The sequence below is a fragment of the Pseudochaenichthys georgianus genome, chromosome 24, assembly GCF_902827115.2.
Source record: "Pseudochaenichthys georgianus chromosome 24, fPseGeo1.2, whole genome shotgun sequence".
In the NCBI taxonomy this organism is placed as follows: domain Eukaryota; kingdom Metazoa; phylum Chordata; class Actinopteri; order Perciformes; family Channichthyidae; genus Pseudochaenichthys; species Pseudochaenichthys georgianus.
The window spans coordinates 12683075-12754809 of record NC_047526.1 but is presented as its reverse complement, the minus strand read 5'-3'; the positions used below and the strand labels follow the sequence as shown (position 1 = coordinate 12754809).

Here is a 71735-nt window from a genome sequence, read left to right as displayed (position 1 = left end):
AATGTAATGTAAGCTAAACCGTTAGCAAGTAGCTATAGCTAGCCAGATATATTAAATAAACACTTTGTCATACAATCTAAATGTTATGTTTTTTAGCGTTACCTGGTGATTTAAAAGAAAGCTCTCTGAGTAATGTTGACTTACTGTTCGACATGAAGCTCGAAGCTACAGTACAGTTGATCCTGAGTCCTGTCAGTTAAAGTGTTTCATAGTTAGCTTAGCTAAGCATCAACCTAGCACTGAAATATATGGATGTTATGTGACAGTATTTCTGAGAAAAAGTCAGCTGAAATGGTGGCATAGTTGCCACTGTGTGTCAACAGAATGTTTGAACGTATTTGCACTTTGCAGCAGTAAATGTGGCAGTTTGGCCACTGACGTTGCCATAACAACACCTGAATTTAAATGTGCAACCTCTTTTTGTGACAGATTTTTGCAAGAAATTATAATTCTTCTGAATGGTATTCCTATTGACAGCTAGTTTATATGTGAACATTATGAGATGGACAGCCAGAGAGAATAAATGAAAAACAGTTATGAAATACTATATGACAAAACAAGAATACAGTTTAAGTGATTTGTAAAATATCCATAAAGAAAAATCTGTTTACAGTTCTGTTTCATATGGGTGTTGAGAGATGTATCCATAGATCTCTTCATTTTGCTCTCAAAGTGCACCAGATTGATTTAGTATTACATGTGTGTGCCTCGTCCATGACAGCAGGCTAAATTAGCTAGCACGCTAACTAGCTAAATTGTTAAGCTGAAACATGAATGGATCATTGTCCCATCATCTTTGAAATTACTATATTTCCATGTGAAGCTGGTAGCTATGCTCTTGAAACAATGGTAACATTAATTAATACTTGGAAAAAACAACTCACTTTTGTAGCAACACACGCACAAACATACACACACTAACATATTCACAGTGCAACCACACACACTCCGCTCAGCTCTGTGCTTTGGTTTAAAACCTTGGCTCCTCTGAAGGTGGGAATGTGATTACCAGGCAATGACCTCATCATCCTGCGCCGGCGCCATGATTCACACATCATCACAACATCATGGACTTCCTCTCTAATGAAGTCCCTTAACGATGGCGCTCCCGATCCTTCAATCACACCTCTCTCTGTCACACACACATGCTCTCACACACACACACACACTCTCGCGCTCACATTCTCCACCACAGAGATGATTAAACTGGAAATAAATGGAAATTTGCACTTAAATGCACCTCCTACCACCCACATCCATAAGGTTTACCGCATACATTTTCTCCTTTATGACAATGTCTGCTTTCACCCTTTTTCCCTCTTTCTTCCTCAGTCTGTCTTTGAACTTTATTCGGGTTGTGTGAGCTGTGTTTTCTGGATTTTTGCGGGACCCCGAGTGTCTGTTGGTTAGATGAGGGCAGATGAAAGGAACATGGCTGATTCCCAGGCTGTGTTTTATAGGGGATCTCTCTCTCTCCTAACCGCAGATTTTCATTTAGCTTGGGAGTTTTAGAGCTGGCTATGTGATTGGCGGCGGGGCTGGGGTCCTTTTTAGGGGAGTGAGGCAACTTTCCCAGGTGAACACAGAGAGATGACTGTGGTAGGGAAGAGCTAGGATGTCAAGAAGAGGGGTCTGAAAATGTAAGTCAGTGGGAGTTGAGTTTTTAGGAGTCCAAAACAAATGAGTCCCCCAAATTATCTGTCCATCCTGAGCCCTACCCACATTTTATTTAGCTTGAGATTTCCTTTCAAACATAAAATGTGAAGGTCCCATCTCATTTTAAAGTCTATAAATCAGCAGAAAAAGGCCAAACACACACTGCCAGAATTCTGAAATTGAACAACCACCATAGTGTCTGTCTTTTTAAGTACCTTAAGGGGGAAAAAATACCCTTAAAAATTCCTGTAGGATTAAGGACGGAGCTCATGAAAATACTACAGTGAACCACAGTTTTCCTGTGTGACTAAACAGCTCTTTCTTTTCTTTTCTTCTGCAGAGATTTAAAGATTGAAAACTTCCTGCTGGACGAACATAACAACATAAAGATCGTTGGTATGTGTACTGATGCACTGATGCAAAGTGTTGGACAAACAAGAATGGTTGATTGTGTATTAGTCAATTAGTGCATCTGTTAAAAATGATGATGTTTCATGCAGACTTTGGCCTGAGTAATTCTCTGAAGACTGAATCCCTTTCTCTGGAGCTCCTCAACACGCAGTGTGGAAGTCCTGCCTACGCGGCCCCTGAGCTGCTGGCTCACAGGAAGTATGGACCCAAAGTGGACGTCTGGTCCGTGTAAGTGACAAAGTCTCGGTGTGTAAGATGGCCTGCTTTCAAGTGTAGAAGTACTGTACTTGCTGTTTGAAAGAAATGCATTTCAGTGTATGCATTTTGTAAACGTGTCCTTGTTTTTTCCAATTGTTCTCGTGTGCAGAGGTGTGAGTATGTTTGCCATGCTGACTGGGACTCTGCCCTTCACTGTTGAGCCTTTTAACATCAAGCAGCTGCACCAGAAGATGGTCAACGGAGAGATCAGCAGCATCCCCAGTGACGTCAGCAAAGGTACCACCACTCTTCACCTGAGTGCACTTCTTCATTGAAAGAAAGACTGTATACACACCAAGTCTTTCTGTTTGCAAATGTATAACGGTTGGTTAAGGACATTGTTATTATTTGCTATATTAATAATTAGAATTATTCATCATTTTACAAAAAAAGATGTATTTTGAACTGGGGAAGGTGGTAATATTCAGAAAAGAAATCTGAATTTCTATAAATTTAAGAAAAAAACGTTAACAAAGTCTCTGAGAATAAAGTGGTACATTTAAAAGAAAGATTTTAGAAATATATGACCATCTGAGAGTTTCATTTGCATTTATGACTTAATATTTTAAGAGAGTATTCAAATTATTTGTTCATATTTTGTATTCAATATCTTTTTCAACTCATTAGGATTTGTTATACCTACAGAGGCCTTGATACCATAACCAGTTAATTCAATTGGATACATATAATTACATGAATTGATTTCCCAAATGACATTATTCAAAACTAAACTACAGAGAAGTACTTTTAAATATGGACATGGTCATAATGTGGTTAAATTAACAAAAATATATTTCCCTAATTTCAAAGACTAAATGAGAGATGTTCTCTAAATTGATTGGATTTCCATTTGGATGCGTCTCACTCCGTTACACGGTCAGCACTTGAGCTTTTGTAAATGACTCTTTGCGAACATAAAACAGTCTTCTCTCCACAGACCACAGACCTGTCATGACACGGAGAATCGGATGGAAAAAATGTTTCAGTTATTTCTCCCTTCTTCCACTTGGCCTTAGTGTCTCTGTTTCTCTGTCTCTCTCACACATCGTCACTCCATTACACTGTGTCATGGCGCCATGTCACCGCAAACAAACATAGCTCCTGGTACTGTGGGGAAAACCGGCACAGCTCTAAAGCTCTGAAACTGTGACAAGATCGGATTAGTTGCTGTATCGCTGCCACAGGTCTTCTTTTTGGAGATTTAAAAAAAATATATTTTCTACTATAAGTTTTCTTTAACCAATTTTTTTAATTTGTATCAATGCAGACAAACTAAGTGTGTTCAGTAACTATTATACCCAGTTTAAGAGCAACAACATACTAGTACTTAACTAGATCCTATCAGTTCAAACAAACTGAGTTGAACAGATCTGAGACAGCTGATAGCAAAGTGATGGGAGCTGATAGCAAAGTGATGGGAGCATTCTTGTATATCAGTGAATCAACCTGCACCTCCAAATAGTGGAGTTTATCAGGAATCCCCATCTGTAGTCAAACTACCGGCGTCGCTTGGCTGTCACAGGACAGCTCCATGTCCCAGGCTGACAGCTTGAATTGGTTGTGCTGAAGGGAAATCCTACCTCTCTGTTGTTTCTGATACAGTTTCAGTGAAGTGACAATGAGTGACATCAGTCAGAAACATTGGCTCTTTAAGTAAGGTGGGTCCCTTCTGGCCAGGCTGGAAAATACACAACTTCAGTGTGAATGAAATAGGGCTCTTTAGCCCACTACTGCTTCCGACAAGCAGGACACATGGGCGTAAGTGAGTTGGTGAATACTATAGGGAATCACTTCATTATTTTAAGTTCCTTTAGCAGAAGCTATTCCAGGTGTTTGAGCCTAAAATACTGTTATTATGCAGATTTGACTGCATGATGCTCATGTAAGCAACCCAGGGTAAATGCTAAGAACTGTTAACTTTGTAACGACATGGTTATTTATGCTAGTTAGGGTCGATGATAATAGCTTTATAATCTAAAATGAAACCTGTTGAATGTAAGTGAACCTACTTTGAGCTTGGTTTCTGGTCTCCACAACCTGTATGATGCTGGACAGCTCGGCATGTTTCCCTTTTTTAATTACAAAAAATATGTAGTGAACTGTAACAGCACATGTTACAGGCTGGAGGCTAAACATCTCTGTATTTTCCAGGAAAATGTGAACTTGCACCAAACTAAATGCTGAAACAGATTCATTTAAAATCCTGAAAACTAGGTAAACAAACAAAACACTGCTTTATCATTGCCCCTGATTCAGGTGCGGTGGCGTTTGTGTTGTCTCTCCTGGAGCCAGACCCAGCGAAGAGACCCAGTGTCCGAGCTGCGATGGAGGAGAGGTGGATCAACGAGGGATACGCCAAGAAACCACTACACACACTCACTCATAAAAACAGGTATCTACTCTCGGACTTCAAAATCTACCTTTTTATATTCAAAATCTATATCCTATTTTTTAAACCCATCTAAATATTAGAAAAAAGGTAATGTTTGACTTTAATATTCCTAAAAAGAAAGTATGTTAATCCCTTTTATACTTTCCGATTTGCTATAGTATATCTGTTTGCAACATGAGGGCAAAGTAAGACTGTTTTGCAGCAAACATTACAATGTGGGAAACAGAGGGGGAAATCACTGCAACGTTTTTGTGGTCAGTAGAGCATAAAGCTCCATGTGTTAGAGCAGTGGTTCACAAATGGGGGTACGCGGACCCCTAGGGGTACGTTGGAGTACTGCAGGGGGTACGTGAGATTTATTTTTATGTTAATGAAAAAAAGTAAGGAAGTTTGAGCAGTGTGGGTTTTATATTAACAGAGTTACACATATTTCAAAACGTGAAGTGTAATAACTGCAGTGGCCTCCCTGTCAGAATGACAAAGATCCTCAGTGAAGCACAAGCCCATGTTTCTCACTACATTGTACAACTTATTAAAAAGATCAGTTCAATGCAACTAATGTCGTCTTAGTGTTATTGCATGATGTTAAAATTGGTTTGCCATGAATTTAGTGATGGATTGTAAACATTTGAAATGTAGCATTTAAGTGTTTCTCAGTTGCAAGGTTGTTGTTTTAACAAATCCGACACCGATGGTGCAGCGCTGTGCTGTACCTCTTTATATAGGCATTTCTTCCCTAACAAATAGTTTTTGCGCTGATCAGGGGGTACTTGGCTGAATTTTTTTTTCAAAGGGGGTCCATTATTGAAAAAGGTTTGAGAACCACTGTGTTAGAGCATGACTAAAATGCTTTTATCACTTTACGCAGTGTGGAAATGCAATCATGTATCGCTCCTCTTGGCAATAACATCTTCTTGAATACACATAAGTGAAGCGCTGCTCTGTTCTGCTCACATTTGAAAATCGTCAACACCAAATCCTTCAGTTACTGCTCGTACTTTTCAGAACCAACAAACCCTTAATGACTATCACATTTCTCTCTCTGCTTCACATTTTATGTTTGTCACGGTTTTTCCATCCGCCTCTCTTGTTATTTCCCAGGTTGGGTCCAGAGGATCTTAACTCCTCTGTGCTGGGATACATGACGGACACGCTGGGCTACTCCCTCTCTGAAATCATACGCACACTCACCATCAACAGACCCTCCGCCATCATGGCCTCCTATCACCTGCTGCTCCACAAGCTCAGCAGGAGCCAGAAGGGAACAAAGGCCAAGGTGACATTTTTTTTAAATTATATGCATAAACATATATTAAATAATAAGAAAGATGTTGTGAAGTTTTAACAGCTTAAACTGATTGATTTTCAGAAACTAGAGAATAATGACTGGAGTCTTCCAAGCAAGAATACATGGAGAGAGAGGCATAACGCTGACTCAAAGACTCAGGTAATGTCATTGAAATATATGCAATGATCATTTATAGATATACTATATTGATGTGATATTATTCTATTAAAGCCCCTGTCACACTGTCCCGAAATTGACACCCGATGGACACACGATAAAGGAAATGTTCAAATTCGGCTGTGATCGTAACAACATCGCGCCATTCGTGAGAGCATCTAAGCCATCGTATGACCGCCGGTGGAGTTTCTCAGGCTCCGGCAGCAACTTCGTGAGCGGCAACTTCGTAAGGCACTCGTGAGGGCATCTTGTCAAGTCGTGTCATCTTCGTGTTATCATCGGTGCATTCACTCTCACTCTGATCGGGGCGAATGCCCGATGGCACCGATGATAACAAGATGCCCTCACGATGGCCTTACGAAGGGCAAAATTGACACACGAATTCAACACGAAAATGAATCTTCGCAAGGTCCTTCGGAAATTTTTTGGCATGCCAAAGATTTTGCCACCGCTCACGAAGTTGCTGCCGGAGCCTGAGAAACTCCGCCGGCGGTCATACGAAGGCTTAAGATGCCCTCACGAATGGCCCGATGTTGCTACGATCACAGCCGAATTTGAACATTTCCTTTATCGTGTGTCCATCGGGTTGTTTTATTGCACAACAAAATCATGTAAACATATTATGTAAATAACCCAATTTGTGTTCTGTGAAACTAAAAAGGATATAATATATTATTTTGAAGGAGAGTTGACAGGAAGTTATTGTTGCTATGGAAACAACATTACGGAGAAAACGTAATATTTTCTACATATAAAGACGGATAAAGTAAAGAACAAAGTCTGAAGATATCAGTACAGTATCATAGTACTGTGACATAATTGTTTTTGGTACTTTCATTGCAGTTGTATGTCTTAAATGTAATGTAAATGTAATGTAAATGTTGCCTTCGTGTGTGGTTCGGGGCCATCTTCGTGCGAAATTCACAATTCCATATTCGTGTGTCCATCGGGTGTCAATTTCGGGACAGTGTGACAGGGCCTTTAAGGATAAGGATTCCCAATAACAATCCCAAAAGTAGAAAGTAGTCAAATAAACACCTGTTCACATTTGGTTGGTTGGTTTATAGTTAACAAATTATTAGCATATAAAAAAACTAAAATAGAATATAAAAACATGGAAAATGAAAAAGTATACAAGCGTGTACGGAGACCAAAGTTAAAAAGTAAAGTGGTATTTTGTGTTTGAAATAGAGATGTAATACATAATTCCTTCTCTAAATAATTTCTGGCCTCCCTTTCTATGTTTGTGGCACAAACTGGTCATGGTCATCAGCAGCAAAAACACATATATAGAAATTACAAAGAGCTCAAAACAAGGCTGCCAGATTAGCTCTATTTTTATGATCAAATAGTTTAAACAAGAGACGAGCATGACCATAAGAATAGACAAGCGACATCAGGCCATCTACTGGCACCTAAACCCAGGACAAATCTTCTGAAATCTTCTGTGACTATAAAGGAATGGAACTCATTGCCAAACTACTTTGCTAAAATAGAGTCCAGAGCCTCTTTCAAGAAGAGATTGAAGTGCCATCTACTAATGAGCATGTACCCCTTGTGAATTGTTAACCCTAATTGAATCTTATTTTATGCTTTGTACTGGTGGGTGTCTTGTGCACTCATCCTTGGCTGAGTTTGTTGTTGAAAGTGGATGAGATTGTTGATGATGTTGGAGATTGTTGATGATGTTGGTGATGTTGTTAATGATGTCAGGACTTGTCTTGAATGTTGTTGTGTTGAGTATTGTTGTATTATAAGCTTTTGCTTACTATTATTAAGCAAAAGCTAATGGGGATCCTAAATAAACATAAAAATAAACAAACTCAAATTTTGGTCCTATGAAAACCTAAATATATCGTTTTTTTAAAGAGTCATAAATATTTCATTTACCAAAGAAAAATCCTTGAAATAGCTAGGCTTGTAGAATTTCTCAAAAATGTACCTAAAACAGGAGGAAAACATTTATTATTTTGAGGAATTCTTATTTGTTGCACAATTCAGTATTTAACGGAGCGGGAAGATAGATGTATGATTTAAAATAAGCTACAGCTGCCTCCCATGTTCTGGTAGTAAGATGCCGCCCAATACAATGTTCTAAATCACTGATGTTTATTACAGATCAACTTAGAGGTAGCTCATACAATATCAACAATCGAATCAAACACACAAGTGTAGTTCAATTCAACTCTTAATCTTCAGGCAACTCTCCAAGACTATGGGATGTCTTTTGTCAAAACTTTCTTGGGCCTTTTAACAACTGATCACTTATTGTTTTAGAATGAACAGACCAACGAGAAAAGCTCAAAGCCGTCCAGCCGGCCGTTGAAAGCCCAACAGACGACAGAATATCACATCAACAGGAAGAGGCCTGAGGACTTGCTTAGAAAGGGCCGCCGAGAGGACGCAGAAAACCGTCCCCCTTCCCCATCCCTACCCCAGCTTCCTCACTCTGTCTCCCCCTCAATACCCTGCCTTCCCTCCCCTGGCCCCCTGTGCACAGAGGACGGGGCCACTGATGAGGAGATCGCCATCAGCTTAGACACGAGAGAGATGCTGTTTCCTGAAGGTCAGTATTTATAGAATAATATAGAATAGAAGCAGCACATATCCTGGGTACAGTGTGTGACCTGCTCTATCTGTTTGTTTGTTTGTTTGTTTGTTTGTTTGTTTGTTCTAGTTTCTGTGTTCGGGGACAGGGAACTTGTCCGTCTTTCTCCTCCTAAAACCTCTGCATCGCAACTCTGTGAATCCGCCCCTTCCCAAGTCCCTTTACCGGCCGAGCCAATCAGAGATGGCAGCACGTCGAGGCCGATTCGACACACACACCTGCTCAGGACAACTCAATCAGACGGGGCGGCAGGCCCCGGGTCAGACTGCTTCCACGACAACCGCCACCAGGACGACCACTCCAATCACCTGAGCATCAACGAGCGTCTAGAGAAGCTGCAGACATTTTATTCCTCAGAGAAGAACGGCATCTCTCCCAGAATGCTCCTGGAGGCGGACGCACACCCCACAAAGACAGACAAAGACCAACTGAGTACCATGGAGACAACATCCACGTCCACCTCTGCCCAACTGCCCCGCCTGCGCAACGTGGGGCTGAAAGACGGACGAGGCAGGAAGATGACGTGGGTAGGGTTGACCCGACCCGGACCCCCAGCACTTCTGGTGAACGGGTCCAAACCTCCCGCCTTCCCCTCACAGAGACAACATACTTTGGTTATTAAGAGCCTCAGGCAGGAGAGGGACAAGAGAAAAGATCTGTCACCAGCAGCAGGAGGCGCAGGAGACAGAGGGACGGCAGGAGGAGGGCTGAAGAGGAACTCAGTTCAGTTACGATCATCTCTCCAGCGGCGGGTGGCAGACCTGAACCTGCCACTGCTCCCTGCAGCCCTTCAGGGGAAGACGGATAGGAAGAACCAGCTAAACAGCATGGACTACTGAGACAGATATGCGATAGAAAGGCAGTGATAGTGGCCAGGAAATGGTGCAGCAAGAAGAGAAGTTAGTACTGAGGTTAGTGACATGTTTAGATAATAGATTAGAAATACTGACCTGTGTTGAAATACTAGCAACATAAAGGTGAATGAAAGAAAAGATGGATAAGGGATGGAAGTTATGAAATACTGAGTAGAGGTAGGGTAGCAGAAACGGGTGTAAATGGTAGCTAAAAATATATGCTAAAGCTAAATTCTTCACTGTTCCATTCATGCCTTGCTCACAAACAGGACTCCCAATCAAACATACCACATACAGTATGAGTGTTTTATATGCTGCAGTGCCAAGCATTTACCTTTAAGCTCTTTAATTGTAATGTTACCTTTGTTTAAAAGGCTTAGGTAGAGCCATTTGGTCTAAACCAGGGGTGTCAAACTAAATTTCATCGAGGGCCACATCAGCATTATGGTTGAACTCAAAGGGCCAGTTGTAACTTTAAGACTATATATATATATATATATAAATATATAATATGTATACATTTATGTATTGTATTACATTATTGCCCCTGCTTTGGATTATTATAGGGTAATAACTTTGTAGTTAACTATGTCTGAAAGCAGAAGTCTACTGCAAATAATTGCAAGGCTCTTCAGTGTGCATGTCACACAATGAGATGCATTGTGGGACATGTAGTTTATGGGCAACGTGTTTCTGTAAAGCGTCATATAAACGTATTATATTCTTTCAGAGTTCTTGCGGGCAACATAAAATGAAGTGGGCCTTGAGGTGGGCCTTGAGTTTGACACCCCTGGTCTAAACCATTTCATGTTTAATGTAGACGTATGGATCTATTTGTATTCACTGCTCCTGAACCCATTTTTGTACTGACATTGAAAGTCAAAGTAAAAAAAGTATCAATTCTACTGTAACCGTTTTCATTGCTGGTTGTTTGCAAAGTTCCTCAAGTTGAAAACAGGGGTTTGTTTACTTTCTCTACCTTTTATGCTCAACTGGGATATCAACTTCCTCACAATATGACCAAACATACACACATTGGATATTTTAATGATATATTGACCACCAGACTAGAAATGTTCCCAGTTTTCAGGCTTCATTACCTTATGCACATTAATCAACATTTCTGCAAATGTAACAGTGTTAGTGCAAGCTAACATTCAACTGCAGTGATTTGTTAATATGTTCTTTAACCAATGACATAACGCCACTCAAAGAGCACAGACTTCCACCAAGACTGTTTCCATAAGTGAAACACAATGTGTGTGTCCTCTCCCTGATTCCAATCTGCTCAAATATTTAAAGGTTTCTTCTTTGGCCAATGCTTTGCCCTTCCAACAAATTAATGAAAATCAGACCAATAAGCCAAAATGAAAGCAAACATTCTTAGCGGGGGTAATGAGTCCTGACTGACTAACTAATCATAGCATCTATTATGTATTAATTTATCTGTGGTCAGGTAAATTCCTTTTATTTAATATGATATTGGCAGCGTTAGAAAAAAAAAAGACTAGCTTATAATGGATCAAATACTTTGATTCAGATACATTTCTGATGATGGATATCTATTCAGGATTGTATTAGTATTACCAAAAGTCTTTGTTTGGGATGACTCTTTTAACTAATGTAATCTTGAACAATCTTCCCCCCCAAATCTGTGACAAGTATCTTAGCTCTCACACGCCATCGTCTCTGCATTCTTCTTTCTCTGGATCATTAATATTCTGATGTGCTGCAGAAAGAGGTGGAGGAATCTGGTTGCTGCTTCCCTATGCTCTTCGTAGCTGCTAAAAAATTGAGTATCTGTAACGTGATACTCTTCGTGTGTGTGTGTGTGTGTGTGTGTGTGTGTGTGTGTGTGTGTGTGTGTGTGTGTGTGTGTGTGTGTGTGTGTGTGTGTGTGTGTGTGTGTGTGTGTGTGTGTGTGTGTGTGTGTGTGTGTGTGTGTGTGTGTGTGTGTGTGTGTGTGTGTTGGGGTATGGCCCATGTTCTGTCTGACCTTTGAGGACAGATTGAACCCACTGAGGTGGATACATCCCCCACTCAGTTACCTTTCTTGCTACTTAACCGTGATATGAACCAGTAAGCTCTGATACTGTATCAGACAAACACATTCACACTGCTCAATGGCAGTACACTAAACAAGAATGGCTGGTTAATGGTCAACTAGTCACACACAAAGGCTCTTGTTCTTATCCAAAAACCAATTTAGGCAATATCTGTGTAATCCTGTGACGTATAGCTCTCAAACAAAAATAAAATAATACAACTAGCCTACTAATACAGATGCAGTGTATCACTAACAAATATTTGGGAGATTTGTTCTGGTCTGAACAGCATCTACTACCACTTCTTACTGTATATGAATAGTGCATGCACGTAAGAATTGGACAAACATGGTATGTAAAAGTGATTAATAATGCATGTTGCACACAGACCCGGCGTCATGGGCGGGCCCCATGGGGCTGGGGCCGCCCATCCAGGATTTGGGCCCGCTGTTTAAATCAGGGCTGAATACAACATTTTAATTGTATTATTATTATGTTCAGTGGCGGTGCCAGGGTATACTGGGGTAGGATACAGCCATACCAAGAAATGGCTTAGCCCCACCATGAAAAATGATGTTAAAGTAAGCAAAATGATGTTAAAGTAAGCAAAATAAAGCCTGCCAACTCGCGCGGAGTAAATTGCACAGACAGCAGTTAGTAAGATTGATTTCAGCAGTCACTTGTCTGGAAATACCGAAGACGAGAAACGGGTTTGAAAACTTTTGTCACGTAGTGATCGTCTTCTCAATAGAACATCTTTGATAATATCTTCTGGCCAATCAGAATAACGGCGTGGTGTTGTTGCAGGAAGTCCCGACGGAGAATACTTTTGCTGTAGTAGGCCTACATCTCTATATACATCGATACAACATTACATGTTGATAGAAAACACGTAATTAAATAAGACCCCACGGTTTGATGATTGATAGGTGTGTGGGCTGTCTTTCATTTTGACACACAGAACAATGGGGGCACACAGCCTCTTCTCTCTTCAGTGAGGAGCAGCAGGTTCAGCTTTCAGAACAAAGTATAACAGAAAACTAAAATGGCATTCATTTTTTTAAATATGTCGTGTAGTAATAGATTTATTTATTTTTCTTCTCAAGAGAGTACCAGAATGTTTATTTTATGTTAGTATTTCAAAAAATCTCCTGTGGGACAATCACCTCGAGAAAATCAGATTTCCCGGGAAATGTAAGTTTCGGGGTGGGCCCGCCCTGGTAAATCAAATGCCCGCCCAGAGACGTATGTCTGCCACCGGGTCTGGTTGCACATCAGGATGTACCCATGGCTGCTGAAATGTTGCGTGTACATGCTACAGTGACCATTGTTCCGCCAGAAGACCCCAACAAATCAGAGCCAAAAGCAAAGTGAAAGTCTATCCATAGTTTGCGAGTCAGTTCAACCAATTATATACGGATGTCCTAGAAACGAAGAGATTTCAAACAGCTTGAGACTTTGTTATCTCTGTGTGATTATTCTAGCGTCCAGGACAGAAGTTTAAAAAGGAGACTAAATGGAGTCTCTGAGAAGGTTCAAATTGGTACTTTAATTAATGAAAAACGTAGTAATGTCACAAACAGGATATTGTCCGAACAGAAATACAGCTGTGATCTCTGGCTCTGGTAGTGAAGAAAGAGGCCGTCCCCTCAGGTCGTGCTGTTTATATATATCCTCTGCTGGCTCCTTCCTGCAGGCCGACTCACCACATTTCATTGTCCGTTGTTGCGCATATCAGAGGATAAAGACATTGTACATTCAATATATATCTAAACACGCCTTTTCTCTTCCTTAACTCTTTCATGACTTTTCATTTAACACATTCTAAACGCTGTAATCAATACTCCTAAAAATACAGGAAATACTTCACAGCAGTTTGGTTTCCGGTCGGTCTGAATGTTATCACATGCTAACCACATCTGTAAACAATAACGTAATCAAATAAACTGTACCTTATCCAACAATAATAATATCTCGACGTCTATAGTTGTAGTGTTGAAATCAGTAGGTTTCGCTGTGCAACATCATATCATATCGCTGCTAAATTCACCTCTATAGTAAAGAGCAGAGCCATTTAATAGAAGAGTTACGACATCTCCGTTCACTCCAATGGACCACTTTTTTACAGCAATGGCGGATCGTGGATCCTGTCAATCGTTCCCCGGAAGTTAGCGCCAAGGCTGGCAGAGCTGTGGAGTTGCAGCATAATAGACCGTCCGTGACGGACTTTTAAAGGTAAGAAGAAGTTTAAAGATGTATATTGCGGATATTATCAGTACATCTGATTCAAATGAACATGTGTATTAAAGGATGTCAGTGGATTATCCCTAAATTAGTAGATTTAGGGAACGTTTACAGATAACAGATTAAGCTAGCATACCGAAGCAAGTTAGCAACACACGTTGAACAGCCTTTTAATTGTAAATTCCGTTCTCTCTATGTCATTTCGTCCAACATGTTGAATTAGAGAAGAGGGGCTTCTAAACGGGATTGTATGCGGGGGTGGAGGGAGTTAAATATTAGATAAATATAACTTTGGTGCGTGTAAGAGTGAGTGTTTTTAGCAGAGCCATATTGTGTCCTTGTGATTCTGTTGATTATTACCTGTCTGTATAATGTTGCAGCCCAGCTGATTCTGGATTGATGGCAAAGGGAGAGGGACTTAAGTGAGAGTGAAAACACAAGGTACGTTTAATACTACTGTTTTATATAAGTAAACACGTTATCTCCCCAAGGCAATAGGTGTGCTATATAGGTGTGTATAACCCTTTCTCCTGTCTGTTGCTCCCTCTCTCAGCACAAGAACCAGAGGGGGGTTCAATGGAGCCTGAATACCTGCACTGAGACCCTCACCCTGCACCCTGAGTCTCAACTCTGTGTTTTTCAAGCCTTTCCCTGTTTTTTTGTATTAAACAAAACATTAAGCTTTCCCAATGGTGTGGTTTTCGTTTTGTGAAAAAGTGCAAATGCAGTGTTTGTATATAAATCACATATTTTGTTGCTGTTGGTCGTGAAATTGCTCCTGCTGACTTGAGCCAGCCATTTTTTCCTCCGCTCTGTGTCAGTGGGGAAGCCGTACATTCGTACTCCTTTCTCTGAGAGATTTGAGCATCCCCAGGCAGCACAGCAAACCATGGTGGCGACTAGGAGGCAGCACAGCAAACCAGGACAACACGGAGGAAAAGGCACCGACAAACTGCATGATATGCTCTTCTATGTTTATTGAATTCCATGTATTTGCAATGGAAGTTCCTAAAGCAACACATTTAACATCATCATCATCATATCGGTCTCCTGTCCTTTCTGAAAGCCATAAAGACGACATTAGTCATTTAGATAACTTGTGTCCTCAATTACCAGGGGATTACTGAAACTACCATGAATTTAAGAAAATGGTAGAAATTAATCTAATCTGAATTTTAAAGCATTACTTTAGATCCCCTCCCTCTAAATGTATCAATAAACATTAGAAAGTGATCCTCCTGACTACCATACAAGTTTAAGAAGATAATATTGGTTTGAAAGAATTCAAAGCTATAAATAAACAGCAACAGGCTCTTTAACCAAGGCACTGTTAGTAACATGTAAACTAGTTGTTCACACTAATCCTAATATTATCACTTAATATTAGCAAATTCGATTTTATTTTTGAAAACATATTGATGTAAATACATACACATATCGATTTGTTGTATAAATATTGCAAATCAAAACCTTTATTCACTAATAATTAACAAAAATCGTAGTTCTATCTCCTGTTATCAATGCATTCACATTGCCCGCCATGAACTTCCGGGGAACGATCCCTCGTCTACATGAACCACGTGACGATAACCGTTTTTGGACTTCCGGTGTCGTAACTCTTCTATTAAATAGCTCTGGTAAAGAGGTACTTAAAATGCTGTTACAAGGAACCCGCAGCTGCATGAGTGAATGAGTTAGCCTCATGCTAACCGGAGATGAAGGATTTTCAGAATAAAAGCTTAACAACTGGTTGTGCACAAGAACTTCTGGTTTTTCAGTATAAAACAGCATTTAAACTGACTGTATGTTTAAGGTGCACTATGCTATCAAAACATTGATTTTAATTTCTAACAACTTGCACTCCAGTCAAACTTAAGCCACAAAAGGGAAGTCCTAACACTTGAGTTTGAGTCCTTGTCACACATTTAGAGACCTGGAAGACCCAATTTGCTTATCTAACACAACTATCCATAAGTCTTGAGACAGGTACTTGTCCTAAATGACTCAAAAACTCATTTTATTTTGAGGCTTTTTCCTTTCCCGTCCATCCATTTCTGGCTTTATAGAGGAAGCAATTCACAAGGGACATATGATACGTACTGGGTTGACTTTATCCCCATAATAACGTTTTAAATCTTGAAATCTTCAGCACTATAACATTGTTCTTTTGTGGATGAAGCCTGAATCAGTTTTCTTATACGAACTCAAATGTATTTAAAAAGATGATTCAATAACTTGTAACAGCATCACTATTTACCCCAGCTCACTTCTCCACCTATTTTCTACTCTTTCATTCTAAGATCCTTTCTCACCTCTCTCCTTTGGCTATGCTGACATCTTCCCTCCACGTAACTCGGCTCAGTTTCTTCCTCCCTCAGTTTTGATTGTGTAAGAATATAGTTGCATTAAAGTTTCAGCCGGTCATGCCCCGTTTGGTGAGAAGCTATAGATACAGACAGTTGTGGAATAGAGGGTAGTCATGCATCTGTGTGTTTAAATTGGTTTGGCTTTGTTAAAGAAACTAACATGCCTGGACATGTCAGCTGCTTCCTCTGATGTTTGTCATTTTGGGATTTAGTTAGTTACTCATTAGAAAGGCCTGGGAACACACAGACTTTCTCTGTCTTTACATGGGATTGTAAATCAACGTTCTTCTTTCAAAAGTATGTATGTGCACTAGTGCTGGGGGGAAACGATTATTTCGAAAACGATTAATCGGGCGATTATTTGATCGATTAGTCGACTAATCTAACGATTATTTTTCTGTTGTTCAATTCATAAAAAACGTAATGTAAAAAAAATGTTGTTCACGATACTGTGTCTCAGGGGATCTTAATATTTAACAAACTATTAATGTGTTATACCAGATTAACGGAAATAATCTCAGCTAATTGACAATACAAACCATGTTTACCAAAACAAAACACAAGTCTCATAAGAAGCATCTAAATGACCCATGAGCGAAAAATGCTAACGGACATTGGCACAGAACTCAAGATAAAAGTACCTTTATTACTCATCGTAGCTGCACATACAAGATATCCGATTAAAGATGAGACTCCACAGATTATGTAGGTATATAGTATCATCACTGAGTGATCCGGACTCGCGACAGGGGAAGGAAATACAGTCATCACAACACGTACCTTTACAGAGCTTCTAGGGAGATCTCTCACCACCGTAGCTGTCAATCTGATCAAAAGACGTGTTCAATGGCATTAAAATGAGAAAAAACGCGGCTGAATCGGTTAATCCATAGGTTTTTAACGTCTATGTATAAAAAAATGATTGAATTTATAATCCATAATTCCATTTTTATGTAAAAATCGGAGAGCAAATGCTAGCTGCTAATGGTAGCCACCACAGCTAGCTGCCGCTTTAAATGTTCCAACATAGCCGTTGTGCTTGTGTGATATGCCAACTCCATTTGGCAAAGACTGCAAATGACAATATCTTTGCGTTTTGGACTAACTTTAAAATATTCCCATGCTTTTGAAGACCTAGGGCGAGATGTTTTCGTTTGAGGGCTTCGTGCGCAATCCTGTGAGGAGGAGGTGGTAGCCGTTTCAGTCTCCATTGTGTTTGAAGTGCGATTGCGAACTGCTTGTTGCTTTGTTTACACGTGTGTGTAGCGACGCGTAGACGCGGAAATATGTCGTCGACTACATATTTCCGCGTCTTGCTACAGCACTAATGTGCACTTGCTGTACACCCCTTGATGTTGTATTCACACAGCAGGAAGCTGTGTTCAGAGAGAAAGTGTTGTCATTTATGTGACAACACTTTTCTCCCCAAACAGCCAATCCACCAAAAGTACAGACATTAGCAACAACTATGCTAATCTAGCTAATGCTAAATATGTTAGCCTCATTGTTGTTTTGAGTGAACACTCCTAAACCAATACTTAGCTGGCTGCTAGTGGCTGATTGTCCCATGATTTTGTGTCAAACTGACTTTCTATACAAGATCAACATACTAATGCCAAAATGCATTCGCTGTTTATCAGTACCATCTTAGTTTAGAATTATAGCATTATAACAATTGCTAGTTAGCACTAAACACAGAGTACTGCTACTTTGGCAAGTATTTAATTATTTGTATTCATAATCCAAGGTATTCAACCACTTGAAAAAAGTTACTTGATGGTGGCGTTAGATGAAAGGTTTTGCGATTATCAAATTGAAAGGAATGAATTCTGAGCAAGACATGTAGGCTACACTATGTCTGTATAAAATGTCTGGGCAATCTATCCAGTGATCATTTAGTCATTGTCAGGCTTAAAATTACTAGAGATAATAGAGATGTGGATGGAGAAAACTAGCCATATATTAAAGTGAAAGCTGAAACCTTCTTTTTGTGTGTATGTATGAACGTCATCTGATGGCCCCGTTGTTATTACAGCTTAATCCCTGTGTTAAAGGTGGGGTATGTAATTTTGGAGAAACCAGCTCGAGTGCGCTAGAATTTGAAAATACACAGCCGGAAGAAATCTGCTACTTCCTTACAGAGCCCCTCCTCCAACACACACGAACGCGCACATGACCAATGAGGGCACGAGATAAGTTTGTGCACAGATGGAAGGCTGACAGGCAGGTAGGCAATCCAGTTATTTTAGCCGGGCCGGCTAAAATGATTGGTCATGCTTTTTACAGTACTACGGCTTCCACAGATGAAATGTTGTTATGGATTTTTTGTCAAAGCACTTAAGATATTCATTGCTATCAGGATGTTAAGAGCATTCCATGGAATATAACAAAAAGTGTATCTCGAGCCGGTTTCTCAAACTTTAATGACTGATGAGAGATGTGTGCTTTGTGTTCACTTTTTCATAGAACAAATGAAGGATTATGATAGCCGAGACACAAGGACGAATATGCAGCTGCGTCCAACATCAAGTTCCAGATACCATCATAATTTCAGGACAACTCAATCGGACGGGGCTGCAGACCCTGGGTCAGACTGCTTCCACGACAACCGCCACCAGGATGACCACTCCCATCACCTGAGCATCAACGAGCATCTAGAGAAGCTGTAGACATTTTATTCCTCATCTCTCCCAGATTGCTCCTGGAGGCGGACGCACAAAGACAGACAAAGACCAACTGAGTACCATGGAGACAACATCCACGTCCACCTCTGTCCAACTGCCCCGCCTGCGCAACGTGGGGCTGAAAGACGGACGAGGCAGGAAGATGACGTGGGTAGGGTTGACCTGACCCAATGTGACAACACTTTTCTCCCCAAACAGCCAATCCACCAAAAGTACAGACATTAGCAATTTGACACTGATTTCAATTTGCTAATAATGATACAGATATGGAAAATGCATGATGCTGGTCACCTGGAGGCCAGGGGTTACAGGTGCAGTGGTTATGTAATGAAATGGATGGTGTTACTCCATTAGCACTTCAATAGTCTTGGGTGTCTCTGGGAATAATCGCCGTGCCCATCACAGTGTTTGTGTGTGTGTCAGTCTGGGCAAGCCTGTGTTCCGGCGGCTCTGGTTTCTAATGATGGTCATCCATAATTGAGTGTCACCTCGCAGGGGGAGCAGTCCAGAGTGGCGCAGTGGTTAACGTGGCACCGGCTGCCCGCCATGACAGTGTGTGTGTTTGAGTCACAGGGGTCAGTGGTGCACAAAACGTCCAGAGCAGTGGAGCAGCAACCTGATCCGAACACTGTTTAATTGATTCCACGTCTGATTAACTGTCAGTTTAGGATCAACACCAGCTAATCCCCTAAAGGACACCCTGACCAGAGGGACACTGTGTCTCTTTAACCTAAACACATGGGAGCTTAACCTTCATGGCAAGTTGAGATCGTTCAAAATTCTGCGTTTTTGTTGTTGTTATGGCTTTGATGCGTGCTGCAGGTTTAGTAATGATGCTTATTTTAAAAGATCTTCAAAGTTATCAGGAATGACACTGCATGAACCTTGAATTACAGAATTAATCTGAGAGAAGGACCTTGAAACTTGACATTACATAACATGTTACTTGTAATCAAAGCGACTTACATACACTCAATACTGTGGGCAATTTGGGGTGAAGTCTTCCCCAGAGACATACTTACTGCAGTGGGTGTCAAGGTGGGATTGAACCAGTGCACACTACTACTACTGAGCCACATTCGCCCGACTAAGCTAACGAATATTTATATGTATATATATAGAAATATAAAACGACCTAAATGGTGGGGGCTTGCCTTACTGTCCTTTGAAGGTTCTGCGGGCGACAATGCCCAGTTTTTATTTGACTGGTACACATATTTTTGGTAGCATTTTGATAGGACACCCTTTATGCTGCATGCAATTGGTGTTTGTTTTTGCTTCATGTCTTAAATCAATGCACTTATTTTTCAATATTGTATGACACTGCTGTTTTGTTTTACGTTGTAAAGTCACTTAAACCATCCAACAAGTCTGCAATTGTACTAGAGAATAACTCAGTCGTTACCTCAACTGTTTTTATAGACTTTCTGATACCTTTCTTGGTTTGAAGATAAGAAATGTTAAACTTCTATACAGTGATGCTAGACAAACAGTGCAATGAGACAAGCCAAAATATACAAATTAGTTTTATCCACATGAATGAATGTATTCTGCATGATGATCAGTCATATCAACATTTGGGCTGTTCCAAGACAATGGCTGGATCCTGAATGCACGAGTGAGCCTCTGGCTTGCTGACAGCACATTGTTTGAATGAATCATTGCTGGATGAGAGTCGTGTTTCTGGATGAAAAAGATCCTGTCAGGATAAGCGAGCGGCGTGACCGGCTGCCAGCTGTTTTGACAGGCACAACTCAGCACCTACACATTCACAACAGAGGGCCGATCCATGACGGACATGCTGGGCCTCCACGATCAAACATAACTGACGGGCCTTATAGTTTATTCTTTTGATGTCCTCTAGCACATTACTTAAGTATTTCTAATTTCTCTGTTTAAAAGTCAAAGCTCCCCATACATACTTCTTGCATATGTAGGTTTGAATTGTAAGTGTGAGCAAAGATAAAGACAACAAACACACATAAGCTTTTGCTGCCAGACACACACCACGAGACAATCAATTACTAATGAAGTCTGCAGCAGAAAGCAGAGCCTCATGACTCAGAGGTATTGAGTTCTGCACACTTGTTGTCCCCACTGTGGAGAGCACTATATAAATGGCAACAGTTGTTTGAGAGACTCATTATAGAGAGTAATGTGGGCATGAAAAAATACTGCCATTATTCCCTGCTCTGTCCTCAACTGCTGCATCATGTGCTGTTATGCACCTCCACCTGCTGCACCCTCTGTGTAGTGCAGCTTGTTTTGCTATTAATGTTAGTCTGTTCAAATGTCCACATACTACATTATACTATATCGTTTTTTTTGCAGTATTAATATTATATTTTCGACATAATTTTTTTTTGCATATTTTCAACAAACTATACTATGTCGTTTTTAAAAAATATTTTCAACATACTACAATATGTCTTATTTTGCATATTTTGGACATACTATACTACTGTATGTTGTTTTTGTACATTTTCAAATATTTTCAGCATACTATGTCTTTTTAAAAATATTTTTTGACATACTATACTATTTCTGTTTTATGTATATTTTCCATTTTCGACATTATACTATGTTTTTTTTGGGCATATTTTATGACATATTAAAAAAAATTGTTATATTTTGGACATACACAATATGTCGTTGTTTTTTATATTTTTTTACATACTATGTCATTTGTGCATATTTTGGACATAGTATTCCATGTCGTTTTTTGCATATTTTCTATGTCTTTTTCAGTGGTGACTGGTCATTAGAGCACAGCCCCACCTAGTGTCAGCAGAAAGTATTACAAATAATGATTACAACAAAATGCAAAAAAAAGAAAATATATTTTAAGATCATGTTTAATCATCTGATTTGTCTGTACATTGCTGTTTTAGTCTGTGTTATTCTAATTAGTGTCTACAGTGTGTGCCTATTGAGCTGTTTAGAGCCATGTGGGGCAAAACCCGATCATGCCCCTCCCTCTCACTGTCTAAGTGAACGGTGACTGTAAAAACTACACTACGCATGCTCAAAGTATTGTCCTATTTAGGCCCAATCCCAAACCACTCCCTCGACCCTACCCCTCCGTGATGGAGTGAACTCCGTCTGTAGCCACACTCGCAGCTCAACGAGGCTCCCTCCTGTCAGATGGAGGGAGTAAATACAGCAGCAAGCTTTGGGACGGCCTCCCCTCTCTCCGGCAGAAACAGGAAATGCCGTAACTGTATGTAACAACGGTTTAAAATCAGCATCTCTTAGACAAAAAGTTTAAATGAATAACTCAAATAAAACTCCAAACATCTTTCATTGTGTTTCAAAGCTCTTTTAGTTTTAAACCTGATGTTTATAAGCTTCTTAGTTTTTGCAACGGTCTGTAAATATACACAACTTTATTATAAAATGCACACATTTACCTTTCTAGACTAAACACAGGTATGATCCTAAGTCAGGGGTCGGCAACCCGAATGCGGCCCTTTAAGCCCTCTGCTCTGGCTCCCTTGAGCTTAGACAAAAATAAGAAGGAAATAAAATAAAAGTATTTGTAGGACTATTTATATTTTGTTGCATGCATGGTTGAAAATGTTTCGTATCTTGTATTTTGAGGTGATACTGTGACACATAAATAAAAAACAAAACGGTTTTAATTAGATCAACTAAAATATGCGTCACATCCTGCTACGGTCCCGCGCGAGCGCCTTTTCTTGCAGGCGAATTACCTGACCCCCAGCTCGATGAGCGAACTAGGGATAAATCAAAGAAAAGTACCGGAGGAACACAGGATTTAATTCTGTGTGGACAGAGTTATATGCTTTCACAGCAAACGATGCTGGTTTACCGGTATATTTGATATGTAGAGAGAAGTTGTCAACGGTGGTGCAGCCTTTACGTATCGAGGAACAACGAGGGAGAGGAAGACAGCTGACGATCTTCAGTCATAATTCAATGGGGTATGTCATTTATTTCAAAAAACACTTTTTGTTATATTCCATGGAATGCTCTTAACGTCCCGATAGCAATGCGTTAGGGATTGCCTCGTATGTGGGTCGGGCTACATTATGAGCTTTGACAGGCACTCACAGTGTGAGTCCTGCCTGGGAATAGAGCATGCGAACGCTGCTCTCACTCCCGGGGTATCATGCTCGCATTGTGCCCGTCTGCCGCTGGCCCTCAGACAGCAGAGAGCGGACGCTCTCGCTGCTGCAGCTGCCGAGGACGATTGGCCCGTCCAGGAGGAGTACTCCGGGGACAAAGTCCTTGATTTCCTGGATCCGAATGGCGGGCACGAGTCGGACGACTACGTCCCCTCCATTTAGGGATCACCGGGTGAGGAGTCCCCCATTATCTCTCCCCTCCGGACGGAGGAGACAGGTAGGGGACCCGGTGTAGGTCCGGTGTATGATCCCGTCATCCCTATCTCCGCCACCACGGCGTTGCCGTCGATTGGCGGGATTCTCCTGGAACTTCCGGAGATTATATCCAAGGCGGCCGCCTGGAGAAATCTCCCTGTTCCCCTATCTCAGGAGAGCTCGCCTCCGGATGACATGTCCCGGGTACACAGGGTAAGGAGTGACCCGGTCTGGCCACGCTTCACGGCCATAAGGAAGTACCAGGAGGGGGTGGCGCAGGACCCTGGAGCAATGAGGGCTCCGATAGGGACATACGTGCCCCTCACGAGAGTGGTGGGATTCACGGATGTAGGTTTCCCGACCGTGCCTCCTCTAGAGCCGAACCTCACTGCGTTCTTTGGGGCTAGGCAGGCCAGCGCAGTTACCGGACGGCAACCCATGCTGGCTGCCACCAAAGATCGGTTTGTCGCCCGACAGACGGACAGAATGCACCAGTGTGCGTTTCAGGCGTCAGCGGCGGCGAACAATATAGCGTTGCTGTCAAACTCCATGGTGGAAATGTCCGAGCGGTCAAAGACTATGTCCTCAGTGGAGGCTGAGGAGATAGGGAAGGCAGCCAGTACTGCACTTACACTGTGCGCAGCAGTCGCAGTCTCGCAGGCGCAGTCTCGCAGGCGCAGTCTCGCAGGCGCAGTCTCGCAGGCGCAGTCTCGCAGGCGCGGATTGCGGCATGGGCGACACAGGTCCACTGGTATCTCTGGCTACAGCAGGGAAATATACTGGAGGGTGCAGGAAAGGATCTGCTGGAGGCTCCAATCAGTCCAGACGGACTATTTGGACCACAGTTCCACACCATGGTGGAGTCTATGAAATCTGCGGCAGAGCAGGCAGATGACATAAGGCGTCACGCTAGCTGGCTTAGGGACAAACGGCCTCAGCGACAGCAGCGGCAGCAACGACAGCAGCCGCAGCCCCCGCAACAGTCTCAACGGGGGCAGCGCGGATAGCGGCGAGAACAGCAACAGCGACAGAATCGCCCTTCGGCAGCTGCAGGGGCTCCGTCCCAGGTCTCCGCTCCTCCGCCGCAGAGACAGGATCTGCAGGCGACGAGCCGGAGGGGAAGGAAGAACCCCCGCTCCTGGTCTGCTCCTCCAAGTGAACCTCCAAGGAAGCAGAACCGAAGATGACTCTTTTGGGGGGTTATGTGGGAAGAGAGAATTGTTAATAAAAATGATTAAAATCTCAACAGTTTGTTTGTTTGTAGCCTTTATTTAACCAGGTGAAAGCCCCTTGAGATCAAAAGATCTCTTTTTCAAGGGTGACCTGCAGTGTGTCTGTAGCAACTGTATCTCACGTATCCCCCACACTAGTCAGGCCGGCTGCCATTAATCCATTGATTAAAAGGCAGCAGGATTTGTTGCATAAACCCTCTGTTTTTAACCTGTCAGTTAATAGACAGAGGGACTCGCCGTTTGAGCCAGCGGTTTCTAATCTGTCGGTTAGCAAACAGCTAGGGTCGCTGTATAAGCCTGCGGTATTTAACCAGTCGGTTATAAGACAGCAGGGCTTGACATTTAAATCGGCCGCTTCTATCCTTTCGGGTAACAAGCAGCGCGGTTTTTCCTCTGTCTCAGTTGTGCCTACACACAGTCGTATTAAGCCCAGCGCGGCTATTACGCACAAGGTGAAAATCACTGCACACACCTCCGCGAGTTGGAGCGTAAACCCGCCTCAGGGTCCTGTTTATGAGCCTTCTCCTAAACAGAGACAGGATGAGAGTCGGTGTGTGATGCAGCGTGTGGAGACCCCTGCACAGCCCTTTAGGGCGGGGCCCCCCTTGGGTTGCTTCACAAGCAACGGCGGCGAGGGCTCTGGCATGGCTTGTCACCATGACTACCACAGCACAACAAAAACAGGTACGCTCGCTCAGAGTGGAGGCGGCTATGTTTAATGGACGGATGGATGAGCAGGCTGATCGGCAGAGGTTACTCTCTGCAATTTGCCTTACCCCCCCCCGCAGTTCGAGGGGATTCAGGAAACACTTCTGTCATCCCGGGAACAGTGTTTTGCGCTCCAGTCAGAGCTGCGGAAACTCCTGTTAAAGAGAGCAATCTTCAGGGTTCCTCAAGGGGAAGAAAATCAGGGGTTTTACTCCCGTTATTTTCTTATCCCGAAAAAGACCAGGGGGATGAGACCCATCCTAGATCTGTCAGCATTCAACAAAGTGATACAGAAAAGGCCGTTTCACATGCTGACAATCAAACAGGTAATGGAGTGTGTGCACCAGGGAGATTGGTGCATTTCCATAGACCTAAAGGATGCTTACTTCCACATAACCATCATCCCAAAACACATGAAATTCCTGCGGTTTTCATTCCAGGGAATAGCGTACCAGTTCAATCGACTGCCATTTGGATATTCCCTGGCTCCACGCACTTTTTCAAAGTGTGTGGAGACGGCGCTGGAGCCGCTACGCAGAGGAGGGATGAGAGTGTTATTTGATCTGGACGACCTGCTGTTGCTGGCTCGCTCCAGAGAGGAAGCTGCTTTACAGACGGTACAACTCATATCTCACCTGTCAAGCCTGGGTTTCATAATCAATTGGGAGAAGAGCTGTCCTCTTCCCTCCCAGATCATCATGTATCTGGGAATGGAATTCAACTCAGCCCGCATGAGAGCACGAATCTCACAGCGGAGAGTGGAGAATTTGACAGCTCTCCTCAGGCGCGTCACACCCAGCAGGGTGGTGACAGCCCTTTCTGTGATGCAGCTGTTGGGCATGATGTCAGCTGGTCACGTGGTGATTCCCCTGGGTCTCCTTCACATGAGGAGACTTCAGAGGTGGTTTATTCGCCTGCGCATCGACCCCGTGTGTCAGAGGAGACGCAGGGTATGCATTCCTCTATCCATAGGTTTGGATCTGACCTACTGGAAAAATCCCCACGTCCTGTCCGTGGGGGTTCCCCTCGGCAGAGTGACGTCACACACCTCTGTGTTTACGGACGCATCGCTCTCAGGGTGGGGGGGAACATGCATGTCGCAGGCAGTGGGGGGACAGTGGCCGCCTCACATGTCCCTTCATATAAACACGCTGGAATTACTCGCCGTATGGAGAGTAATCCAGCACTTCGCCCCGTTGCTGTGGAATCATCATGTGTTGATTCGAACAGACAACAAGACGGCGGCAGCCTACATAAATCGTCAGGGAGGTGTACGATCAGAGCAGCTGCTGAACACAGCCAGACGGCTGTTGTGCTGAGCGTGCACACACATACTCTCGATCAGAGCAGTATATATTCCCGGCGAGCTGAACAGAGGGGCAGACCTCATGTCCAGAGGAGGTCCTCGACAAGGGGACTGGAGCCTCCACCCCGAGCTGGTCTCCCAAGTGTGGAGCAGGTTCGGGAGAGCAGAGGTAGATCTGTTCGCTGCACGCGGGAACGCGCAATGTGCTCTCTGGTTCTCCCTGAGAAGGCAGGATCACCCCCCTCTAGGGGTGGACGCATTCGCACACAGACCTTGGCCCAGGGTGTTACTATACGCTTTCCCACCAGTCCCTCTGATCCCTCGGTTCCTGGACCGAGTGCAGGAGGAGCGACTGATAGCGGTCTTAATAGCCCCGGAGCGCACAGGAGCGTCCTGGTTTCCCTGCATACAGAGGATGCTGTCAGGGAGACCGTGGGAAATTCCGTGGCGGGGGGATGCTCTCTCCCAGGCGGAGGGAGCAATCAGCGGTCACCCAGTGTTAGGTCAACGTTTGTGGGCATGGCCCCTGAACGGAAACACTTCGAGGGGCCCGGCCGCTCTCAAGATGTTGTGAGTACGATTCAGGGATCTAGAGCCGCGTCCACCAGGGCGTCTTACACAGCCAAATGGACAGTGTTCCAGCGTTGGTGTGTAGGAAAAGGCTTGGACCCCGTTGCGTGTCCCCTGCCTCACGTGCTATCATTCCTCCAGCTGTTGCTGGACAGGAATTTAGCCTATAGCACGATAAAAACATATGCGGCTGCCATTTCTTCATGCCATGGAGGTTTTGGGATCAGCACAGTGTTTAGTCACCCTCTGACAAAACGTTTCCTACGAGGAGTACAGAGACTCAGACCGGTATCACACGCTTTAGCGCCTCAATGGGATTTGGCTGTAGTGCTGCGCGCACTAAGTAAAGCTCCTTTTGAACCATTGGATCAGGTTCCCCTGAAGTTTTTGTCAGCCAAGGTAGCGCTGCTCCTGGCTCTGACGTCAGCTAAAAGGGTGAGTGATTTGTCTACGCTCTCCGTGTCTCCAGATCCAAGGAAATGGCAGCTCAGCGGTGTTGCGCCCGAACCCGGCTTTTATGCCAAAGGTGATCACAAGCTCGTTTAGATCGAGAGTGATAACCTTGGAGGGTTTCTTTCCTCCTCCTCACACATCAGAGGAGGAAGCCACATCTCATCTCCTTTGTCCCGTGCGCGCTGGCATGCTATGTTGCACGCACGGCTGCTTTACGCAAATCCCAGCGTCTGTTTGTACATTATAGAGAGCGCTCATTAGAGCAGCCTCTATCTGCACAGCGCCTGTCACACTGGCTGTGTGAGGCTGTATCACAGGCGTATGTTTCCTCTGGGTTGGATCCCCCGGAAAACATTAAAGCGCACAGCACCAGGAGAATATCAACTTCTGCGGCGTTGCACGGAGGAATGACAGTGGAAGACATTTGCATTGCTGCATCTTGGTCTTCACCCTGTTCTTTTATTCATTTTTATTTAAGGGATGTCTCCCACTCCTCTCTGACACATTCAGTACTGAATATAGCCTGCCAGATATTACTGCCAGAGTAATATCGGGGGGTTTTCAATTGCATGCCCTCTCTCCTGCCTGTCGGCACTTAGAGAGCGGCATTTTGTTCCCCTCTCTTGATCGTTTTTAACAAGTGAGACTCGATCTCTACTTTTCATAAACTACAGGTAGCCCGAGTAAGCCTACCTTCGTCCCTGATGGAGAAATATTCATTTTTTAAATGCTATATTCCCTGGGAATGGGATGCTCATGGGTTATTAACTGAGTAGGTGTGTTTTATGCTTCTGGTAACGGACGGAACCAGCGGGGCGTGGACTACATCCTGCTTCGCCCTTAACCCAATAGCGATAGCCTTAGAGGGCGAAGCCTTATACGATATAGAACTGGGGTTACGTAGTAATCCCATGGTAATTGAGGACACAAGTTATCTAAATGACTAATGTCATCTTTATGGCTTTCAGAAAGGATAGGAGACCGACAGGTGACTATCAAAGGACTAACAGCAGCAGCAGCATGATGATGATGATGATGATGATGTTAAATGTGTTGTTTTAGGAACATCCATTGCAAATACATGGAATTCAATAAACATTGAATAGCATATCATGCAGTTTGTCTGTGCCTTTTCCTCCGTGTTGTCCTGGTTTGCTGTGCTGCCTCCTAGTCGCCACCATGGTTTGCTGTGCTGCCTGGGGATGCTCAAATCGCTCCGAGAAAGGAGTACGAACGTACGGCTTCCCCACTGACACAGAGTGGAGGAAAAAATGTCTGGCTCAAATCAGCAGGAGCAATTTCACGACCAACAGCAACAAAATATGTGATGTAATTATATACAAACACTGCATTTGCACTTTTTCACAAAACAAAAACCACACCATTGGGAAAGCTTAATGTTTTGTTTAATACAAAAAAACAGGGAAAGGCTTGAAAAACGCTGAGAGTTGAGACTCAGGGTGCAGGGTGAGGGTCTCAGTGCAGGGATTCAGGCTCCATTGAATCCCCCTCTGGTTCTTGTGCTGAAAGAGGGAGTAACAGACAGGAGAAAGGGTTATACACACCTATATAGCACACCTATTGGATGGGAAATTGCCTTGGGGAGATAAGGTGTTTACTTATATAAAACAGTAGTATTAAACGTACCTTGTGTTTTCACTCTCACTTAAGTCCCTCTCCCTTTGCCATCAATCCAAAATCAGCTGAGCTGCAACATAATACAGACAGGTAATAATCAACATAATCACAAGGACACAATATGGCTCTGCTATAAAGACTCACTCTTACCGAGTGAGTGTTTTTAGCTGCGACCTTCTCCTGCGTCATAACCCACCAGGCGCGTTTCAAAACGTTGCGGAAGCGGAGCGTCGTGTGTGCAGCCTGCAGTTGTTGTTGATTTAAACACAAGTTTATTTGGGGGATGGGCCTGGGCCGGATGAACGTTCCACTTCCTGCCTGCGCTGCGCTGCGTCAAAAATAGGATTCATCCTATATTTTAGAAATTCCTTGCGGCGAGGAGCTTCTGGGACGCTTCGAGCCGCAGCGCAGCGCAGCGGGTCTGGTGGAATAGCACCCATTGACTAGAGTGGCCGCGATTGCTAAAAACAGCAGCCGCTCCTTGTGGGATTAGGGGGTTACACGCACCAAAGTTATATTTATCTAATATTTAACTCCCTCCACCCCAGCATACAATCCCGTTTAGAAGCCCCTCTTCTCTAATTCAACAACGTTGGACCAAAGACATTAAGAGAACGGAATTTACAATTAAAAGGCTGTTCAACGTGTGTTGCTAACTTGCTTCGGTATCCTAGCTTAATCTGTTATCTGTAAACGTTCCCTAAATCTACTAATTTAGGGATAATCCACTGACATCCTTTAATACACATGTTAATTTGAATCAGATGTACTGATAATATCCGCAAAATAAATCTTTAAACTTCTTCTTACCTTTAAAAGTCCGTCACGAACGGTCTATTATGCTGCAACTCTATAGCTCTGCTAGCCTTGGCGCTAACTTCCGGGGAACGATTGAGAGGCTCCACGATCTGCCATTGCTGTAAAAAAGTGGTCCATTGGAGTGAACGGAGATGACATAACTCTCAGTCTATATGGCGCTGGTTTCTCCATTCTTACCTACCCTACCTTTAACTCTTTTTAGGGTGCAGCTATATGTTTTATTTATTTCAAAGTGGGCCCATTTTAATAATGTTTTTTTTTCCTTCAAATGTGCAGAGGACTCCCCAAGTGCTGTGTTTAATTTATTTTAAAGTAGGCCTGTGTATTATTTTTAATTCTCCTTATAAGAGTTCTTTGTTTCTTATTAGAGGGTAACAGTTTTATATAATGTAATAAATAGCCTAATAAATGCAAACAAACTGTAGTTTTTGTCTGATATAACAATAAAAAACTATGAAATATGTTCTGCGGCTCTAGACAAAAAAATGTTTTGGAAAAAGGAGCAAAAGGGCTCTTTTGGTCAAAAAGGTTGCAGACCCCTGTCCTAAGTTAAAAACATATGAGGTTATCATGAGGTTGTTAACATCGCAATTTATCAGTGGATGTTTGCTGGAACTACTTGTAAACAGCGTGTTTCCTGACAGACACACACAGCGTGACTCCGGTCAGGTAGAGACCGGTCTCAAGTCAGCACCGCTGCAGACTCACTGTTTGAGGGCTTGATAGCGCACTCCCCCTCCACACTCCTTGCTTTGGAACAGCCCTCAATATGGCGGACCCTCCGCGTGAACGCGCAAACGGAGGGGTAGGGTGTAGGGGGCGGTTTGGGAATGGGCCTTAATAGGCTTGTTTGAGACACATTGCGGCTCGCCTCGAAAGTAGACGAGAGTAGCCGATCGCAGCCGGGGGAGGTGTCAAAATGCTCGTCTTAAATCGGACAGCTCGGACTCAGAGTCGGCTTGACTGGCTGGGTTTGCAATGGCGGAAATTGCGTTGGCGTTTTTCGTTGCAGATGAAGTGGATGCAATAGAAATCCCACATGTATTGTATGGAGAATGACATGATCTAAAGGGACTGTGATTGAGAGAAAATTAAATATTTGTTTACAATAAACATGAATATGTCATTTGTTTGATTTGCATTAAAAGACAATACCATTTTTGATTTAAATGATAGATTACCTTGTGCATTTGTTGCAGCCCTTGCTTGCTGCATAAGTGCAGCTGCTAAACTGTTATCTGAAAAATAATTTACATAATTTAAAATCATATCCAGATTGTTGGAATGCAATTTAGTTGTTTACTCACCATTTTGTAGTCTTTGGGAAATGTCTTGTGAGACTCTTACAGTGATGTCTCCCTGTCCATCACGCACCACAAATTCCATTTTACCCACTGTAGACAAAGGTGATCACTATTGCTTTATATAGGTTTGTTAATTCAGTCATGATGAGGAACCACACCAGTGACTGGGTTCCATAATTAGAAATGCTCCTCCCTCTTAAGGTTTGCAAAACTGATAGGTGGACAGGCTACAAATGATCAGTCCCTTCAGATCCACACACATGAAGCTTCATGAGCATGAATTGAACAGACCTGCTGCTGTGTTAATTCTTTAGCTGCCACTTTAAGCTTTATGATGTGTACAACATGGATGTAATTTGATTTAATCTTGCCATTTTAAATGATGTATTCAATAAATAAGGTTAAACCAAATCATTACATTACAACAGATTTTATTTTAATGATTTGGTTTAACTTAAAGATAAACTTTATTGTTATTGCACATATTACAGGTACTGAGACAACGAAATGCAGTTTAGCTTCTAACCAGGTGCAACAAGCAGCGAAGTGGAAAGTAATGTACACAATCTACAGAATAACATATAGAATGAATTGAATGATGAATAAACAGTGGGGTATGAATACACTAGATATACACTAGCAGCCTGTGAGCAGTATGAACAGTGTGTATGAATATGCTAAGATATATAAAGTATGAAAACGGTAAGCAGTATAGTATAAAATATATAGATATTAATTTCATGATGATAAACATTGTGGAACAATGATGAAAAATGGGAATGGATGTGGCGACGTAAAACTGACACAAAACAACAACAAACTTTTGCCAGCCAATTGGAGAGTTTCATCAGCAGCACGTGGTAAAAACCACCAATGAGCGCTCAGCTCGAGATACCAGCGAGCCGTTTCCCATCAAGCATTTCGCTTCCGCAGCTCGTGGAGAGCAACTGTGCCAACTCGCCTCGCCTCGCTATCAAGGCTGCGGGCGTCTTTGTCCCGCGATATTTCAAAGTCTCATGTGGGCGGGCCTCCAGAGCAAGTCGGACAAAATGACTAACCATCATGCAACGCACTAGCAAGACGTTGATCGCAACTGCGCAGGTCTGCGCAGGTCTTGCTTGTCTCAAACAAGCCTACTGTGTGTGGCAAAAAAAAGAGTGGCGAAGTCACGCCCATCTACTTCCGGTCCATGGGACCTTATTTCGGAAAAATAATGTATTGAAGTCAATGGAGAGAGAACACTTATCTTTCGATCCCGTTTGAATTGTGCCATGAATTACACATATGATGTTTGTCAATCTTAAAAAATTATTTCCATGTCAAAAAAGTCACAGTTTGTCGTAAACTGTTGAAATATAAGACTATGAAAAATACGCAACTAGAAAGACTACAAATTCCAGAGTCGCGTAAGTGATGTCACCGTTGTTTTCCTCCACTAAGAGTTGGCTAAAATCGAGCCACATAGAATCTATCTATATGGCGCTGGCTAAGATAAGATAACTTTAACAAGATGCCTGTGTGCTTAGTACCAGGTTGTTATCATACCAGCAATGGGTCTTGCTCGTTCTTTCGCTTCCCGTCTGATGAAAGGACCAGGAGTGGCTGGATCAAGTTAGCTACCTAGCTACCTAGCTACCTAGCTACCTAGCTACCTAGCTAGGAGCTAGCACGTTAGTTAGCATTACAGCCTTGTCATTTTTATTAGCCTTAATATGAGGTAACATTAAGTAACCCAAAATGTTAAACAGTAAGAGTAGTAGTCATATTTCGTGAACCCTTTGAAGAGTACTGTCACCGGTGTGATCATTCTATAATACACAATTCTTTCATACACACATACGGGTATTGGGCCGAGGTACTTCCGGTATCTGCCGTTTTACACGAGGTGCAAGCAGCCGTACACCGTCTAGGTGTTGCTAAGCTTCCTGTACTGAATATCATAGTCTATTGCCTTAATCAATATCTAGTCAAATCTAAAATACCACATATATGCAATGGCATGATAATATTATTGTGACAAGTGGGGTATTCACCTGGTGTTTCCAGAAATTAGACGTAGATGCAGCCAAAATCGACGAAGGCCACTTTCGAGGGTCGTTTTTCCATACATCTGCAGGCAGTCTGTAAGGGCAATCCGACAACCCACACAGCTCTAGTTTACGCTGGTAACGATAGAGCACACCCCTCAAGTCCAGAGATGTAATCCGAAGACATGCAGCGATGTCTTGCCACAATTCAAACGGGATCGAAAGATAATCTTTCTCTCTCCATTGACTTCAATGCATAATTTTTCCGAAATAAGGTCCCATGGAGGTCCCCCGGAAGGGGAGGGACTTCGCCACTCTGGCACTGAGCTGCCATCCCCACCCTACGTCATCTCACATAATTCAAAGCTGATTGGCTGTAAGTACGTGTGCCGTGAAAAGTGTGGTGTGTGAAGAGGTCTCGAGAGACGCGTCCTAAAACCAGGAAGTAACCTGCGCATGGGTTCCCTCCATTGATGTATAATTTTTCATTTAATTTCAAACCTTTATTTATACAGATAAAATCCCATTGAGATCATTGATCTCTTTTCCAAGGGAGACCTGTTCAAGTAGTTCCACATTAAACATAAAAGCATAAACAGAACAACAAAAGGACATCATCCAGCATCATTTACATAATTATCCACATAAACAGGTACCAATAGCTTCTGATTTACTAGCATCCAACCGAGCTTTAAAAACATTTAGTGGCACCAGATTGTTCAGTTTCCATTTAATTTGCAGACTATTCCAAGACAGAGGAGCTGCGCATCTAAAAGCTGTCTTCCCTAAGACAGTCCTAGCAGTTGGCACATTTAATAAAACCACAGCATTCGATCTCAGGCAGTAGCCACTTACAATTCTCCGTGAGATCAGGGAGCAGATATAAGATGGAAGTTTCCCTAGCATGGCTTTGTATATAAAAATGTATCAGTGACTGAGCCTCCGTACAGTTAGTGAAAGCAAACCAGCCCTTGCATACAGGGTACAGTGATGGGTTAATGCTTTACAGTTTGTCACAAATCTCAGTGCACTGTGATACGCAGCATCTAACTTGACCAGGCAATTGGCAGGTGCATTCATATACATCAGATCACCATAGTCCAGCACAGGTAAAAAGGTCACAGTGACTAGCCTTTTCCTGGCCTCAAGCGAGAAACAGGACTAATAATAAGAACTGGATACAGCGTGGGAGGCGGGGCCTCATTCATTCCTATGAGAGTTGCTCATTAGCGCATGATGATAAAATGGCCCAACTTTTGAGAGAGTGAAACGTCACAGATTACCCGGGATGCCTGAGAAGTACCCGTATGTGCGCTCATAGCTCATTCGCAACTTTAACCAAAATGCTCGTTCACATCAAGCACGTCAATTTGCATACACGTAACAGCACCGTGCGTTCATGACAGCATGGTAATGATTTGTTATTATGATGGTTTGATATTAACGAGGCGGCAGTTAGCAGCTAGCGGCTAATTATGCTAATGTTCACATCAATCGTTATGTACTTATATTACGCTGTAACAGGATCTAGTGATATCAAACAGAGCTTCATTTAGCATGAAAGAGTTATTGCACTGTATATATATATATATATATATATATATATATATACACACAGTGCAATAAGCTTCTTAGTGCAATAATAAACTACAGGGACGTTAATCTTTCTTTAATACAACATTTACGGTACAAGATTTAAAGGTGGGGTAGGTACGTTTGAGAAACCAGCTCGAGATCGCTAGAATTTGAAAATACACTACTGGAGAAAATCTGCCACTTCCTTATAGAGTAACACACACGAACGTGCACATGACCAATGAGGGCACGAGATAAGTTTGTGCCCCGATGGAAGGCTGACAGGCAGGTAGGCCATCCAATCCGTTTAGCCTTGGTTGTACTTTTTACAGTATTACGGCTTCTTTCCGGGCCCAGCAACCTAAAGGAAGTGTAGTACCACCGTTTGGCCACAACGAATATTCTCATCAGACTCCGGCGCACTTCCTGGGGGCTTGGTTCCCTCCACAAAAAAGCAATGAGATTTCTCCATAGGATTTTAGAAAATAGCTCAAAATCTGTGGGAAACGTACCTGTTAGATAAATGCACGTTTTGTTCAGCCGGATAATATCCACATGTCTACCCTACTTTTATAATTTTCGAATCATAAATCTATCGATTAGATTTATAATTTGAAAAAAAACTACAAGAAGACAAGGAGGACTTTTACAAAAAAGTAATAGAGATTTTTGTCCAGAAGGACAGGCAAATAGACTTCATCTTCAAGTCAAGGTAAGACCGCAATTTTATTGAAAATGGGATCTTACTAAGAGAGAACAATTCAATATTTAAATGATAAAATTATTATCTGTTTAAAATTAATCGAAGCATCAGAAAATAAAAGCTTTTGAAAATAATATTATATTTTGATTTAGGTCAAAATATAATATTTGTAAACCTGAAGAGTCAGTGCCAGTGCCTCACCAGCCATGAACCTCACTGCAGAAGCTTATAGACATCTAAGTTGTTTGTGCCCCACCACTTTTGTACATATAAAAACGCCACCTTTTTAAAAATATTTTCTTAGCATATTTTCGACATAGCCTACTATATAGTTATTTTTTTACACGTCGTTTGTGTATATATTTCCGAATGTTTTCGACACACTATGTCTGTTTTATGTATTTTTTCGACATCCTATGCTACCATGTCTTATTTTGCATATTTTCGACATACTATACTGTTTTAAAAAATATTTTTGAATATTAGGCTACTATGTCGTTTTTCTGTATATTGTCTACGTACTATGTCGTCATTTTTTATATATTTTTGACATACTATGTCGTTTTTTTGCATATTTTTGACATTGCCAAAGATCGCAGGCCTCAGATGATTTGAGGTCAAATATCATATTTAGACTTTTTACAACATATAATTGTAATTGTACGCAATACATGATTGTCACTAAAAGCCTCGTCTCTACATTACAGTAAAATAAAAAAAATTATTGATTAATTAATTTTAATACAAATTCAAGTTAGTAGCTATTATAGGCATAAAAAGACAGATGTATAATTATTTCTTTAATAGAAATGTTTCTTCTGCCCGTAAAGTGTCCAAACCAGGCTTAAAACAGTCATTGTCCATGCCGATTTCAGTTGGATTATTTGTCACAGTTGCTCCGATCAGATCGGTCTCCTCCATTTTGGAGATTATTTACGATTTTTGAATCCACATAAACACATCGGCAAAATCCGGCTTACTTTGAGCATGTGTTTTAAACAGTTTAATCCATTTGTGAATTGTTTCCACTTCCGCGCAGTACTTTAATTTCTTCATACAGCGGGAATCCAAATGAATTAATCCTGAGTCCAAGTGTGTCTGGGGGGGGGGGGGGGGGGGATACTCAAAATTGGAAAAACTCATTACTAAAAGGTCAAGTCAGGCTGCGACACAGTAAAGTGGTTAAAGAAAATTCTCTTTTTATTTGTATCTGGACCGTTCTTTCTTCACTGGTTAAATACAACATCACAAGTAGCCACACCGAAGCTCAGAGTGTTCGCCAGGGCAGCGTTAAACAACAACTTATCACAATTTCAACAGCTTTGTTTGTTGATCCAGGGCGATTCAGACCGTTTTCTTATAATATGAGTGAATGTGAGGAGTACACTACAAAAAGTGCACAGAAAATTTGCTCAGAAAATAAACTGGTAAATTCCCTTGACGACTGGATGAGTATCTCACTTGTTTTATGGTTGGTGCAGCTATAGAGTTGCAACAATTATTTTCTTAAATAATCCATTAATCATTTGATCTATAAAATATCAGAAACTAGTCAAAAATGTCCATCCCAGTTTCTCGAAGTACATGTGATGTCTTTAAATGACTTGTACCGTAAGTCAAAAACCCAAAAATACTCAGAATAAGATGACACTAAAACAGTAAAAAGCTGAAGGCTGGAGACGGCATTTTCTGAAGGTTTTGCCATTATCAAATTAGTTGACGATTATTTCTCTGTCCATTTACACGTTGTTGCTGCTCTATTCTGTCTGAAATGTTACATGTTTTTTTGAAATGGCATTCTTTTCTGACCCAAATAACATATTCCTAATGATATGACACAAAACCCTTTGCATTTAGCGTTGTTTGTACTGATTGTTCTCGAGGTCTTCACCTTCCCTTCTGAAATCATTTCCAAAAGAAAAGACCAGATCCCAATCAGCCAGTAGAGCAGCAAAGATAAACAAACGTTAAAAAAAAAACAAGAAACAAAGGACTACCAAGTTGTAGCTTTGCAGTGTTGGAATCTGATGTTTGGAGGAAACTGGATAAAGATCCCATTTGTAGTTTGGAAAACAAAATAAAAATGAGGAAATAATATGTATTTACACAGACATCCACCCATACATTGACAGACACATAGATCTGCACATACATAGACAGTGCATGTACCCACCAAAATAACTGTTTGGAGTTTGTATTGACGAGAGATTTCACAACCAGTCTCCAAAATCACAGATGTGGGGCAAATCAAATTCCTATATACTGTTTATGTGCTTATGACAGCAAGAGAGCCTTCTCCAGCTGCAGAGCAGGAGTGCTACAAAGCAACCCGGGCTACTTTACTGGGCATTATGGCAGTAGAGTTGGTTCCTCCCAGTCATCATACTGGAACACTACAACAAGGCTGGAATCAAATATTCAGTGTTGCTCAATTATATACAAAACTGTGGTAAAAATGTAGGAGTAGAATTAAACTTACATTTTGTATTTGTATTTGAATTCCTAGTGTATTTAATGTTTCCTATGTACCTTTTAGTCCTAATTATCCCCACACTTTCATGTATAGAAGATTATTACTGTGACATCATATTCAGACTGGCATGACAGAACTCCAAATGCTGTTCATAAGGCTTTCCCAACAGTTATTGTGGTTCATTTTTACAGTTGTCCTTCAGAAACAGATGTTTAGCCGACTGGTTGCCCGGGGTTTTTGTGTGTGTTTAAAGCGGTAAAATTGAGGCATGAAATGTGAGCCAGAGGTCCGGCAGACTCTATGGACTTAATTGTATATAGGTGAAGCAGACACTCGTGGAACACTAAATCCCTTGAGCTGCATTTACAACAAATCCGTCCGATCAGGTAACCGCTAATCAACGAGCCATTCAAACCACATGAGTGCCACTCAAACATGTCTAAGTGACATGCCTGATCTGGGGTGGACGCAGACTCAATCTTTACTCCACATTGATCATAAGACTTCAATCCGGCCAAGTTTGGCAATGCGAGTCTCTTGAAAGAAGCAGCGGGGACTTTTCTCCTAGAGTATATCAACAACTATGGGAAAGTCCGTTAAGAAAGACAAGACTTTTAAACCAAGTGGAGTTGGGTTACACACAAAAGAAAGTATTTCCTCCAAGCTACGGACAAACAGTCTTTGTTGGAAACGAACACGATCGGTGAGCCTTGTCAAATGGGATTTGGCCCGGCAGTGAAAAACCAGTTTGATGTCAAACCAAAGTCCAGTCTGCAACTTTACCAAGGAAACATCCTATGACACACACAGAGAAAAACAGTGTTTAACAGACTGAAGAATAAAGAAGCGCAACATTATCTGACAGTAAAAAAAAGATGTGATAAAATCTGTGAGCGGTGCGACGGCTCGTTCCCTCAGAGTGAGTCCGCTCCGGTAACGGCTTTTGAACACACTCTTCATTCAAGCGATGCACAACTGATCCACAAACATATTTAAAATAAAATAAAATAAACGAATCCGCATGAAGACACGACACCTCAAGGTAGGGGTAGCCGGGTAAAGTTCAAAGGTCAGCGGTCACCCTGGTCACTTCCTGCCCTTGTTAGTCACGATCCAACTCTGTTACTCATCAGAACTGCCGTCACAGAGCAGAACGTGAAATTAATGAGAGAAATGTATACAATGTTTCACAGGAGTTATCTTCTTTTTCTTTTTTAAAGTTTCATCTGTTTGAAAATAAAATGCCCTGAACCCCTTAACACATACAGTATATATATTTATAGCTATTAACATATATCACTGGGAATTCCGACTGAAAATCGTCCCATGATGAAGAAGGTGACTGAACCTCTAAACTCTGGACACAGCTCTGATCTAAGAGCCACAATTTACAGGTTTGGTCAGGTTTGAAAACAACACTACTTGAGGCATTCCTGTTAATATAATAAAACTTAAATGGCGTTTCCCCAAGGCATATTATACATTCATAATACTATGTGAGTGCAACCGTTAGTTTGTGTGTGGCTGTGTTTTTATTTGAAATACCTGCCACCAGATATAAATTATCTGCATGAAAGCAGAGTAATATGTATGTGTGTGTGTGCATGTGTTTTCATGGCTCCTGTCCTCATGACTGAAGCACATTTCCGCAGGAAACAATTGCACCTCATTGGCTCAACCAAGTTAGCCAATCACCAATGACGGAAGCCAAAGCCCCTGGGCCCGCCTCCATCGCAGAGACCAAAGTTTGGTTGGTTGGTTTGTTGGGAATGTGTGTGCATGTATGTATGTTTTTGTGTGTGTTTGGGGACAGTGGAAACACAGTCCATTCCACTTGCAGTGTCCTCATCGATGGAGGAGGCGAGGGGATGTGGTTTCCGTGGTGACGAGAGTGAAGTGTCGATAAGCGGAGGATGGGAGGAGCCTAAACCTCCGCTGCTTTCAAGCCGATTCGTTGCTCCTCCTCCTGTCAGTCAGTGTTGGGCTTCTTCAGGGAGAAAGCCAAGATGCCGAAGTGGCTGCTTAGCTGTTGTACCTAGCAAAGAAAAATAATATTGTATTTTATGTTAGTCATGTGTTTATAAAAAAACATTTAGCAGCATAGACAGGTAATTCTATGACGGTTGTTTGTCTTGAAGCCCAAGGCATTGAAATTGTTAGTGTCACTGAAAATAAAACTAGGTCTGCATTGTAAAGGTTTTACATTGACATTTAGAACTATGTATTTTTTTTCTGCCTAAGAATATTGATTCCATTGTCTCATCCGTCGTTTAAATGAGGCAGCCAGCGGCCGCTAAGCTTAGCTTACTTTAGCTTAGCTTACTTTAGCTTAGCTTACTTTAGCTTAGGACAGAGACTAAACATTGGGAAACCGCTTGAGCCTGGCTTCATTCAAATGAAACAAAAATCCAAAATTAGCACACTAAATATTGTTTGTTTAATCCACACGTTTGGATGGTAATGTTCCAGACGATTTATCGCTTCCTCTAATTTCACACTAAGAGCAAAAGAAAGTCTGACACATCACCACGTGGAAAATGTAAAATCTAATATTTTGTTGCTACTTTTTTAAACAAACAAGACAAAAAAACGTTTTATTTATATTTTGAGCCCTGTCTGGACTCTTTAAGCTAGGCTAAGCTAACTGGCTGCTAGCTGTAGCTACAGGTTTACAGGACACTTAACAGAGTGTGGATGCTCTTACCACTGAAAGACCGAAGTGTATGTGTGCTAATATGACAGCAGCAGTCCACAGATACAGCAGCAGGGACTCGTTGGCGACCACGCCGGTCACCGCTAACAACACCACCGGCGTCATGGGCAACAACAGCCAGCTGAGCGCCTGGCAACGTGTGTTACTCATCTGGCACACAATCAGCTTACACTGCAAGATAAATACATGGATAAACAAACATTAACCCCCCAAATACAGACATTAAGATATTGCATGTTGTAAGGGAGTGTGAAGGACCAGCTCACCGTGACATTAGCGAAGGCCGTCCCCACCATGAGGTAGAACATCCTGGGCTGCAGCTCCAGGATGCGGGATGGAGAGAACACCACCCAGATGGTGGACAAGACGAAGAGGAGGACGGGAGAGAGGAAGGGCAGGAAGGCTTCGTACAGGCTGCTGTGCTTCAGAGTCTTACTGCGGTGAGCCCTGGAAAAACCACAGAGAGGGAAGAATTTAGAGCGCTGTATCAAAAAACAAAACTCCTGTATAATAAAAGGCTAATGGGAAATGCACTCACTTCAGGACATTGATGAGGCTCATGGGTAAGGTCACGGTGAAGGAACAAGCTGGGAATTAGAAGAAAGTCATTATTGTAGGTGGAGTGAGAAGAAGCCTGTTGTCTTTATCATACAAGTCACAAATCAGATGTAAATACACGATTTTGCCATGAGAATTCATGCTAATGATATTAGCTTTATCTGTAGAACATTTGAAAGAAAAAATATTCATTTTTAAATTGTGTGTTGTAGCTTATATTATACTTATGTTATTCATGTTAATCCCCGTTTCTGTCATCTCTGACACCATTTTGACCGTATGGGAGCCAGTAATGACAATTTTCCCAGATACATTTCTTCGTTTGTTTGGAGTGGAAGAGGGAGACACACTTCTCTAGTTTGTGCCCTTTTTTAACATTTGAACAGGTAACTGTAACTAGGCACACTGTAGCACAGTCAGTTTAGTTCTTTTTGCAAATTACAAATGTCCTTTAAATTAGATAAACGAGATGATTGCAACAAATATAAAAATCCTTTTAATTCCAGAAAAAGAGCATAGATCAGTAAGCGAATGAATGTATTCAGAATGACCAATCACAGCTCACCGATGATCATGAAGGTAAAAAGGTCTCTGTAGAGGAAGTGCCACAGGATTGGCTGGTACCATGTTTCCACGCCAACGACAGCAGTGACCAGGTAAACCAGGGAGATTGTCTGAAAGAAAAAGAGACTGCACAACGTCAAGTCATCAGAAGGCTGGGTGACCACTTCCTTATATCATGACTGTGTGTGTGTGTGTGTGCTCACCACTTGGCTGATGTCATATCCCCATGGCAGAAACAAGATGCCAGTGTTGTATTTCTCCCAGTGAGAGAGGATGAAGGAGAACAGCACCACCCACAGGATGTAGTACAGAGTGGCCACGCCCACGCCACTTTCCAAACGCCCAAATATGGAGTAGACGGTCGCCACAAAGAAGATGCAGGCCCAACTGTCCAGGCCGTGGTCAAACAGCTCCCCTAGAGGCGTGGAGGAGTTGGTGCGGCGAGCCTGTTTACCATCAACTCCATCTACACCAAAAAAGAAAATGGATCATTAGTACAAAAGAGTCTTAATTCATTATTACTAGACTGCGCTAATTTCAGCAACACTTAAATGCCATGAGTTGTTTTATTATTAAAAAGGTTCACAAAATGGTTAGCAAGATTTAAAACTGACTTTAGCCTGGCTCACACACGACTAAACACAAACAGAGAGGACATTTGACTAATGTGGCACTACCTATGTGATAGCAATAGATACGTATAAATGATCAAATTCAGTTTGCCCCTCTTGCAATTATATTAGAATTATTAAAAGGAATGTTAACAATAGTAAAAAAAATGCTAGCCATTATTCAGGGCCTGTTAATATGGACATTTTTAGACAAAAACACTCTGGAAAGCTTTTTAAAATCCTTGCCTGGAGAACAACAATCCCAATTTTACATTTATTTAAAGCTGCATTAATCGAACATTTGGTACTCCACCTTCTGCAAGCAACTCCTTTCTAATAACACGCACATACGGGCAGCTTAAAATAAAACCGTAGAGCCTGGTTTCTGTTAACAGTAAATGACCTAGCTGATCAGTCAAGACAGGCATAATAAAACCTGCAAATTGATTAGACAGCTTTAAAGTTATTGCATTTTTTTTTTTTTTTTTTAATTATCTTTGCAAACCAGTTTATTCTAATGATAATCCTGCTGATTGATAATGTGGCATCCTGTTGATATTGATGATAACTACAAGAGTGTATATCCCTAGTAAACAACCACATTTCCACACAGTTGTATCTAAGAAAAGAATAATCTAGCAGAGGGGTTGTGATACTGGACAGCAAACACGTGTGGTTTCAGAGAGTCACTGTACAGAGTGCATTCCTTTAGGGAGAATTTTCCCCTGAGCCCCTCAGATGTCACAGAAGAACAACACACAGGGCAGCAGTGGGGGGGTTGGACTCACCCAGTGTATAGGCCAAGAAGTTGAAGAACCCTGCAAGAACCCAGACCCAACTAGGCACGTGTTCATGTCCTGCAGCTGAGACACACATAATGTAAATATACAGAACACCACAGAGAGAAGCAGAAAGACGTACATCACACACATCCATTATCACTTTTCTCACTGTGTCAACATTCACTCTGGTTAGAAATTATCTCATGTAATATTTAAGGGAACTCAAAACAATTCTATCCAATAAGAACTGAGCAGCATATTTTTATGACAAACCATGAACCTGTCTTTACAAAGTTTGGTTCTGCTACTCTTTGCTTTAATATTTATATAAATAAAATATGGAAGTCAATGTTAAAAAATAGAAATATAATAATGGTATCATTAAAAGCACCTCAATGGATCGAACTGCACTTTCTAAAGAAAAGGTGTAATTTAACCAAATTTCTAACGCACAATAGTAAAACAAGAAAAAAGAAAAAAGCTAGAGACGGTCCAATCAGCAGACAGAGATGAAGAGGGTCCAACATAAGGTTAAAAACACTTTTAATTACTATACAACTGATCAGAATTAGCTCTCACTGAATGTTTAACTTCTTTAGGTTTAGAAAGGACATGATATCACTGAGACTGGAGTGACGGAGGAAACTGTAGTAGACTTTCAGGGAAGAAGAAGAAGAAGCCATCTTGCCAGAAAGAAAGTGAAAGCTAGATGCAGTTTCCTGGAAACCCAAATTAGGAGTTGATAGTTACAGAAAGTCGTTTTAAATATAGTATTGAAGTAAAGCTCATAGGATAGAAGGGTCATAGAGTCATGCTTTGTTCCATTGAATTCCTGACATGTAGGCTTCAAGACAGGCAAAAGGAGAGGATGCTACATATATGCAAATGTTACATTAGGAAATCCTAATGGAAACATACATTTTAAAACACTCCAAAAAGGTGGGATAAAGGTGCTTCTCCCTTGTTTAATGTTTAGATTAAAGTAATTGGGCCTAACACACTATAACTTGTATTTAAGCAATGAGAGTCCTGAATATACCGAAAATGCTTTAAAATGTAATTCAGCATTAAAAATGTTGAACATAGTGCTTGTAACTATGTCAAGACCATAATAAGGTTTAACTGTTACATTCTACCTCAGATTGACAATTACCCTTTTGAGTTTATCTGAGGTTTTTAAAGCTTATTTGTTTTTCTTTGTGCCATTTGACCATATGATGTAGGTGTAACTATATGGACAGACAGTTTAGTTTATTTTAGTCTATTCTTGAATGACTCCTGGAAACAGTGTGTGAATGTGTGTCTTAGAGTGTGTGTGTGTAGACATGTAATGAGTGAGTGATTACCCTGGGTCACCAGAGCCATCCATGTGTCCAAAAGTGATGGACTTTGCCTTTCATAAACAAGCTGGATGAACACACTTTCTTTTGTCACCTTCCTAACAGATTGGGTGTATCCTAACAGCATTATATATTTTACTAACTGAACATCAATCCCTCAGGCATTAGTCACACAACCACAGGGAAACAGAAGAAAGCACAGAGGACCTACCAGAGGCAGTGAAGTCAAAGTCGTAGAAGGCCAACATAAGGAAATTCAACACAAGGAACATAAAGCCCGTAAATGTAATGAGGTTCGGAGCCAACCATGTTGGTAGAAACTGTTAAAAAAAATGAACAGAGACAAAGAGATTGTGAGTAACGGTTAATTAACATGTCACTTGGCTCTTAAAATAGAGTCTTCTCATCAGAATAATGACACTGATTAAAAACTAGACAGTAATTATTGTAGGCACACTTTATGGAGAGTTATGTAACTGTAAAGCAGAGATGCCTTCAGGACCGGAATGGTAGTTTTTTGACAATTGATATAAGGTCGCAGTCAGGCAGAGAAGATGTAATGATGTATGAATGCTATACAATTCAAGGATTTTTACTGAAATACATGTATTTTCCTTCCCTATTCATCTCTGGAACCGTAATGGTGATTTAGTTATGTTCAACTGATATAAGAATTGCAATATTTATATATTTGCAGTTTGGCACTGGCAGTTTGAATAAGGCAAAGAGTGAAGGAAGTCCTAACCCTCACCCCTAAGTTTGCAAACCCATCATCAGGGTTGCTAACAGAATGACTAAAAAAGGCCAATTATTGACTGACTTTTTTTTTTTGCTGCCCCTGGTATTCTGGGACTTGTAGTGTTAAGTTGCATAGATACCACCATTCAACAGGATGTCGCCAAATTAACCAGCACTTTCACCATACATCTCTGTATGGAAAGTTACATTACTGTTAAGTAGAGATGGAATTCTGAGATTAACATAATAAAATAATGGCTTGATAAAATCAATCAATCAATGCTTATTTATATAGCCCAATATCAGCCCTTCACAGTTTGTACAATAAAGATAAGTAGACTCTGCGTTATTGCCTTGATATATAGTTATGAAGAACCCAAAGTCACCCACATGCTTCTTATCAATTGTAATACTGAAAGGGTTGTTCCGAGCTTCAATTTAGAAATTATTTTAGTTTGACAGTTTTGAGTTTTTTTGTCAACAAAAATTGTTCCCTAAAGTGATGCTAATTTTAGAAGAACTTTATCAAATGTGATAAAGTAGGGCATGGTTATTTTAAACCATTTATCAATTGAATTTACAGAACAATTACTGAATAGTGATGAATACCGTCACCGTTATATTAGGGCTGCTCAATTAATCGTATTTTAAATCGCGATTACGATTTTGGCCTGCAACGATTATGAAAACAACATAATCGAAATAAAAAGATTTTTTTTTTTATATTATTATTTTATTGTATTGGTTTTTCAGTTGAATTATACTTAAAGTTCAGGCTAATCAACTGTTAAAAACATACTGTTCCATTTGTTCTTTTTCAATAAATGGATGTTTTCAAAGTAAATAGTTAATTGTTTTTAATAATCGTGATATCAATTATTGACCCAAATAATCGAGATTATGATTTTTGCCATAATCGAGCAGCCCTACGTTATATGAAATCACAGACAGCGAGATAACACCCTGTCCACATTCAAAACAACACAGTATAGACCAATGTATGCTGACTAAGTCTGTACCGAATGTCTTTTTTTTTTTTTTAAAAGACATGCAAAGCCTCTATTGAGGTTTTCAAATAAAGCTTGTAAAAAATGTACGATGGATATGTATCCATCGTACATTTTTACAGTGACTCATCAGATTAAATGAGTGGAGTCCTATTGAGTCCACTTGTTTTATGAATATAACTCACCAGTGTCATCATCATAAATTCTCATGTGTGTATAATTGGGATTTATGGTGCTTTTGGTTAATAAATGTGAATTTTGGAACATATTACATCTATCTTTTTTCATTACATTTTGACTTGCATTCTATGGAATTAGAATCACAAGAACAATCCTACACAGGAATCTAATAAAAAAAAAATGAACTAATAATAATAATACTAATAATATCTGCAACTGTGCATATAAAAAGGATTTAAACAGAATGAATAAGCATACCAAAAAAGAGCTGCAGGAAGTTTGAATGTTATGAATCAAGTTTGGAATCTTTTGACTTTTCGGTACAGCCTTAGATCAGAGAAAATAAGTATAAAGTGGTGGGTTGTGTTGTTACTGTATCACAGCAGAACATTGGAAACCTCATGAATTATGTATGTATGCACACAAACACAGGTTGTTTCTCACCTTCACCACAAAGTTCCAGAAAGGGTGCATGACGTACACAGACAGGGGGTTCGAGTCCACTGCGCTGTACTGTAAGAGACATAATCAATCAGTCAGGATGTGGCCATCAACACATAATACAAAAGATTCATTTTTTTTTTTATTAGACTATTTTATTCAACTTATTGCAAGCAAACTACAGCTGGTAGAGCAGGGTCACGTGACCTCACATGTAACCTGGGTATTTATGGATATTTTGGGGACCTGTCATCATGCAGATCAAAAGAAACCTGATCCCTGTCGCTGTTATTCAATCCAGGCATGACGAAACGGTGTGTACTACAGCGTAAGGCACCCTCTCCAGTGTACAAGCCATTTAAGACGATAGGTTTGAGTCTTTGAGGAATAAACGCTGGCTCTGAGTCTTCTTGGACTGCTCTCTTTTGCGATTTATTTTAGTTTGAGATCTCACTTCCGCCGTGAGATCAGTTGGAAGGGCACTGGGATCTGCCCTTTCAGGTGGCTACAATATGTTTAATTATTCAGTAGACTCTCTGGTGTTTAAAATTAACCACTTCTACCAACTACACGAGATTGTGCGGGGTCTGCAAAAGAATCATCCAACATTTCATTTTTCTAAATTAAAAAGGCACATTTCAACGCAAAATCTAAGATACATATTTTTCCTCTTATTTGTTGTTCAATTCAATTCAAAACCTTTATTTATCCAGGTAAAATCCCATTGAGATCAATGATCTCTTTTTCAAGGGAGACCTGCAGCAGTAGGTTCCACAAGAAGACATAAAAACTTAAACAACAGAACAACAAAAGGACATCCTACAGCAAAATGTACAGGGATTACAATTTACATATCTAACCACATGTACAGGTACCAACAGCATCTGATTTTGTAGCATCCAACCGAGCTTTAAAACATGTAGTGGTACTAGCTTGGTCATTTTCCATTCTTTTTGCAGACTGTTCCATGTTAGTGGAGCTGCACATCTAAAAGCTTTCTTCCGTAAGACAGTCCTAGCACTTTGCACATTTAATAAAACCACAGCATGCGATCTCAGGCAATAAGTACTTTCAATTCGCAGAGAGATCAGGGAGCAGATATAAGATGGTAGTTTATCCAACATGGCTTTGTAAATGAAAAAGTACCAGTGACTGAGCCTCCGTACAGTAAGTGATGGCAAAACCGCCTTGGTATACAGGGTACAGTGATGCGTAAGTGCTTTACAATTTGTCAAAAATCTCAGAGCACTGTGATACACAGCATCTAACTTGCTCAGGTAATTGGCAGGTGCATTCATATATAACAAATCCCCATAGTCCAGCACAGGTAAAAAGGTCACAGTGAGTGACTAGCCTTTTCCTGGCCTCAAGCGAGAAACGGGACTTATTTCTGTAAAAGAAACCTAGCCTAACCCTCAGTTTTTTAAGCAGGTTATTGACATGAAATTTAAAAGTGAGACAATCATCAAGCCAGATACCAAGGTATTTGTAACGGGTAACCACTTCAAGTTGTATTCCTTGCGTAGTTACAATATCCAAAGCAGTCTCCGGTGTATTTTTAGCTTTAGAAAAGAGCATTACCTTGGTTTTGGATTTATAGATGTTTTTTGGAAATGGAAAAGTGTTAGAGACATCAGCCATGGAGATTTCAGCCATCTCTCAAATATAATCAAACTATATGGCACTAATTGGCCACCCAAAACATTTGAAGAATTCAACAGCGATGTCTCTTTCTAGAAGCCATGCCACTGTGTTGTACAGACCTTATTTGAGCAGATACCTACCAAACTACACTTGTAACTATCACTGCCCAAAAGAAAGCACATTTTCCTCTTGAACACGCTCAATTGTTGGGAGGTGTAGTTTAGTAAAAACAAAGTACTTCCTTTATGAAACTGCACACAAAAAGGTCTGTAGATTATCTTGAGTAACTGAAACAATCTACATTGATGAATAGCACTGCAGGTAAAATTAATTGTGTGTATTTTAGATTTTGAAATGAACCGTGCCTTTAATTATTATGGATTATGGATGCTATTGACAACACTCAAACACTATATTTAGATTGTCCCCTGTTGATTGAGAGAGTCATGATGTTGTGGGTTGTTCCTCAAATCAACAAGATAACCAATGTGATTACTCATCACCACATACGCAAGAACATGTAGTGTTGGACCCTAATCTACTCTAATCTTTTACAAACTGTAGAGATGAAGGCAGGTTCACGCAAGTAGATAGTACAAGATATGTTCAAACTGAGGTAGGACCGTAGGAGGTGTGACAAAGGAAGTGAGAGGAGGAACGATGGGTGACAGCTTGAAAGGTGTAGCGGCACAATCAGTAGACAGTCCTTCGTTCTCATGTGCTTTCTATTTGTAAGCTTGTGTCTGTGCACCTTTCATGAATAGAAACACTATGTCAAGAGGGTGTTTTCATTAACTGACATTTGTCTTCTTCTGCCCTCCTTCAGCTCGAGATGCTTCAAAAAGCAATTATTGTAAAAAAAAAAGGGTCTCGTATGATAAACAAATTGGAAAAGCGGTTTCACAGCAGTATTCAAAGGAGGCTGTGTTAGAGGAAGTCTGAATGACCTACAGTTGGACAAAGAGCATGACAAAAAAAAAAAGTAAAGAAATCTGTTGCTCTAAAAAGAGTGGCAAAGCATTACAATGAATGCATTTTTTTATGGAAATGGTAAAAGGCTTTCAATCTGAAATGCGTTATGGTGTGTGTAAACTTAAAGAAGTACGTTGTATATTATAAACTAATACAGTGCTAAGGTAAGACTTAAACACCATTATCAGAACTAAATTGCAATGTGTCAGAAGATCATTTGCTGCCACTCCTGTTTTCTACAGTCCTCCATTGCAAGAGACAGGACAACAGGCTCTTTGTGTCTGTACTGCCACATTGATGCTCATCTTTATGGGAAATAACTAAACACCAACATTTAGCTGTAAGGCAGAGAGGATGATGTCTTTTTTAAGGATTTTATCAATTCCATGCTATGGTCGCTGGAATGAATAGAACACGTATTAATTTCACTTGTACTGTACTATGTGCTGGTAAAATTAGAGTGTTTACCCATTACTTATTCAAAACAGCCAACTGTCATTTGGTTTAATGTATCTTCTGTGGTTGCATGCAAGTAATTGTCAAATAGCTTCTGGCATTATATACAAAGAGAAAACAGACGTGGGGTGTCTGAAATGTGAGGAAACAGAAAGTACAGCCTTATTTCAGAGCCAAAGACAAGGAGTCACAAGCTAACTGTTAGCACACTTGCTCCAATGTCAAGGAAAACATGGCACAAAAACAAGACTTCCGGCCAGAACTTTCAAACTAAAAAGTTCGTATGTTCGTCAATATGTTTTCGAACAATTCAGACATTTAACACATTTGAATAGTATGTATGTGTCTTTTATTTGTCAGACTTAATAGGGTGTACAATATTTCGGGAGGCAGAAATTCAACCTTGTAGTTAGAGTTCAAGCACCACGCAGGAAACATTTCCCATCTATAAGGTGCCTTTTACTGTTTAACTCCAAACTTAAACTCTACCCAATCAACGTTTAGAGAGGACAACCAATCAAACAGCATAATAGCCATAGCAACGTACAATGAACCTAAACACATCATATTGTAGCTATACCTAAATCAGGCTTTTATTTTCCAGGGCAGTTTGGGCAGTATCTAGTATGGTTTGAGGTTACGCTGGCTACCTTTACACACTCCTTGCCAGGGGAGCACCCTGCAGATCGTGACAGTTAGCTGTTAAACACACACGCACTGTCGGTCCAATGGCTAGTTGCTAGCAGGCTACTACGATATTCCCCCTACCTTGTATTTGTCGAAGCCCGCCAGCTGGTCCTGAGTGACATATTCATAAAGAGCCATGGTGGTAACGTACAGTATGGCTCCACAATGAAGTAAATGGAGATCTCTTCCTCTGGAAATGTAAACCCCAACGTTAGCTGCCGTGTCGAAGAACCATTAGCTTGGCCGATGTCGTTCACGCCGGGTGAGGTGATGTCGAAACATTTGAGCCACTCCTACGGAGCGCAAAGACCCAGCTGCCCAGAGCTCACTACTGCCACCTCTGGCCTGGATGATTGCCATCATTTAAAAAAAATAAAATACAAACAATCATATCCTGTACACTTCACGATGACATAATTTTAATGAATCATATTGTCACCCAAAAGTGATACGTATAATAGTTGTTGATGTGTCCAGTCAGTGTTTTATTTGTGTTTAATGTCTGATGCTCTTAAACGTGACGTGGCTTTCCACTTCAACCGGAAGTAAGCGACTGATTTGCCTGTTTGATGCTGAGCAGCTGAAGTATCGCTTGAACCAAGAGTAAAAGCCCAATTCCAGGCATAATGTAAGTAATAACATGAGCTAAAAGTCATTGCGATATGTTTAATGTTGTAATTTTAATCGAAGCTTTATATGGTTCCTATATTGGTTAGTTTAGACAACGCTGGTTGCACTAGTAGCTTACTAGCTAGGATAATGTTACACAGATTTAGCCTAATTTGGTACTTTTGGTTTACAACCATGTTATCCCTGACAAATGAATGGTTGCATCAATACATCGATGATATTCTGATTAATTTACAAAGTATTCACTTGCAGAATTAATCGATGTTGTGCGTTGTGTGTTCAGTGACGGCATCTAGTGCATGTCAGGTGCTAGCGTACAGCTATACATGTTAGATATGTGTATGTTTTCATATATAACTATACAGGTATATTTTGTTCTTGTCTCAAATTATTCCTATTATAAAATCAAAGTGTATAATGTAACTGGAATGGATGTAAGCAAGTGACTGGAAGGCCATACTATGTGTATTTAAGTTTGTGGATTGGACACAAATGAGGCAAAGTAAACAAGTAAACTAAGTAAAAGCATGCACACTCATTTGATCCTTAGCTGATTTTGACTAATGGCCTATTATACATGTTTGTAAGAATGAAACATATCCTATTAACCTCGTAATACCAAGCAGCTTTCTAACGCCTCACTATATGTCTCTTTCCCCCTGCAGAATGGTGACGGACGTGCAGCTGGCCATATTTGCCAACATGCTTGGCGTGTCATTGTTCCTGCTGGTTGTGTTGTACCACTATGTTGCAGTCAATAACCCCAAGAAGCTGGAGTAGAGTCCCTCCAGAATGATTGGAGAGGTAATGTTGACCTAAGATGATTCAGCACTTTGATTATATTTGGTTTTTGCATTCAGAGGTCTGTTCTTTCCAAACTTTGACTTCTGGGATCCTGCTTAACATCTGGATTTCTCCCCACAGGTGAGATGGGAGCCAATGACGCCACCAAGGAAACAACATTCCCTACATTCAGTCCCAGGAGATGAATTTATTTGTATGATTGCACAGTAGTGTTTTTTTCTAATAAAAATATGTGAATGCCATTTGCTTTAATGTTTTGTTCAGTGCTCACGTTATTCTGCATGCACATTAGATACATTCTCATTGAGTTTATATATTGCAAAAAATGGCATTTTTCTCAAGTTCATTTATTAATACTTCAAGTTTGATTCAAGTTCCGACACAGTATTATATCAGTCACAGTTTAGGTAATTTGGTAAAAATCAGTTCATATGTGAATGGGTTAAGATATGCTCAAAACATTAAAAAAGACAAATCCTGACACTATTTGTCTTACATTATTTATATAATATGGTAATAAAGAACAGGTTGTTGGTATTTGTGTGCTGTGGAGCAAAACGTCCTAAAAGGAATGTGACAAGGAGAGTAACTTTGATACACAATATATAATAAGTGTAACACAATATCAACCGACGCTAATGTATTACATTTAAGCCACATGTCATGTGTAACTGGATTTTAGGTACATGTGTAAAATAAATGTCCAGTGTGACAGTTTCTGGTAGTCTGGAGTAGATACAGCCACTGCAAGGCTTTATGGGATTTGGGGTCCTCTCTCAAAAGGGCCTTTTTCACAAGCACCATCAACACTTAGAAACCCCCCGCTTAATTTACTTAAAATGTAGATTCAAAGCCTTTGATATTTTTCTGTAACATTACTCAGATTGCTGCTTTTGTCCTATCTAATATCTTACTAGTAGCTGCACCCTCCAAGTATTTATCCTAACATCACAGGTGATCTCATTCAATAGGATATGTGCAGATTATAATTGTTCCTATTTGCACTTACTTAGCTTTACCATATCACATTTATTTGCTGTGGATCAGTTTCAACATATCCTATTTAAACAATCTGTAAAAATGTCCATTAAGGGTGAATATCTTTTTATATGCAAAACACAAAGAACTTCTGTAATAATCACATATAAATACACACTTCACTCATATTTGTTTCTAAAATCGCAATGGAAATAAAGAGTTGCTGCTGTGCTCGTCAGACTGAATAAAAATAGTACAAGTGGCTGACTGCAGAAATACTTACCAGTGCATTACAGTGTTGGTCACAGTGCATTTAACTTATTTTTGGGGGGAGGGGACATCAGAAGGACAGGACTATAATCACAAAACAGATATGTGAGGTGCTATTTAAGAGTTAAAAGTCTATGGATTATTTGATAAGGAAGGTTTGTAAATCTCCCTACTTCTGCAACTGTTGTGGTTTCATTGAGCAAGGCACTACACCTCCAGCTGCCCCAGTAAAGCTGCCTATTGCCTGCTCAACAGTCTGATAATGTTTAACATCTGAATAAATAATGTTACATTATGTTTCATTGCACATTAAGATGCCTCAACTAATCCTCCCGTGATGACAGTGCCCCCTCCTGATTCCTAAATGGGTTTTGGTCACATTACAGTAAGTGAGGCTCAGCAAATACAGACGGACACAAGCGTCTCCTCTTCTGTGCAGTACTCAGGCTTCTCCACACAGGGTCACTGTCTCACACATGTTCACAGTCTCTGGCAGGGGCAGCACTGCAGCTTCCTCAACCTTTGAAGACAACATCATACAGTTTGAGTCATTTGATTCATTCATGTTCAACCTCCCTCTTGCATTAATTTGATGTGACAGTTGAAACTGTGTTCACCTCTTGCTCCGTTTCATCCGTCTCGTGTGCGGTTTCTATGATAGTGTCGTTTCCTTTGTAGCTGAGACTCATCTCTGGGCTTTTCGTCATTAGTGCTTTAGAGGCCAACTGCATGCCACTATCTTTTCCAGATACACCTGTAGAGGGAAATAAAAGTGATATGAAGTCGATGTATAGTGTGTGTGGTTTACATACAATAAGAGAGAAGTTATAAAGCAGTACCAAGCAGCAATTAATGTGTCTTCTGTAACGCTGTGAGACTTGTTAATAAAGGAGCCATATTGAGAGGTTTAAGTATGTGGTATGTGTTGGGGAAATATTTTCCAAAGCCCCATAACTTTGACCCAGTTTATCAGTTTATACTGACCTCACTGAGCTCAGGCACCTGTAGCCTTGGCTGCTGTGCTCGGCCCGTCTACACTACAGCGTCGAAAGCTCCAAGCAGCTCCAAGCTGCCCATTCATTTTCAATGGGGTGACGTCACGTAGCCGCGCTTTTTCGCCGAACTGAATTGTGGGTAGCCGAGCGAGGCGTCTCAGGCGACCCAGGCGACCAGAAGCGCCTGGACGCCGGAGTAGCCAGCGCCAGCCAATCAAATCCCGTTTCCCAAAATCTGACAGCTGAAGCACTAGCCAATCAAACCGCGTCTAAGCTGGGAGAGATATCCCGCCGTTCATTTCTATATTTCAAAAAAAGTCGGAGGAGAAACTAACTATCGCCGTAGCGAATCACCCGGTTTTGTATGACCAGACCCTCTTCACCTCCCGGGATACAAACCGGAGGAACCAGGCATGGAGGGAGGTGGCAGAGACAGTGGGGGAAACTGGTAGGTTTTCGCCTGTTTGGGGAGTTTATATATATATTGCTCGCATAAAATCCCCGGGTTTTTTTGCTTTGTATGTCGGGGGCGGGAGATTCATGTGATTGGTTGTTGGCCGTGTTGCTTGAATAAAATCCCCAAGCTCCAGACACGCCCAGCTCCAAGCTATTTTTGGAGCTGTAGTGTGGACGCTCCGTCAGTGCTTTGTCTCCCTGTTCCTGCCTGTTGGCGTCAGCTGATAGAGGTGTTATGCTTCGCCTGGTCGACCCAATCTCCATTCAGAAAACAAGCATTTTAAAAGGTTTTTCGCCTGCCGTCTGTCTGCAGACTTGTCAAGCATTAATTCATGGTTTTTACTAACCGGTATCAGTATGTTATTACGTCGGCATCATTTAGAAACGTGTATTATGCTACGTTCACACCGGACGCGATGCGACGTTTGGGGGCGGCGCGATTACATGTAAAGTCAATGCAGAGACGCGGACGGACGCAAATTCCCTCCGGCGGCGCGCATGAAGCGGTTGATGCATGCCGCGGCGCGATTGAAGGAGGCCGCGACAACCGCTCAGTTCAATTTTTTCAACTCGAGCGTCAAATTCGCGTGACACGATCACGCGGTAGCCAATCAGCGGGGAGGATCTCAGCCTGCCGTCAGTGATCTTGAACCACAAAACATCAGCCGTTAGCTGTTAGCAGTTAGCAGTTAGCACTCAGAGCTCACAGCTCCTCATATCTGTTCAGAAACTAGATAAAAGTGAAACAAGTACAAACCACAGACTGTCTGTGTCATGGCGAATACAGTCGATGGTTTATTTATGTCTATATGCCGTTGTTGTGAATGTGGACGCAGCATATACAAAGTTAGTTTAGCCTGATCGATCTGATCTCCATTCTGTAAACACGCATTTTAAAAGGTTTTTCGCCTGCCGTCTGTCTGCAGGCTTGTCAAAGCATTAATTCATGGTTTTTACTAACCATTATCAGTATGTTGTTATGTCGGCATCATTTTGAAACGTGTATTACAATTAAATCACGGTAAAATATGTTCATCTTGTTGTAGTTGTAGCCCCCTGGCCAGCGCGTCTTGTTTGAATAATGCGAGTAAACACAGCTGACAGCCGCGGTGAAACTCGAGCGTTTAGAGCGAAGCGAATATTCGCATCGCGTCCGGTGTGAACGCTGCAATAGGAGCGGGACTTTTACGACACATCTCCAAGTGGTTGACAAATCACAACAGAGTCGACCAGCTAACCAATCAGAGCAGACTGGGCTCTGGTTACAGACAGAGGGTGAAAAGAGGTGCTGCAGCACAGGCAGTTTGATAAAAATACCTTTTAAAGTAAACATGTCACAATAGAGACACAAAACACAAATATGAACCTGCAAATTAGTATATGTGCTCTTCAACACAAACAAGCTAATTGAGCAAGAAGTATCTCACCAATCTCTAAAATGACTGATATTGTCAATGTAGTCTGGTGGCTTTGAAAAGAGAATACATAGGGGCTATGTTTCACGGTGAATGTTTCATTGCTGCTTCTCCGTCCACAGCAACATATTGCTTAGCTACTGTGTGGGAACTACATTTTTCCAAACTGGGGATCTGCCGGCTGCCATCTTCTGTTCACTGTCTATGGATAAGTTGTGAATACAACCCCCCTTCAAACATCTAAACTACCCCTAATAGCAAAGCAACGTGTTTGTGTATACATGCCTGACAGCGACAGGTGTCGATGGAGGCCAGGTCTAAGCAGTTTCCAGACCTTCATGGTGGCTGTGTCCATATCTCCTGATGAGACGGGGTTAGTACCGGTAGGGGATTTCGCAGGAGGGGTTTCAGTTGACCCCACCCTCCTGATGGGGATACGGCTCATGGTAGGTTGCAGCTCACACCTGGGGATAAAGAGAAGTTGATATTGTTTTTAGTCATAGCAGGGATAAATGTTTAATGGAGAGAATGCAGAAGTAATTGCTTAATCATAATTTCCTTCAATATTTTGCACTGTTTTTAACGCTATGTGTTTATGGACTACTGCAGGAGTGCGGCCTAACACTTGGAAATAGCATTTATGCACCTCCTGTTCCCTTGCCTTTTAGTCAATAGTTTTTATGTGTTTTTATTGTTAGATACCTGGAATACGTTTTGTGGTTAAATTCAGCTTTAGAGAATTCCCATTGGGTTTTACAACATAAATGATGACGGCAAAAATCATACTCCTGTTATTTGTATCTTCCGAGTGGTGCTGATGTGAAATTCTTGCAAACCATGGTTACGTTTTAAAGCATAGCATCAACTTTTTACCCGTTGTGTTTGAATTTGCATATCACAATTCATAAAAGTGGTGCTTATTTCTGATGGTTTATTTCCTAACTAAAACTTCTAAGCATCTTTTGGTCTAAAATGAAATGGAAAAACCCAATTGGCCTTTTTTCGTCATTCCTGCAGCTTTCTATTACCAACCCTGGTTTGACTGATTTTTTGATTAATTATGTTTCCTGTGCGATTACAAATCTCTAAGATACATAGACAAGATAGGACTCACTTGCTACATTTGATGGAGGAAAGGATGTGATCAGGCCCCAGGTCTTTAGCAGTCTGTGACAGATGGAGACATTACAGTGAGGTTCACTGGTTATACAAGAAATGAGGAGAATTTGAATGAGCTAGAAAGGCCAGCTAACCTCTGTGCGCGCCTCTGGGGTGTGATGGGTGATTGTGAGACCCCGGCATCCTTTCCCCAAACGCCCAAGACGTATGGGGAAAGGTGTTCCTGACCAACCTGCCAAACTGGGTCCTCCACTCTGAAAGTCTGGGCAGCTGAGGCCTGTTAACCACACGAAGGACATACGAATAAACAAACAAATGATAAGGGAAAGGAAAAGCAGTGGTTGGCAGATGAGCAACACAAAGATGGACGCCAGGGTCATGCTCAACATTTTTTTTACAACAACATGTATCTATTACAGTTCATTCTCTTTATATTACATACAGGACATAAAAAGCGTGACTAAAAGAGCTTCAAATCTAAAAGAGGTTTACCTTCTTAGCAATTTTGAGCGTTTCTGGACAACAGACACAAACAGAGTGGACAGACATTAGAGGACACACACACAGGAGTTGCTTCACAAAGGGATAGTTTTTATTCCAGAGGTTGAACAGAGAGGCGGTGACAGACAGCAGCACATTCAAGAAGGTGGTATTCTGTTACACAGACAAACACTTAGTACCAGCCTTAGTCTGGTATAAAAGGTTAGCACCACATTGATGGAAACGGCACACACTTCTCATGAGGAGTATAAAGCAGAAAGACCTGGTGAGAATGCATTCAGTGTTTCCACATAAAGCGTTGTGTTATTCCTAAACATATATTAGCTTTAGGAGGGAAGCAACTGGGGAACAGGACATCACAGTTCACAGTGAGAATAAAGCTACAATACAGTCTTCAGGTCACTGATGCTAAATGTGTTGAATTCAATGGGCAGAGGCTACATTGAAATCATCCTCTTAGTTACATCACAAGGAGCCATCCGTACTCCAAAAGAGCATTACATTAGCAGAACGTGTTGGATCAGTCCAAGATTTCTCTTCCAGGCTTATATTACCTTTCTTTTTTAAACATTTACATTTATGTCAGAGAGAAAGTGCAGCAAGAGAATTACTGGCATCATTTTAACATTCTGCTCTATTGGGAAAAGGTCATAAAAGGTCCTAAATACGTCCCTTGATCTTAAAGGGACGGTTCAACCTAACAAAATACATATTTGTTGTCTTAACTGAAGTGCTATTTAACAATGTAAATTGTAATCGAGTGAGTTGTCGAGATATCAGTCGTAGAAATGCCAGCCTCTTTGAAATAACAGTGACGCAATAGAAAAATCAATTTCTAGGAATTATGACCCTCGTTACTCTGGATATCTCCAAAAATCATTAACTCACAGCAAAAAAAGCACTACAGGTAAACTGAACGGTTCCTTTAATGTCCAAATAATACTGCAGTTACAGAATATATATTCTGCCTGTATACTTAAAAATGATATAAAAAGATAATAGGTAAATAATCCCTTTTTTCACTTTACGTTTCCCCAAAACTCAGACAAAGCGGACAAATCAAAATATAATCCAAGAGTTTTGGTCAATAAAAAGAAATATGAGCAGATCCTCTAAAACCTCCTGCCTACAACAGACACCAGAGCAAGGCACACCATATGTACAATGTCACACAGCACTGGAGCGGACGTATCGCGACTCAGGACCAGATCATCTGAATTTGTATCTGTTGGATCAAATCGATATATGATCTGTTTAACCAGCTGCTCATTACACCGCTCAAAAGGGCCCTTCCTTAAACACAGACCACTCTGAGGAAAGCACACAAAGCTGAATTACAGACTACTATAATTCTACAAACAATCTATAAGGCTAACATATAGACCGAGACAACAAGACATGTTCTAACCTCTGCTAACCACAAAATAAATAAACTTTGACCATCGACAGCCTACTAAATACCTGCCAGGTTCAACATACTTTAGGTAACACACAAATGTGCTTGAATAAATAATGAGCAATGGTTTCTTCACCACTCTGATGAAACATGTAATAAAAGTTAATTGTATTAGAAAATTCTAAACACAGCGTCATCCAAAAGCTTGAAACACATTTTTTGTATATGATATTGCTTGCTGTCAAACAGCTCCATAAAGCAATCTTTTTACATATAAAGATTATCAGCGATGGTCAGCATTAGGCTACGCCGTGAACATCATAATGTGAAATCTAATATTGGACTGACAGTGGAATGACACAGGTGTCAGCACTACCAAGGAAATGAATAACAAACGAAAAACAAAACCACAATCTTTTCAAGATAAATGTGGTTTTCAGTCACTAAACTTACATTTTGTCCTTTCTGAACTGACTCCAGATATGTGTGCTCAGCTTGCGTTACAATAACATTACTGTTGGGAAAATACACAATTGAATCTTCCAATATCAGAGTAGCACATGATAACAACGGTAACTGTGTACGTAACAGGATGTATGATAACCTAGCAGAGCGTCAGGACACACTGTTTTTGATATGATAAGCTATGGGATGACGATTAACGTGATGATTCAGCCTCTGTGGAGATAGACATATGACAAGCATGATCATTTCTGACGTGGGCCTTAGCTAATCTAAGCTAAGCATTGTATACTGCTTTGAACCGGTATTCCTCCATCTTGAATACTGTGTATAGAAGCATGTGAAGGACACTGTTCAAGCCGGTGACGAGTGATATTTTTGAAAACATAATTATTATGTTAGAAAATATATCACTCGTCACCGGCTTGAGTTTCAAAACAGGATACATGTATTTATTATCCTTGCAAGAATGGAAGTAGCAATCACATACAGAGCATTTGGGACAACTAGTTCCTGAACAGAGTCCTTGAGATTAGCTAAGGCCCACGTCAGAAATGAGCATGCTTGAGGCTGAATCATCCTGTTAATCGATGTCACATAGCTTATCATATTGTGTCCTGACGCTCTTGTAGGTTATCATACATCCTGTTACGTACACAGTTAGTTGTTATCATGTGCTACTCTGATATTGGAAGAGTACATTGAGTATTTCCCCAACAATTACAGAGCAAAATACACTGAGTTGGGAAGTAGCTTTCAGCAAATGTACAAACACAGAAGCCACACTTTGATCCGGCTCATTCTAAAAGTTCTCAAAAAATAAATACAACAATAAATAATCAAAAAAAGTAAGTGCAATATGGCAAAAGTATCTCGTTCTAATTTGAGCTCTTTTTAAACAGCTCCCATTAAAACAGAAACCGTGTCAAAACAAGACAGTGTTATGAAAAGCCCTGGCTATTCCCCAAATGTCAGCACAGTAACATGGTATTCTTTGCAACTTATTACAGACTAAAAAAAATACTTAATCCAAGTAATGTTATCATTTAGTATAATTGTTCCAATATTAATGTGTGCCGCAAATATCTACTGTATGTTCTGCGAGTCCTGGGAGAAAAGGGAGATTATGTAGCCAAGACGCCCTTGCTTGATTTATGGTTTGAAATCAAATTCAAACTTTTCAGTCACAGTTGAGATTCGAGAAACGCTTCCACTCTCGAGTGTTATATTCATCCTAAAATGCTAATACTGTAGAAACATGTCTTTAAACTACGGAAAGAGGTAAGTGAGAAACAAAAGTCCTATAATCCATTCAAGGTCTGATATCAATGTTTTCTTTCCTGTGATTTAAGGCGAAAAAAAGGTATTTTGTCTGGATAATCTTTGAAACTTCCTGACATTTATCAATTCTTTAAGACCAAATGATTCTGGAAAATATATGAATTCAAACAATGAAAGGGTGGTGCACCTTAAAGATAAAACATACAAATGTTTACCTGGCAACACTTTTTTTCTGCCTGTTTCCACACACTAAACTCAAGTAACTCAGAAAGACTATACTGGCAAAAAGGATTATTTTTTCACCTTGAAAAACCTTTTGGAATTAAGTTACTGGGGCAAAACCTTTCTTTCCACCTGTTTTGCGCTCATTAATACAGGAAAGAAAGCAATTGATTGATACAGATTGGTCTGTATGATTGTGAGTGTAATAGAGACTAACTCATGTTTTAAGTGTATATTAATTATTGTGTGTGTACATGCCTGGGGACAGCAGATGGAAATGAGAGGAAATGGCATAAATCGTCTCTTCTCTTTGAGAAATGTATTTGTATGCATGGTCCTAGTTTCATAAAAACATAATAACTTAAAACATGGCAGAATACAATTTTTCTAATGTTTCTCACTTACCTCTCAGAACCTTCGTATTTAACAGATATGTGCAGAATGAAAAACAACGATACATGTATTTAAGGAACATTTTTGAATTGTTAGCACCAGTTTCAGACGCGCACACACCCACACACACACCGGAGAGCAAGCAGTGATTTGCACTTGTTTTGACCTAGAGTACTTGGAGTATCAGGCAGATGCCGTTTCTGTAAATTCAGTCTCTTAATATAGCTTCTAACACCTTGTCTGGTACTCCAAGCAGTTCTAAGAGCTCACACTCACTCAGCAAAACACACCTACGCCCAAGCTCTCACAGGTCAGGTCAAATTGAGTCCTGTGTGGATCCAGCTGGAGCGGTGGGGGGTGCCGGCAGGCCCTGAAGGAGCAGGGGGCTCAGTTTGGAGAGCAGCCCGGGGCGGGGCAGAGCCTGCAGGGAGGGGAGCAATGTGGAGAGGCTGGGGGACTGGAGGGAGTACAGACCTGTCATAGTGACGGAGGCCACGATGGGACAGGAGCCCACCGCACACACCGACGAAGACGAGGAAGAGGAGGAGGAAGGGGGTGAGGCGGGGGGGCGGGAGGGTGCGTGGCTATTGCTGGGAGACCGTAGGATGGAGCGGTGGTGGGGGGGGCGTCTCTTCTCCTGAGGCTTAGGGTCTACGGAGAGGGAGACACACACGTGCTCAGAGACATGCAGGGATGGGGTACACACACATAAGCTCTCCTTCACATTAGCGACTTAGCGAGATGGAAGAATTATGTATGATGGAATAAAATGCAAACATTTCAGCTTCATGGAAATCTTCTTTTTGTATAAATAACCAATTTGATCTGGGTGTTTTTTGGAACAGGGCTCATGGGGTTTCATCTGGGTATGCAAATAATGTAAAGGTAAAAAATGCATGCACAGGTGGTAAGGTCATATGGAGGTCATGCAGGGGTCATACTGATGTTTCAGGCCATAGGAACACCAGGACAGTACTCAATGTGTCTCTAAATTCCAGCCAACTCCCAACATTTCTGGTGATACGTTTTCTAAGTCTGATCTAATTTTTTTTCTCTTTGTTCATACATTTAAAAAAGTATAACGTAGTATAATGTAAGTTTGTATTTTTTATAACAGAATATGTGATGTTTAGAAAAAAAATAAGAAGAGCGAAGGTACACCCAGAGGGGGGATAGAAGTGCCAGCCAGCAACAGAAGCGATGGTTAAGGGGTCGACTCACCCCTGACCGGCCCGAGTGCCTTGTTGCCTCCACGTCCGCTGGTATGCGTGCTGTTGTGCTGCGTGTGGGTGCGGGGCGGGGGGCAGCCGAACGTAAAGCTGGGGGAGTTGTGCATCTTCGGGGAGGGCGTCTGGCTGCTGTGGCTGTTACAGCGAATGCGATTGAGGGCGTTCTCCGACGTTGAGCCAGACAGACAGCTGCTTGGAAGAGACAAACAGGAAGACCTTAATGTAACATACAAATAGGCTAGGGAACTGAAGTGTAGCCTTTTTTGGGGATGTATAGAGTTATTAAACGGCTTAGCTGAAAAGTTGATTCTGATTGGTCAATTTGGACATTCAACAGTCCTTTTCGATAGCAGAACGCTGCTAAGGACGTTCTGATAAAGGGACCATGTGCAGTCATATCAATTTAGATCAAGTCATATCAAGTTTTCCTCCATCAGGAAACCTCATAGAATACTTTCTGAATGAGAGCGTAAAACTTTGGATTTATGATAGCTAAAATGTCCAGAGTAAAGAAAAGAAAAAGAGAACAAGAAAACAAGACAAGAGAAGGAAAGAGCTAAAGAGAGCTGGAGGAAAGAAAAATCTGAAGAAGTAAAGGACGACAGACAGGAAGTAAACACTTAAGGGAACAAGGTATAACGGTCCCTTTATGGACTGGGAGTGTTTAAACATTTTCGCTATAATAACCAGCTCACTGCATATCGTCGTTTACATGTAAACTCACTTGTTGAAGCTCTTTGGCGGGGAGGCCTTGCTGCCGTTGTGGTGAATTCTTGGCGCAGGATGAACGTGGATGTGTGCGTTCAGGCCTTTGCTGTTGCGGACGTGCTTCAGGATCCAAGCTCGAAGGTTCGTCAAGCAGCTGTGCTCCGACAGCACCAGGCGAGGCCAGGGGTTACACTCCACCATATCCAGGGCTGAGATAGCCACGGCACGCCCCACCTGATTCACAACATCAATCAGGAGGATGCGTCATGTTTCATTTAAGTACCCTTGCAATCACATTCCTTACTGAATGAGAAGTTACACCTGGACAGAAAACACTCTTGTTTTCTTACCTGCTCAAATATTTCTGGAGTGTATTTCGGAGGGAATGATGGAGGTGGAGGTGGGGTTGCCCGTCCGTTGTCATGGCAAGCAGGTGGGATGGTGTTCATGGATTTTCCAGTGTTGTAGTTGCACTCCAAAGTGTAGCTGGTTGGGATCCAATAACAGAAACATTTATAAAACATATACATTAACAGCAAGCAAATGTTTTTAAACTTTATGAGTTAACATCAGACCATTCATATTTATTGTAATGACAGAGAAAGGGCTGATGGCAGACTGATGGTAATTAACTGGGCGATAAATTGCCTTTATAAATTAATTTGAATGACTGGTTTATGGGTTGTTTATTTATGGAATTGGGGTAGTAACAGTATGGACATTTTTTTTATTTAAAAGGACAAGCAAGTACTGGGGTTCAGTAATGGTTTGTCGAAGGTACGTTTTCATTTGATTAATCCCGATAGGATTGCTTTTGTAAAAAACACACTTATTTGTATTTTTCCCTTTTTGGGTCAACTTAGATTTCTTTAGGAGAAAAAAGGTTTACATTTAGTTGAAATAGGGTTAGTAGAGTGTTGTCAAATTACATTTTATTTGTAGGCAATATCGCCCAGTCCTACTGGTTATATATTTTACATTTTGGCATAGTTAAATATGAGTAAAACACCATGAAATATTAAAAGGTGGGTAATCACATTTCTTTAATTCCAGGAAGGTGTATTTTTTTCTATCCAAAACAAAACAATTGTTTTTTAAATGGATCATTGAAAGTTGCTATGTGCTATTGGAGCGACTACCATCAACTCTTGATGCTTTGTGAATCCAATCTGACCTGTGAAGCAGCCCTATGGCCTTGTGAATGGCCACCCTCCCGCTGCCTTCTTTGGACTGGCCGTCTCTCTTGTCTCGTGCATACATGTTTTTCTCTGAAAAGTTACAGCCCTGGAAATCGAAGTTGGCCGAGTTGATGGCTATCAGCCTTGGATACAGCATGTTCTCTACCTGCAGAGGGAGTGAACAAGAGCTTAGATGTGCATGACAAAACGTATTAGTGCTGTCGCTGCTGGAGAAGAATATTTCAAGAAAAGACAAAAAACAAGAATCAAAGCATTTACCTGCTGGCTCTCGTCAGAGAGGTTATTCCCGTACATGAAGCACCCCCGTTTAGAGGCGTGGCCGTGTAGGTCCACATAATACGCCACACCTGCCTCCTGGGCTGGAATTGACTCATGTTCCTCCACCTGTGGTACTGTTTCCTCAACAGTAACAGGAAGTACAGTCTCCGGAGAGCTTGATGACATGTTTAGGTCCCCTTTCTCCATCTCGTTGGTAACCCAGCCATTTTCCTCCATCACCATGGGAACTTCTGGCGATGCAGGATTTGCGTCTTTCTCCGCATTTCGTTGGTTTAAGCTAACTTCAAGGGCTGTGAAGGGAGGAGACTGGTGCTGATTGGCGGGTGGATTGCTAAGGGGCGGGGCCTGCATGTTTGAGGGGCTGTTAAAGTGAGTGCTGGACTGTGTGTTGTGCAGGCGGTTGTGTGTGTGGTGGTAGAGCAAAAGTGTTTTGGCTGCATAGATGGAAGGGTGCAGCTCAGGGCTGGGGTTCAGGTACTGTCTGTTCAAGTTCACACCCCTGGAATCAGTCCTGCAAAAAAGAGAGTTACCATTACCAAAACATTTAAAATACCATCGATAAAATGTATTGTGGATAGTGGGACAGCCGAAGTCCTGCCATGCATTTCTCCAATGAAGTAGGTCTTGGAAATCAATGGCACTTTGTGCTAATTTTCTAAAAAGGTTCCCACATTAGCTTGAAGAGGAAGCAGCAGACCCTGACACTGTTAACTGATACCCCTAAAACAGCATTGTCTGAGACACAGTGACGCAGTTTCAACCCATATCTGCTCAACACTTGACATCCGACCTGGCTCCTCTCACCTCTGCCAGACCAGCAGTGTGTGCGTTTACATGCACTTACTGTAAATGACTGGATTACAGCTGGCTTTCTGCAGTAACCTGGGAACTTAAATGTCATATACACTACTAGAAAACTTGTTTCCATAATTGAGTAGGAGCAGAACCTTACTTCTTCAGTTAGATGTATGTATCATACCTTATTATGTATGTATCAGGGTTTTAATCAGCTTTTTATATGTATGAAAATGTATAGGACACATTTCAGGAAGGGGAAGTATCCCTGTGACTGAAGGATGGTAGGAAAAAGGAGTTTAAACTATACCAATTGTGAGGGAAATATTTTGTTGTGTGTTTGTACCAAAAAGCATTTTGTGTTTCACATAGGTCTGCCATAACTTAGAGCAGGGGGTTAAAGGTTAAAGGGTTAAAGGTTCCGCTTTCCTGTTGGGGGACTGTGACTAACTGCCAGAGGACTTTAACAGACTGTCTTTGTCTCTGAATCCATGTGTTTTTGTGATTATCGATCAGAAGACGCGCGAAATAGAGGCTCCTCCTTGATTATCTGTGTAGATTTGCGCTGTGTTTCTGTGTAATCTTCAGTGTTGGCTGGGGAATCACATGATGAAGTCGTGTGAGAACCCTGCCAATGCTCCCGGCCGTGGCTCTCAATAAACTCAGGTGTTTGATATAAAGCGGACTCCAGCCTCCATTCCTTCCATCTACATTGCTGAAAAGAAAATCTCTCTCACACCAATCACTGAGTCAGACAAGTTTTAACTCATGTTAAAATAATTTTAAAACTCATTTTTACTAGTTTAAGATAAAAACATAGAGAAATTCAGGTGTCATAGCGGCAACACCGATAAGAGACAAAGGGAACAAAGGATAACACCGGTAAGCGTAAAATAGATAAATAAAAATTAGATACATAAAACATGTAATAAGTATGTAAGATATAGTCTAAATGTGAATAAAACCAATTAAATTAGGTAAAACCGTTAACATATATAGATGTATTCTTTACTCATGTCCATTAAGTTGCACTTTCTGATCAACTTGATAAATAAATAAATGAAAATAAATGTTGACAATGTGGTTTGTTGAGCACAGTGCAGGTGAGAACATGGGCAGTTCTTACCTGTAGTGCCCACGGACGACCCCGTCCGGGTTGAGCATGGGAATGAGCTTGAACACAAACATGTTTCTCAGTGCATGAGCACGGGGGTCATCTCTTCTTAGGATAAAGTTTAGGAAACCGTTGAACACAAAGGATGACGGAGTCTCCCCGGGGTGCACTCTGCTGCTGAGGAAAAACACCTGCGAAACACACAAGGGTCAGCATCACTGCTTTGACAGAGCAAAAGAGAAAAGAGATTCTGTGTTTATGTTGAATTGAGTGATACCCTTTTGCTGGAGAAGCGGTGTGGTCGTGGAGTGTTTGTGTCTGGAAACAGTTTAGGCAGGCGGGGTTCTCTCTCCTCTTGCATCCCGTTGCAGTTGGTCACAGTGAGCAGGTCCACCCTATTGCCATCCAGAGAGTGGCACAGCAACTCCCTGTGATAATACACACTGTCCGGGGCACTGACAGAGGGAGGAAGGAGATTGGTGGCGGAGAAAGTCAGAAAATGTACAATTTAGAGGGGCAGGGGGAAAAAACGAAATTAAGGTAAGTTTTCAAATAACGACGTTTTTAAACATGGCTGTGTGTGCGTGGGAGCTGAGTTGCATTTAAGCATTTTTCAGCTGGATAAAAAGGCGAAGATGTATTTGGTATTATTAATACTTTATATACTGTATATTTAGATAAATATATGATTACATTGAATATGTTTAAATTCTGATAATGATCATTAGAATTAATACATGTCCTTCAGCTTTTCAGTTTGAACTATGACGTAGGTTACCCCTACTAGCTCAAGGCTAAAACGTAGCCACTTACGTACCATGGTTTAGGTTGCTCATCAGAACTCAACTCTGTATACTTTCTAAGAAGATACTACAAAGCTGTGAAATGGAAATACATTGTTTAATCCTTTTCAAATCTGCATTCTCCGGAAATGTGTCCTTCTCAAGTCAACGGTTAAGCATACAATAGCGTCTACCTCCCATAGTATGTGTGTTTGAGGGCAAGATGATGTGTTTGTTTTACCTGCTCGGACTGAGTTGAGCAGCATTGGTGAAGCTCTTGTCAAACTGCTGCAGCATCTCCTGGCTCTCACTGTAGGAGAACGGGAAGCAGAAAGAGAAGAAGGTGGTTGCCCCGCGAGCCTCCAACAGCCGGTGAGTGAACGAGAGGATGAACTGGTTATCTACAATCTGCAAAACCACAGAAAAAACAGAACAAGGGATATTTTATATAAAACATAAGAGCATTCAGGCTTGCTGGCACCTGATGCCCACTTCCTCCCTGACAGCCAGGGTGCGTACATACCTCACATGTGGGTCTGTCTCGGATCCTTTCCCACCGGTTCTTGCCAGGTAAAGTGCGTACAAGAGGAGCCATGCCCTGGCTGTAGAGCTTCCTCTGGTTGTTCATGTTCATCACATTGATCTTCAGTATCTTCCCTGGTGCAGCACCCCGTACACTGAAGTAATACCACGATCTGAAACAGCAAAAACACATGTGTATTTCCAAAAAGAAATTGCTAATAGGTGCAATTTTGTGCAATTATTATATTTAAATGTCATGGTTTGTGGCTTCAAATGGTTATGAAAACAAGATAATGGAATTGCCTAGAGGTTTGAAAATGATGTTCTCATTTTTTATTGTGTTATTTAAAACCTCAGGCACCACTTTCCTTTACAGTGGTGAACTTTGACCCATCACTTAAAGCCAAAACTAAATCTCCAATTTAAGATTTATTAAATGTTGGTGACTAAACCAGATTGCAATATTACCTATTTCCTAAATAATCTGAGATTCAATCACAAATGTACCAAACAATTAAGGACAAGAAAACATATTGAATCAGATCACAGTCAACAATTTGAAAGCGCTCTTTAAATGTTACAAAAGAGGTGATCTGTTTGTTTTAATATCATTTATTTTATTAATGTTGATGTGTATATCTTTTTTTTTTTTTGTTTGTTTGTTTGTTATTAGATAATATAAAATTCAAGTTTTAGAAAATGTGTTGTAAATACATTTTTCTGACCTCATGTGAATAACATAAAATAATTACATATTATACCTGTTTCCATTCTCATGTTCCGTGCCGGCGCAGTCTGGCTGTGTCCACAAATTGAACTCATAGTCAGGAGTAAGGTTGGATCCTGAGAGGGTGTTCCCACTGGGCGCTATATCGGTAGAAGGGCTGGAGTTGCCCTTCTCCACCTTCTCCACACGTCCCAGGTTCCCTGAGTCAAACTTGGAGCTGAACACAATATTACCAAAGCGAGCCTCCATGGTTCCTGACTCTCTCTTGTCTCCTTTCGTGGTTTTTGTGAAGTGCCAGTCAGTGGTCTGACATAAACAACCTGTAGTGAGATCAGACAAGTACAATTACATTAACTCTGAGAAATAAAATGCAACAGAGCTGGTGGAAAAAACTAAAATAGGAGTGACATGTGAATCCAACAACCCTCAAACAGCGACTCAGTCTCACACGTTGCAGGCTTATATTATACAGACAGGTCATCACTTATTTACAGTTTTGTGACAGCCTGTCAGCATCCTCGTTACTCAATGGTATTACGAAAATGCTGAACTGTTGATCATTAGGGCTGCATTCAACGTTTTTTACAGTTAATCCACAGCTTTTTTTTCTAGATTGATAATAATTCGGTCTATAAAATGCCAGACAATATTTTAACATTTCCATCCCAATGTCTTCAAATCAAAGGTGATTTGATCAAATGTCTTGCTTTGTCAGTTAAATAAATACTTGTATTAATATGTAAAACAGAGAGAAGCTGTTCATTTTTGCATTAACAATGATTTGAACATGAACCATAAATCAATTATCAAAATAGTTGACTATTATAATGTTTCTGTCTTTTGATTAGTTGATAGTCTATTCATCTGCAGCTTTATTGATCATATACAACATATTGTAAAAGGGAATGCGTCTAATAGAAACTAAAATGTAATGCCTTAATGGTAGTTCTAGATATTAGAAATTGCATTCTATACATTTATATCTTTAATTTGGTATTAATAAAATACATTTTCAGGTGACCCAAAAAATAATTGCTTAACTATCTCTGAACACCAGATCGAAAATGAAATATATCGGTAATATAAATTGTGACTTACACGTTACAATGAAGATGAAGATTTATTTTTACATTTTACATTTAATTTGCCATACAAGTATATTCAGTCTTGCCAGTTAAGATCTCATTAGACATACAATTAATATGAAAATGCAAATGTAGACCAAATGCAAAACACCGACATCGTGAGGTCGCTAAAGAGAATACAACCACGGACAAACTACTATATTTTGTACAGTTACAAGCGAGAATTATGAGTGCATCGTAGCTATGGCGCAGATAAATTGTTGCGCAGTTGCATACTCATCATGTATGACAACATAACTGCACGTCTATCCTGTGGGACAACATGATGGCTGCTGTTTGGTTTCACTAACAGCCATAACAACAACAGCTGAGCGAGAACACAGAGTAGGGGGAGTGAACTAACGGCTGCAAGCGACACAGTCGGTAATCAAGATATTCTCTTTTAATATTATTAAAACCAGCTAATGCAAGCTAATATTTCCCACTATCTGAGTCGTACTGTTCAATGTAATAACGGTAATGTTACACACAGCTAATAACGCTAGCTAGTTCCTAAGCTACGGAGGCTAACTTAGCTACACAACAAGCAGTCGTAGGTCGAAACGACAGTATTTTTTATAGAATACACGATGTTCCCTCGGTACACTGTTAACACATTTAAGCCAAACAAATTATTTAACATGAAACAATGCTTTTTGTAGTAATACAAGGCTACCTTATGTGCGTTCCTTGTCCATTACTGTTTTCATCTTCCTCTAACCTCAATTCATTGCTGGGATGTTGAGTTCAGGTTTCTCTGTAGAAATGACCACTGAAGGGAAATGTCGATTTTTTTACAGTAACAAGTGGTTGGATGTTTGATGTGATTGTTATTAAGGGGTTCTGATATGGAAAATGTTGTTTTATTAAAACCAGCTGTACAAGTAACCGAGTTTAGCAATAAGAGACAATTAGAACAGTTGATACGTTTATACGTGCACATTTTTTTAATTCATCAATGGATTTGGTTTTTTGACCTGTGTGGTGGCCCTGCACTGTGAACGTCCCTGGTTGAGAGCTGTATCCATACATTAATGTTGTGCTCAAAGTGCATCATATTGATGCATTTAACTTCAACATTTAAAAAAAAAAAAAATCTTCCTGGGGGTGCATGCCCCCGGCCCCCCCAAGAGTATGTGAGGTTCACCCCCAAATAAAGCAGGTTAAAATAATTAAATTGCATTCATTTTATTTGAGTAAACACTGAAAACGGGTCCCACAGACCCAAACAGCACAAGGTAAGCATATAATAATGTTAAAATATACAAAATATACACTGCAAGAAACAAAAAAAGAGGAGTAAAAGTAGCTCACAGGTGGGGCTTGAAAAGCGGGGAATAGAACAAGTTTAAGAACCACTGAGCTACTGTACAGGTTGGTTTATCCTGATCGATCCGATCTCCATTCAGAGAACACGCATTTTAAAAGGTTTTTCGCCTGCCGTCTTGTCTGCACACTTGTCACAGCATTAATTCATGTTTTTTACTAACCGGTATCAGGATGTTGT

General features: G+C 41.1%; 4 protein-coding genes and 1 long non-coding RNA gene across 7 annotated transcripts in view; 3 read left to right on the top strand and 2 right to left on the bottom strand.

The window, feature by feature from the left end:
* The window catches only part of LOC117439533 (hormonally up-regulated neu tumor-associated kinase homolog), a 15584-nt gene extending 5056 nt beyond the window's left edge, over positions 1–10528 (top strand). Inside the window, exons 4-11 of the mRNA XM_034075459.2 lie at positions 1997–2052; positions 2157–2295; positions 2435–2562; positions 4582–4717; positions 5819–5993; positions 6087–6164; positions 8460–8748; positions 8860–10528. Coding sequence (XP_033931350.1) covers positions 1997–2052; positions 2157–2295; positions 2435–2562; positions 4582–4717; positions 5819–5993; positions 6087–6164; positions 8460–8748; positions 8860–9629 — 1771 coding nt within the window. The 3' untranslated portion in view covers positions 9630–10528. The remainder of the gene's footprint in view (positions 1–1996; positions 2053–2156; positions 2296–2434; positions 2563–4581; positions 4718–5818; positions 5994–6086; positions 6165–8459; positions 8749–8859) is intronic.
* Positions 10529–13764: 3236 nt separating this feature from the next.
* On the top strand, positions 13765–14618 carry LOC139433096 (uncharacterized). Its single transcript, XR_011642661.1, has 3 exons — positions 13765–13924; positions 14314–14374; positions 14487–14618. It is a non-coding gene; the product is annotated as an uncharacterized lncRNA (long non-coding RNA).
* A 22217-nt stretch (positions 14619–36835) lies between these two features.
* Positions 36836–51172, bottom strand: selenoi (selenoprotein I). Its single transcript, XM_034075956.2, has 10 exons — positions 50909–51172; positions 47072–47140; positions 44914–45022; positions 43369–43443; positions 42173–42435; positions 41971–42079; positions 41386–41434; positions 41114–41294; positions 40839–41018; positions 36836–40169 (listed from the first exon to the last, which is right to left on the bottom strand). The coding sequence occupies exons 1-10, from the start codon at positions 50963–50965 to the stop codon at positions 40059–40061; spliced, it is 1203 nt and encodes a 400-aa protein (XP_033931847.1). The 5' UTR covers positions 50966–51172; the 3' UTR covers positions 36836–40058.
* Positions 51173–51344: 172 nt separating this feature from the next.
* On the top strand, positions 51345–52503 carry ost4 (oligosaccharyltransferase complex subunit 4 (non-catalytic)). Its single transcript, XM_034075957.2, has 3 exons — positions 51345–51455; positions 52123–52261; positions 52382–52503. The coding sequence occupies exon 2, from the start codon at positions 52124–52126 to the stop codon at positions 52235–52237; it is 114 nt and encodes a 37-aa protein (XP_033931848.1). The 5' UTR covers positions 51345–51455; position 52123; the 3' UTR covers positions 52238–52261; positions 52382–52503.
* Positions 52504–52601: 98 nt separating this feature from the next.
* On the bottom strand, positions 52602–70980 carry agbl5 (AGBL carboxypeptidase 5). 3 transcript variants are annotated; one of them, XM_034075952.2, is made up of 17 exons: positions 70905–70980; positions 69139–69424; positions 68379–68550; positions 68097–68263; positions 67351–67528; positions 67086–67264; positions 65144–65675; positions 64861–65030; positions 64037–64172; positions 63703–63920; positions 62971–63170; positions 62224–62400; positions 57629–57771; positions 57490–57542; positions 56661–56839; positions 54127–54263; positions 52602–54029 (listed from the first exon to the last, which is right to left on the bottom strand). In XM_034075952.2, the coding sequence occupies exons 2-17, from the start codon at positions 69351–69353 to the stop codon at positions 53952–53954; spliced, it is 2934 nt and encodes a 977-aa protein (XP_033931843.1). In that variant the 5' UTR covers positions 69354–69424; positions 70905–70980; the 3' UTR covers positions 52602–53951. The 3 variants fall into 3 exon arrangements, with proteins under 3 accessions (XP_033931843.1, XP_033931844.1, XP_033931846.1); XM_034075953.2 differs by having other exon boundaries at positions 62971–63167; XM_034075955.1 differs by lacking the exons at positions 52602–54029; positions 54127–54263; positions 56661–56839; positions 57490–57542 and having other exon boundaries at positions 57714–57771; positions 62040–62400.
* Between the last annotated feature and the right edge of the window lie 755 nt (positions 70981–71735).

Coding starts and splice junctions, on each gene's coding strand:
- ost4 (XM_034075957.2), top strand. CDS start 52,124: ATGGTGACGGACGTGCAGCTGGCCATATTTGCCAACATGCTTGGCGTG.
- agbl5 (XM_034075952.2), bottom strand. CDS start 69,353: ATGGAGGCTCGCTTTGGTAATATTGTGTTCAGCTCCAAGTTTGACTCA. Junction 57,772..62,223: donor GGCCTCCGTCACTATGACAG/GTCTGTACTCCC, acceptor TGTGGTTAACAG/GCCTCAGCTGCCCAGACTTT. Junction 54,264..56,660: donor TCGACACCTGTCGCTGTCAG/GCATGTATACAC, acceptor TTCCCTCTACAG/GTGTATCTGGAAAAGATAGT.